The sequence below is a fragment of the Thunnus albacares genome, chromosome 18 (assembly GCF_914725855.1).
Source record: "Thunnus albacares chromosome 18, fThuAlb1.1, whole genome shotgun sequence".
NCBI classification, from domain to species: Eukaryota; Metazoa; Chordata; class Actinopteri; order Scombriformes; family Scombridae; genus Thunnus; species Thunnus albacares.
Genome location: NC_058123.1, coordinates 2,539,744 through 2,611,832, shown reverse-complemented (window position 1 = coordinate 2,611,832; position 72,089 = coordinate 2,539,744). Strand labels below are relative to the sequence as shown.

Genomic DNA, 72,089 nt, shown 5'->3' with positions numbered 1-72,089 from the left:
AATAACATTGGTAGTCTGCCAGTTTTACTGATTGAGAGATTATTGTGCTCAGATTTGTAGAATGTCCATCAAATGCTCATTTATACAGTTATTTTTTATTAATTTGTGTAATTAATTTCCTTTTAATTGAACATTGGAGGCCTCATTTTATTTCATGTTAATGTTCCTTTCATTTTTTATCATTTATTGTGCTGAATTTAAAATCCTTCTCCTCACCTACAAAGCCCTTAATGGTCAGGCACCATCACATCTTAAAAAGCTCATAGTACCATATTACTCCACTAGAACACTGTGCTCCCAGAATGCAGGCTTACTGGTGGTTCCTACAGTCTCCAAAACCAGAATGGGAGGCAGAGCCTTCAGCTATCAGGCTCCTCTCCTGTGGAACCATCTTCCAGATTAGGTCCGGGGGGCAGACACCCTCTCTATGTTTAAGAGTAGGCTTAAAACTTTCCTTTTTGATAAAGCTTATAGTTAGGGTTTGCCAGGCTGGATCGGCCCTTAGTTATGCTGCTATAGGCCTAGACTGCTGGGGGACTTCCCACCAGGCTGGATCAGCCCTTAGTTATGCTGCTATAGGCCTAGACTGCTGGGGGACTTCCCACCAGGCTGGATCAGCCCTTAGTTATGCTGCTTTAGGCCTAGACTGCTGGGGGACTTCCCACCAGGCTGGATCAGCCCTTAGTTATGCTGCTATAGGCCTAGACTGCTGGGGAGACTTCCCATGATGCACTGAGCTCCTCGCTCCTCCTCCTCCTCTCCATCTGTATGTATTTGTATACCATTACTGCATGTTACTAACTTGACTTCTTCCCTAGAGTTCTTTGTGCTTTCTCATCCACAGGAAACCCCAGGGACCAGGCTTTGGCCCGTGGCAGTGGGGATGTTCTTCTCCTGCCATTGCTGCTGTTTGTTGTTGCTAGTCATGTATCTATTGTTGTTGTTGTTGTTGTTGTTTTTGTTGTTCCTACTTCTCTGTGTCTCCTATTAAAGGGGAGTTTTTCCTCACCACTGTCACCAAGTGCTGCTCATGGGGGAATTGTTGGGTCTGTAAATTAAAGAGTATTGTCTTGACCTGCTCTATGTGAAAAGTGCCCTGAGATTTTGTTGTGATTTGGCGCTATAGAAATAAAATTGAATTGAATTGAAATTAATTATTTATTAAATCAGTTTCCATATGAGTACTACAAACTAAGTTATCAGTCATCTTTCTGACATTTAATAATGATGACTGAGTTATTACAGCTGATGATGTTTCGCCGGATCATGTAGTGAATTAAGGATATCTTCACAGAGAAAGAACTTGTCTGTAGCTTTTAGTTACAGATGAGTAGTGAGTTATAATGGTTTATAACTCACTATAATGTAGTTATAAGCAGATATAAGGACATTTTAGGTGTTTATTTAGTCCAGTATTTTATAACTTCTCCTATGAAGACCTATTTTATATTATGACAGCTGTGTTTTATTATATTGTCATTATCTGTTCATACGGTGGGAAATACTTCAGGGTGTCAACAGGAGGTGTTATGATTGTTGACTATTACATTAATAAACACTTATATCTACCGACAGCTACATCATAGTGAATTATAAACCATTTATTATCTCTTTATAGACTGATTTTTAATACATAATAAAGAGTTAAAAACATGTATTTACTCTTTATAGACTAATTATTACTGATAAATAGGTGGGGGTAAACAAAAAGAGATAGCTTCTGTCTTTTCTTTAAAAGAACGTGTTCAAACTGTGCAGATGTGATTTACAGCAGCACTAACATGAGTTATGTGGGTGAGTAGAGACGCAGTAACAGAGAGAGTTGTGTCTCACCCAGAATCTTGTCCTCGGTGGTGATCTCCATCAGGCTGTAAGCGATGGTGACATCTTCGGGAATAGTGAAGCGTATCTCCTCCTTCTTCTTCAACTGAAGGAACAAACACAGCAGGATCACTGAGACACGTTTACACTCACACATTTCAGGTGTCTCGTATCAGGATAAAATCCACATGAGATTTAAAGGATAATTCTGGTGATTTTCTTAATTTTTCTTCCTGACATGGAAATACTTTTCAGAGACTGAAACTGTGATTGCTGTTATTATTCTTTGGAGCCGTTTCTAAACAAACTAATGTGGGTCTACGGCACAGAGGAATACGATATGTCAGGCTTTGGATACACACACAATACTTGTTAGTTGATCAATTCATTGTTGGTTTGGATCCAAACATGAAGAAAAAAATGTAGCAAATCAATAGAATGATCCCTAGATACATTTACACTCAGCTTTTTTGAGATCTGATAGCTATCTGATCCAAGACGCATGAAGTGAACTAAAACTCAAATCCTCTCAGCTTTCATACAGTTTGATCAAGTAAAGAGATTTTTTTTAGAGCAAAGTCCATTTACTTGGAGAGTTTGGAGGTTTACTTCAAAATAATCCTCAACAGATTCATCATTTCACTTCTCATCAAACTCATGATGGAAAGATTTTGGATGAAAGGATGAAAATCAATGCAGCAGTTTAACTTTTCACAAGTGATAGACAATACAGCTTGTGACGAAGGGTCCCAGGGAGACTTAGCTTAACTTTAATAAAGGATCACAAGCCCAAATGGTTGGGAACTGTTGTCCTAGATGACTATGATACAGAGACAGAAGTGAGCACATACTTTCTGAGACATGTTTTGAAAATTTCAAAATTGTAGAAAATAAAATTATTGTTCACAATGAATAATACAAATAACTTTTTTAATCCTCAGCTGGTTCTTTAAGGTAATCTTAAGTGTAATTCTTAGAAGTTTGATGAATACGGGCCCAGACGGTCCAGGTATCATCAGATCATTCATAATTCATTTGTAATTCAAAAACCAAAAAACAGTAAATCTGTTATTTGTTTCAAAACAAAAAAACATTTTTGGTGTCAGAATCAAATAACGAAAAACCAATCAAACCTGGCCCGTTTTTGTTTTTTGCCGATTCGTTTTATCGTTATTCCCTTTTGGATTGAATATCGAACAGGTGACATCAAGCCAATTCGTTTTTTCATTTTAAACCAAAAATGAAATCATGTGATCTATTCCTTTTTTGTTTCCAAACAAAAATCCAGAAAACCAAATTCAAAAGACTGTGCAATTTTGGTTTAGAAATCAAGTATTTTTGTCAGTTTTGTACGATAGCGGAAGCGGCTACATTAGCCTACCCATGATCCTCAGCGACCGTTTCTATGGTGAAGACGCCAGTGATTTTCTTTTTTGAACCTGAGGACAAGACTGGTGTCTTCATGTTGTTCTTGACTGTTTGCTTGTTGAGAATCACCAGTTTTTATTTTCTTTTGTCAAAAAATTTCCATCTTCTTTACTTTACATGTTGTTTTTCTGCTTGAACATGAATCTTGACTGGCTTCTGATTGTGAAAACATTCTTGTCAGTTTATTGTTCTTCCATGAAATAGACTTTGATTCCAATCATCAGCCAGTTAGAAGTTATTTGTAGCTCATATCTTTTGTCAGTAGTTTTTATTCTTTCTAGTTTTTCTCTCAGAGACACAAACACTCACCTGCAGCGAACACTTGAATTTTTCACAAATTGCCGGCACAAAGTGGTTAATCTTTACGGCTTTGCCATAAAACGTGACAGGAGCAGTGTTGTAGACCGTCTGGTAAACAAAAGTCAGCTTCTCCTTCTCCTTTAGTTTCAGCGTTTTCAACACCCCCTCCTTTATCTTCCTGCAGGGAACACAGATGGGAGGAGGACAAGGGTGGGACGAGGAGGAGGAGGAAGAGGAGGAGGAGGTGGAAATATTTAATGAAATGTGAGAATCTGCGATGAAACATGTTGCTGACATCACACTGTGTCCTTGTTTTGTTAGGTCACAGGTAGCTGCTGTATTTCTGAATAAGAGTCAGTGGACATTTACAGCATATACTGTATAATATTATTATACAACAGAAAATACATATAATAGCTGTTTTTTATCATCATAACAGGCAAATATTTAATTAAAGTATCTAGTTGCAAAATGTTTCCTACAGTATCTGCTTGTGGCAACAGCAGTATGATTAACATGTTTTATATAATTAATATATAAAGAGGTAATTAATGAATGTAAATATGGTACATTGAACAGATGAAAAAGTGCCAACCATATTTATTATTTATTGTTTATTTGGATCCCCATTAGTTGTTAGCATGGCAACAGCTACTGTTCCGAGGGCCATTTTAAGAGCATAAACACGTGCTTTCACATACTTGATTACATAAATCAAGATCAGTATGAATTTGGTCTATACTTCCTCTCACTGAACACCAAGATGTGCTGCTCTATTCTGCCTTAACTGAAGCTTGTGCAACTCTTTTCATGTCTATATCACTCGAGCACTGATCAGTCATCTGCATTTAAAGCTGTGGTAGTGGAGTTACCCTTCTTCTGGGCATGCTGAAATTAAACAGCATAAAACATGAACATCTGAAGGATTATAACTTTAAAGTTTGGAAACGTTGATTTAAAATTAGCAGGGCATGTTTACTTTTTCAATATTTAACCAAAAGCAAAATCTCGTCTTAAACGTGTCCAAAATATTTTATGAGTCAAACACTTGGTAGGACTCCAGCAGGATGTGAACCCTGACATCAACCAGCCAACCTGAAGTCTGACCTCTGAGTTCCAACATAACACTTCCTGCCCCAGATAAAACGTTATTAGATGAAATATATATACACACTCAATGAGCACTTTATCAGGAACACCAGTTCGCCAGCTTATTCATGCAATTACCAAATCAGCTGATCATGTGGCAGAGCAAAGTATAAAATCCTGCAGATACAGGTCAGGAGCTTCAGTTAGTGTTCACATCAAACACCAGCATGAGGGAAATATGTACTCTCAGTGACTTTGACCAGCCAGTTTGAGTATTTCTGAAACTTCTGATCTCCTGGGATTTTCACACACAACAGTCTCTAGAGTTTATCAGTGAGCAGCAGTTCTGTGGAGGGAAACGCCTTGTGGATGAGAGAGATCAGAGGAGACTGACCAGACTGGCTGGAGCCGACAGAAAGGCTACGGTAACAACTATGGTGAGAAGAAAAACATCTCAGAATGCACAACATGTCAAACCTTGTGGCAGATGGGTTACAACAACTGCTCCTATCAGCCAAGAACAGAAATCTGAAGCTGCGGTGGACTCAGGCTCAGCAACACTGGACAGTTGAAGACTGAAAAACATAGACTGGTCTGAAGCATCTGCATTTCTGCTGAGGCAGCAGATGGTAGGATCAACAGCATGATCCATGGACCCAACCTGTCTTGTGTCAATAGTCCAGGCTGGTGGTGTGGGTGTAATGATGTGGGGAACATTTTCTTGGCACACTTGGGGCCCTTAAATACTAATCAAACATGGTTTGAATATCACATCTTATCTGATTATGCTGCTGACCATATGACTCTCTTTATGGCCACAATTCATTTGCTAATGGCTGATAACAAGATAACGCACCATGTCGTAAAGCGAAAGTCGTCTCAAACTGGTTCCATTATCAGTGAGTTCAGTGTACTTCAGTGGCCTCCCCAGTCCCCAGACATACATATCAGTCCCTCCAGGATTTCGTAGAGATTTTTTGTGATTATTGCTGCCAAAAATGTTTGATTTTGCTGCAGCTTTTCTCAAAAATTGCGATACAATTTGCATTATTGATACTATTGATACTATTGCAGTAAAATTGCAAGCAAAGGAAAATAATGCGATCTACCAATGAAGGGTCATATGTAATTACTTCCTTGGATAAAAAACATACACAACTATATAAGTGCTATTTTTTAAAATTTATTTTCTGAACATGAGAACCATGGACTCAAAGTTATATAAAAAAGGAAATACTGCACTTGAGTTCCATTTAAATGCGCTGCAATGATGTAAGTTACCACAACACCAAATGCCGACATTGGTCTGAATCACAAGCAGTCTGTTGATTTGTCTATTTCATGCAGAAAAGTTGTGGTAATTTAGCAAAATTGCAAGCTCTCACAAATATTGCAGATTTCTTGAATTTGTGTTGCTTATTGCGATCGCAAAATCGCAATTTCCTGGAGAGACTGACATTTAGATAATAGAACATCTTTAGGATGTGGTAGAATAGGAGATTTGCAGCATGAATGTGCAGCTGACAAATCTGGAGAAAGGATGTGAATCATGTCAACATGGACCAGAACCTCAAAGGAATGTTTGACGGAGCCAATGACTTGAAGAATTGAGGCTGTTTTGAGAGCAAAGGGACCCTATCAAGTGCTAGTGTAGTGTTCCTAATAAAGTGCTCACAATATTAAAAATAGGATTATAAAACCAAGATTGAAGCCTTTTTAAAAATCTGCTCTGAAGGAACCAAATGAGAGCAATAGTTAGCAGGTTTCAATGTTGACAAAATGTTTTGTTGAAGAAAGGTTTGGTGGAAAGTGTACTTGTCCAGACTGTACTGCAGTATGAGAAGTAAAGATAGATCAAAAAATAGATATTGTGTGTCAAGTTTTCATGACGAGATGAGATGAGATGAACTTTTATGTCCCGAGGGATACTTCAAAAGTGCTGGGTGGAGCTGCAATCAAGCATAAATGACAGTACAATAAAAGGATAAAAACTGTCTGTGTGCTGCAATCAAACAGTAAACAACATGACCAACATGATCAATGTCATTCCAACCAAACAATTCAGTGGTGCACTCTGACACCAGTTTATATTCAGCTAGAGGAGATAAGATATTGCACATAGCCATTAGGTATTGCACAACCCAAGGTAACAAAAGTGAAACACAGAACAAACATAAAAACTACTGTGCCTCCTGCCGTATTGTACCTCATTCATTGCCTATTGCACTGTGCTTGAGGTACTACCAAGGATAAGTAACTGCACATAAAGATGTGAAACATAATTCACTTTGCAATAGATAAAATCTTAACCATTTTATCTCCTCAATTATTATTCCAAAGAATTTAGTTTTTCAGACTTGAGGCATTTTGTTATTGTCATGTGAGATCTTTGATGACTTTTCAGTCTCACCAATAATTGAGATCTTCACATGTGGAAACAAAGCAGAGAAACTGGAGAACACTCAGAGACAAACAGAGACATACTTTTTTTCGCAGCTCTTCCCCAGTTTTTCAATGTCCACCGTCTTTTTCTTCAGATTGAAGGGGGACGCTCTATCTATAGCGTCCATTCCTGCAGCAACAGCAACTTTAGCTTCAACTTCTGCTGCTGCACGGCCTCCAATACGGACGCCTTTCAGGTTATGAAAATCCTCCATCAGAACCTCCTCTGTGCAGTCTGCAGGGACATTTTAAGTATTACATCATTTTCAATCATAATTTTGACTAATATCTCGACTAATTACTATTTAATAATTTTGATGAAGTGTGTCACAATTTTGACTAAACAGCTCATAATCTTAACAAAGTATCTCATAATTTTGACCAAAATCTCACAATTTTGACCAAAATCTCATAATTTAACTAAATATCTCATAATTTTAACTAAATATCTCATAATTTTGACTAAGTATCTCATAAATTTGACTAAATGTCTCATAATTTTTAATACGTATCTCATAATTTTGACCAAAATCTCATAATTTTAACTAAATATCTCATAATTTAACACAGTATCTCATAATTTTGACCAAAATCTTATAATTTTGACAAAATATCTTACAAATGTTACTAAATGTCTCATAATTTTGACTAAATATCTCACTTTTCATTAAGTATCTCATAAATTTTGACTACCAAAACAAAAAAATTTAATTGAAGTGTTTGCACGTCTATGTCATTCACACACAAGTACATTTACTCTAAAACTGTACTGATGTACACTTCGATGTACTTTTATGTACAATTACGTACATGTGAGGGCTATGGTTAAGAGTAAGATTTTACATAAAAAACATGATCTTATTAAATGTGAATAATACTTTTGTACTTTTACTGTGAAACTTTACATTGTATTTTAAATACAAGACTTCTATATGTAATTAAGTATTTTTAGAATGTGTTTTTGGTACTTTTACTGCTGTTTACATATGGTTTTGTGTCAGAATACGCACCTGGGAGGAAGTTGGGCTCCTGCAGCAGGTCGAGCAGTGTACGATTGATGATCGTGTACTTGACGATTGGCCAGAGGGTTTTCTCTCTGACTTTGACCAGAGTCAGCACGTCAATCTTCTGGTTGACATTTTCATTGTTGATGAGATTCTCCTCAGCACCCAGATTCTTCACAAGTGCTTTGGTTCTGGCTGCAAACATCTCTGTGGACATAAAAACACACCAAGTCCTTGTTTAACTGAGTTTACGGTCGGTTAAAAATCAGAGTTTCAGATCTCAACTCTTGAAAAAGAAGACAACAAAAATCTCAGCATGCAAAGCAGAAAGATCAGACTGACTCTATGATGCGTTTCCACTGTATTTTACTCTGTACTGAACTACTCTCTGAGTTGGAGTTTGAGCGAGGGTGAGGCTCTCATACATGCGCACAAACACACACACACACGCACACTGACACATGCAGGCAAAAACACATACAGGATGTGTTGCATATCATCAGCAGCTGCAGCAATGATCCTCAGTTTACTGCAGGAAGTCAACGCAGCAGAGCAGAAAACAAACTGACCCTTCATCTGAATGAAACTCTGCAAATATGAACTCTTATGTTTTACACATTAAATGACATCAGACTTAAACTGAGTACACGTGAGCAGAATTGTTATGAAAAATGAGTTGCAACAACTGTAATAGTCCAACTTCTTCTTCTGTTTTCACATTTCAACAAATCAAATGAAAATGTAAAAGAACTTTCATAACATTCAGTCGTCAGAATTTTTTATCTAATTCAATTTGTTTGCATATAAACTATACTTAATGAAGATTTAGAGATTTGATATTCATACATAAAAAAAACACAATTTTACCACCGCACACTCAGCTCTACATGAATTTCAGGTAAACAAACACTTGTGAGACTAAAAGCTGATACCAAAGCTCTCCTAAAAACTGAAGACAAGATATCAGAATGACATTAAATAGAAATAAGAGCAGAGGCTCCTGCTGTGATGAAAATTTGCCTCTACACCTAAACTGTTTAAATATATACTGACACATTAACCACTAAAACCACATTTTCAGTGAGCACACATCCTGGCTCTGATACTTTCACACCTTACTGTCAGTTTTATGAACTGATGCAGAGATAAAACAGTCATGTCTAACCTTGTTTTCTCTCATGGCTGCAGTCAAATCTAATCAGGTTTGAAGCGGAAGTTGTAGTCATGGTGTTGGGTTCTCACCTGTGTTTTAATTCTTCCTCTGCAGCTTCACACAGATCATCAGTAATGATGGAAACAGAAGAGCGTCTGAGGCAAAACTTCAAACGTCAATTCTGTGGAGAATCAAAGCGTTCCCTTTATCCCCCTTTCTTATCTGCACTGTCCAACTGTTAACTGTGTGTCAGATTCACCTTCTACTAAAACTACAAGATTATACTCTGCATATACTTACACACTCAGAGACTTTTCTATTTTGACTAACAGGAAATGATTCATAAAGTGTCCTGTGCAGTTTGTATAATCTGGAGACTTTACAAAAGCAAAATGTGACTTTTAAAGATATGTCCACTGTGCATAGTTTTGGTTTTACAGCACATACATGACTGTATTGTTCAGCATCTGCGCTCTCATCATCTTCACTTCACCGGTCAACAATCTTGATCAAGATCAGGGCTTGTATTTATCAAACTACTAAAAGTCAAATTTTGTGACTTCAATGAAAGATAAAAGGAAAAATCTTCACTTTGGCTCAAACTTGGGAATAAAAACTGTTGATCAAACATTCTGAGTGTAAAATTCAGTTAAATGTCAGAGAGCTGTGGAGGTGAGTTTATACATTTACATTGATTTGATGATTGATCACTTTCTGATCATCTTCATTGATCTGCACTTCAATCAATTCAATTAATCAATTTTTATTTATATAGCACCAAATTACAACAAAAGTCATCTCAGGGCACTTTTCACATAGAGCAGGTCGAGACCGTACCCTTTAATTTACAGAGACCCCCCATGAGCAGCACTTGGTGACAGCAGTAAGGAAAAACTCCCCTTTAACAGGTATAAACCGGCTCTTGGTGGGCGGCCATCTGCTTTGACCGGTTGGATTGAGAGAGAGAAAGAGAGAGGGAAAGGGGGAGAAGGGAGGGAGGGAGGGAGGGGGGGTACAGAATAACAACAATCATAACAATAACAATAAGTAGCAATAGCCAGGGAAGGATGCCAACAGGACTGTGAAGGACCGCAAAGGCTTGGCCTGCAACCCAAGGTTTCCTGCGAGATGAGAAAGCACAAAAAACTCCAGGGAAGAAACAAAGTTAGTGACATGCATTGATGTTACATGAATGCATACAGATGGAGAGGAGGAGGAGGAGGAGAAGAGAGGAGCTCAGTGCATCATGGGAAGTCCCCCAGCAGTCTAGGCCTATAGCAGCATAACTAAGGGCTGATCCTGGTCGGCCCTAATTATAAGCTTTATTAAAGGAAAGTTTTAAGCCTACTCATGAACATAGAGAGGGTGTCTGCACCCTGGACCGAATCTGGAAGTTGGTTCCACAAGAGAGGAGCCTGATAGCTGAAGGCTCTGCCTCCCATTCTACTTTTAAAGACTGTAGGAACCACCAGTAAGCTGCATACTGGGAGCGCAGCGTTCTAGTGGGATAATACGGTACTATGAGCTCTCCAAGATATGATGTCAGTGTGGAACTAAATTCTCTCTCGTCAGCAGAACGTCTCACAGCACAATTTAGTTTCCATTTCACACAATTTTCTGTTATTTTATCCATATTTATACATTTATACATTATCAATATATTAGACTGCTGTTCATTTCGCAGATTTCACTTAACTTAAATTAACTTTTAAATACATGATAATTATACATGCTTTTGTCTCTTAGGAAGTTGCTTTTATGTTTCAGGCTCCTTCTGATTGGAATAATTTACCTGTAAATATTTGTTCTCTGTCATCATTTGGCTCATTTAAAAATGTTTTCTTCTCTTATCTTGAAACAAATTGCATGTTTTTGGTAGAGCTATCACTGACTGTGCCATTGATTTGACTCACAGCTACTCAGATAACAATCATCTCATTCGTCTATCAGGTTTCTCACACCAATTACACAATAGATAACATCATTCATTTCAATTATTCACTAGTCGAAGCCTTTTGTACCAGTTTCCCCTTTCCCTCTTGTATCTGTGTTTGTCTGTTGTAGTTGTTGTGTTTAGTAATAAATATGTAACTAAAACTGAACTTGGTGTTTTCTTGTGCTTGCATCTCAGTCACTTGCCCTTAAAAAACCTATACCCCCGCAAAATCATAATTAAGATAATTCTAATTCTCTTGTGTGGCCAACAACAGGGACTATTTACTTATTATTATACATCGCCTGATTCACTCTGACTTTATATTCTGGAATGTCTGTGTGTCCATCAGTAGAACAACTTCCTAAATGTTTCTCATTCTCTTCTCAGCTCTCGGCTGTTGAAAACAGCATGTGAAAACAATAAGCATGTGAAACAACAAGATATACAGCATATAGGGAGTTCAACAGAAGAGACACATGTTGGCAAACTTGAGATAGGTGGTCATGACAGTTTTGAATTTGGACTACTGTAGTTGAAAGATAACAGATATTATTTTACAGCATTGTAACGTGAAAACTTTATGATTCCAGTAAAAAAGCTACACTGTAATGTATCACAGCACAACTCAACTCCTGTAGAGGCAGCAAAAGTCATCTGATTGGTACGTTTACACTCAAGAAAATGAACATTTTGCATATTACTTAAAGTGATGAAGTTGATTATGTGTGACCTCTGTTTCAAGTATATCTTAACACATATTTATAAATGTCTTACAGGTTTTAAAGGGGACATGTTCTGCTTTATGTGATTTTCTGTCTCTTTACACTGTTATGATGTCAGATGTTAAACAAAGTCAAAGTTTGACTTTTCCACTTTGAAGAATAATTTAATAAGCTAAGGTTAACTCTCTCTCAGGGCCCAACAGGTGAAGGAGCTTGGTGACCTTTCACCCCTCTGGGATGGGCTCTGCCATGATGTCATCAACCACTGCAACCCTCTCATTGGTTATCAGGAAACACTCACCATGGCTCGACCAACCAAAATTGCATTGTTTTCACAGATTTTAGAAGTAATACTCCACACAAAATGTATGTTTTGAAACATCCATGTACAAGAAAAGTTTATTATTTCACAGAGAACAGAGGCTTGTGGTCAGTTTGGCTTCACAGTGATCATAATAGATTCTAGTGGTGATTTCATGGCACAAAAGAACATCCAAAAAACCCTTTTGAATGTGTGTGTACTCACAGGAAAAATATCAAATATGCAGCTGAAACAAAGCTCTCATGTAATCTGGGTTTTATACTTGTGGGAAACTAGAGAGGTGAACTTTTCACACAGCCTTGCTCACCTTTACCTACAGGTGGTTGGAAGAGTCATGATTAGATTTATTTCTGTTGAATTCTTCCAGCTATGGCCGTTCTCAGTATGACTTCTTTATCTGGTGTTAACATCATTTAAAGAAAAAACATAATAGCAGTGTTTTTACAAAGTTTAGCTTCATAACTACAAATCATGTATACTTAACATTTCTGGAGATCATTTTGAAATGTCTGCTGTACAGTTTTAGATATGTTTAAAATGTATTTTTTTATCCTATTGCAGACAGACATTGGTTTGGTCTGTTCCACAAACTCATTCCCAGACTTTTGCTTGAGCTATAATCCAACAGTGAACATCAAGTTTGCATTAATTTTTGTCAGTTACATTATCACGGTGTGTAGAGATGGAGGTTAAGGTCTGGTTCAGTTTAGGCACAAAAACCACTTGGTTAGGATTAGGGAAAGATCATGGTTGGGGTTGAAATGATCACTTTAAACGTGGTTAATACTTCCTTAAACATGACACTCATGGTTGAAACGTAAAGCAAATAGCTGTCTCCTTCCCCTAAGTCCATTATTGCCCAACCCACCTCCTTCTACTAAGGAAGTCACCTAATATCATCTGAACTGCGTCACCTCCCTGGGTCATAATTACTATGGCCACTAGATGGCGTCAGTCATTCAAATGTAACTCTAGGTCATTTTTGGAACATGAATTTACAACATATAGTGTCCTTTTCCTTGGGAGGACAGGCTCAAAGCCTAAAATAAGCTTCAGATAAACTTTTAAATGCATTTTTGCACAAAATGACTGTACGGACACACTGTGGATTTTGAAGGAGATCTTTTAATAGCCAGTATGAAGAGGAGGAATGATTACAGCCTGGAAAACCTCTTTCACTGTTCACATTGGCACCTGACTGTTGTGTTAAGACACAATGGAAAAATGGTGAATGCCGTTATTTAATATTACCTCTATAATAAAAGAGCTGACTACATTATGAGTGTGTTTTGGGCTTCATCAAGCTGAGTCCCTGCACGATGAGACACACAAGCTCCAGCAGCACTTCTGGAGAAAAATCTGGTCTGTCCCACTGATCTCTCAGCTCTGTCAGAGTCTGATCGGTCAAACAGAGGAGCTCGGCCGCCCAGCGGAGCTCGCCTTCCTCCTGCAGGGAGGCAGGCAGAGACTCTGGGAGTTTGACCTGAGCGTTCTCCTCCAGACTGTTCACCTGGACAACAAGACAAGACACAGACAGACAGAGAAAGATGTTCTTGAATGTTGCTGTGATGAGATCAATGCTATAATGGCAACATTTAGAGTCTGTCAATCCTTCCAGGAAATTGCGATTTTGCGAACACAATTAATTAATACAAATTCAAGAAATCCCCACAATATTGGCAAGTTTTCTACATGACATGGCCAAATCACTTGGGATTCGCTTGTGATTTGGACCAATTGTAGCATTTGGTGTGGTGGTAACTTCCGTTATTGCAGCACATTCAGCAAGTATACTTACCAACAAAAATGATGCCATAGACGAGCAAAACATTTCCCAAATGTTCCCAAACGAGGTTTGATTCAGTTAGTCAGACAAACACAAGCTGTTCAGACAGCAAAGATGGACATAATCTACCTTAAACATTTAAAAAATGGGCACTTTGGAAATTAAACTATATTTTTATATTAATGCATTTATTTCAATGGCATTATGGACTAATTTTATATGGTTCTAATACTGAGGTGAAAGTTTATTTAATAAAGGCTTATAAATTGAACTCAAGTACGGTATTTTCTTTTTTATATAACTTGGAACCCATGGTTCTCATGTCCAGAATATACATTTAAAAATACGCACTGAAATATATTTGTTTCTGTGATATCTAGTATGCTTTTTATCGAGGGAAATGATTAACTATGACTCTTCATTGGTAGTAGATTTTTTAAAAATCACATTATTTTCCTTTGCTTGCACTTTTTCTAAATTCCTGCAATTTTACCGCAAAAAAATGCATAAAAAATTGCAAATTGTATCGCAATTGTCAAACAGCCTCTGCAAAATCAGACATTTTTTTGCTGCAATAATCACAAAAAACTGCAAAATCCTGGAGGGACTGGCATGTAGATGTTGGTGAGGGAATAAACCAACCAGCTGCTGGAGGACTCTCAGTGTTTCAAGACTGCAGGTAGCCAGAAGAGCTGCAGCATTGTCTGGTAGAGCTGAGGAGAAAAAATAACAGAGAATAATCTTTATTTTATTCATCATGTGCTGTAGATTCTGTTAAATCAGTGTGTAGTGTGTGTCAGTCCATACCGTCCATGGCGCTGACTAGCAGGTGAGCAGCATCCCTCTGAGAATTGGAGATTTCAGAAACATCAAGAAGATCCATGAATGAAGAGACAGCTGGAGACTCTGGACACTCAAACACTCCTTTACTGTTCTGATCCAACTGAAGAGAAGAAACAGAAGAAGAGATGTGTCTGCTGACTGATGAAGTCAAACCTTAAAGGACAGGTTCCAGTTGTTTCAAGTCTGTCTTAATGCAGTACTGATGTGTTCATATATGCTATTTATTCATTAAGAAAGATCACAAACATGTATCATGTCAGCAGTAAGTGATAAATGTTAAATGTTCCCTTCAGAAACCTCTGGAGGACCACACATAGCTTCACACAGGTTTCACCCTGACTGTTGAGAACATTGGTCTTACTGTTTCCACCAGTAGAGAGAGAGCGTCTCTGTCGTGCAGAAGCTCACTGAGTGTTTTCAGCAGATCACAACGTCTCGACTCATGAAGTTCTTCCAGCGGCTGCAGAAGAGCTGCTTTCTGAAATATGTCTGCAGGAAACACAGCAGCAGCTACCATTTAATCCAGTGAGTAAAGTAGGAAAGTTCAACACAACATAACGAAGGTCAATGTAATGATGCTAAATTTGTATCTGATATCAGGTTTTCACTGCCTGTCAGGAAAATATTTTTTTTTACCTGATGTTGTTAAAAAAAAACAAACAGCCATCTTCTGCCCTCCTCATATACATCCAGACTACTTTTTATACTGATTTCTGATCACCCTAATTACTGTAGTTGTGTAACCCTTTCTAGTCTTTTCTCTGTATGTTTCCTGCATGATATGATGTAGTACAGTCTCTGCATTGCACTGATGATGATAGTAATAATAATAATAATAATAATAATTATAATAATAATAGTGACATAGGTGGCGCTATAGAGCACATTTTGGTACTTTGGGGGATAATTTTTACATTTTATCAAATTTTTCACCAGACCTGATGTGCGTGCCAAATTTGGTGAGTTTTTGAGCATGTTTAGGAGGTCAAATTAAGGGTTTAAGTAGCGTAATAATAAAGAAAGAAAGAAAGAAAGAAAGAAAGAAAGAAAGAAAGAAAGAAAGAAAGAATGAAACAAACATACACACAAAAAACAATAGGGTCCTCACCCTTAGGCAAGGACTACTGTTTTACAGTAACTCATGTCATCGCAGTGCATTGGAAGTGATTAAATTTTATCCTTCATTATTTCACATTATTTTCCTTTGCTTGCAATTTTACCACAAAAAGAGCATATAAAACCGCTGCAAAATCAGTTTTCACCACAAGAGGGCAGCTAACATGTGGCAGATGATGAACACCAGGTTTTTCAGGCCATGGCTGATCTTGTTGATGATGTAGAAGTCTCAGAAACTCAGGTATCGAATATGATTTAAATGAGGTTACATTGTGAAGACATTTAAGACTCAAACTGACCTTCCATCAGTTGTTGCAGCGTCTCATCATCTCCGTCTGTGCTGACCCTCCACCATCCTGCCGAGGTTTCCATGGTGTCAATTTATAAGTTATTGGATATAAGATGGAGTCAAAAACAGCAGCATCAGTATGACAGTGAAGACAGAGATGAGCAGTAAACAACAGAACTGATCTTCTCAGTAAAAAATCTGTTTAAAAGTTGATAGAAAGCTAAAAACAGACCTTTGTCATAATGTTTCATTTTGATGAATCGAGGTAGAATTCCTGAACAAAAGTGAAGAACAAGTTATGAAGTTATGCGCCACAAACTAAATCATTGATCATCTGTCTGACATTTAAGAATGATGATTGAGTTATTACAGCTGATGATGTTTCACCGAATAATTTAGTGAATTAACAATATCTGGTCACATGAATGACTTACTTTTCCTTCACAGAAGAACTCGTCTGTAGCTTTTAGATGGACCATAGCACTTATTTATCTATTTATCATTAATAATCAGTATCTTAACAGTTTAAAATGGTTTATAACTCACTATAATGTAGTTATAAGCAGATATAAGGACATTTTAAGTGTTTATTTACTTCAGTATTTTATAACTTCTCCTATGAAGACCTATTTTATATTATGACAGCTGTGTTTTTTTATATTGTCATACATCTGTTTATACAGCAGGAAATACTTTAAGGTGTCAACAGGAGGTGTTATGGTTGTTGACTATTATATCAATAAACACTTATATCTGCTGACAGCTACATCATAGTGAATAATAAACTGTTTAGTATCTCTTTATAAACTGATTTTTAATACATAACAAAGAGTTAAAAACATGTATTAACTCTCTTCTAATTATTACTGATAAATAGGTGGAGTAAACAGGAAGAGATAGCTTCCGTGTTTTCTTTAAAAGAACGTGTTCAAACTGTGCAGATGTGATTTACAGCAGCATTAACATTTATTATAACAGTTATGTGGGTGAGTAGAGACACAGTAACAGAGACAGAGTTGTGTCTCACCCAGAGTATTGTCCTCAGTGGTGATCTCCATCAGGCTGTAAGCGATGGTGACATCTTCAGGAATAGTGAAGATTGTCATGTTCCTCTGCTTCCTCTGAAGGAACAAACACAGCAGGATCACTGAGACACATTTACACTCACACATTTCAGGTGTCTTGTATCAGGATAAAATCCAGACATGATTTCAGGGGTTAATTCTTGTGATTCTCTATATTTTTCTTCCTGACACAGAAATACTTTTCAGAGACTGAAACTGTGATCGCTATTATTATTCTTTGGAGCCGTTTCTAAACAAACTAATATGACCGAACTCTTCATAATGAAGGAACATGTCACCCGGTGCAGCGGTGTGGCTCACTAACATGTCACAGCCTCTGCAGAGGATGAATCATGACCATGGACTGAGACATTACAGACGCACTGACCTGGACTGAGGAAGGACATGATAGTTTTGTGAAACTCAAACAAGCAATGACCACAGCCCCGACCTTGGACTTGGCAACAACCCTCTACTCAACCTGTTTGTGAAAAAGAGAGGTTTATGTCATCAGCACTGCTGCAAAAACATGAGGGAAAACTCACACCTGGGGCTGGATGCATAAAACTCTGTGTAGATTCATGACTAAGACTGTGTGTACGCACAAAGCCAGAAATACGCATATGCATTTCATCAGATTTATAAAGCTGTGTACTCATGGTTCTGCTTTATAAATCTCAGTCATTGAGGAACTGGGCGCACGTGCATGAGCCTCATTTCCACTCCCACAATTAACTATAAATAGATGAAGACACAAACTGAACCAGCCGTTTTCATATCAATTTGTCACCTGCCCCACCAGTCTGTACAGCTGTCAATGAGACAAATGATAAGAAGAAGTTCTGTTTCACAAATTGTGTTGCACTGGCGAGGTTCTCCAAAAGTCAGAACAGTTGTCATTAGGCGCGAACATTACACACGGCTTTATAGTGTCCATATCATTAATTAACCACATGAACCTGTGAACCATCGTCAGCGGTGATATCTCAGAAATGTAATTTCTAACATCTGTATAAACGCCAAAACAATTAATCCACCGATTTACAGCGCCCCTGTAGACTAATTCTCATCAAGATTGGATACTGTTGCAGCAGGGCTGCCACACAGCGTTAAAGTAATGGCAGATACATCACTAGCCCTATTAGCCTCAAGAGGATTCGAGGGATATCAGACCCTTAACCTACTAGTTCCTCTTGCAGTATCCTAAATCCTAAACACCTGCAAGAATGATGCATTACAATGATGTCCTACTAACCCTTCCAAATGTCACCATAACCCGCCCTGTACTTAACCCTGCTACACTTCTCCCAACAGAAGAAGATGACAAAACTCTTGATTGTCTGGCTGTAGTTGCTCAGATCTGTTCACCACGACCAGACCTAACTGTAACACCCTTGTCTAATGCTGACTCGGTTCTCTATGTAGATGGCTCAAGCAGAAAGGACCCACAAAACAGGTGAGAATCAAGTTGGTTATGGATTACATTGTTGAATCCAGCAGGTCACCATTTATACAGACAGCAAGTTGCTGTCTGTATAAATGGTGCAGGATGCTTTCAGGGTTGTACATGATTTTGGGACATTGTGGAATGAGAAGATTTCTAATATCAAGTAAACGAATTGCACATGCATCGCTGGTCTCTAACCTGTTAGAATCTATTTATCTATCAGTGTCAAGAGGAAATGAAAGCACAGCGAAGGCAGCTACACAAGCTCCAATCCAAACTGTGATGCAAATGTCTAACATTTCTTCTCTTATAACCCCTTCTGTCTCCTTAGCTGAACTGGTTAAAGCCCAGCAGAATGCTCCTACAAAAGAGCGAAAACTGTGCCAAAATGTTTGTTTTTTTATCTTACAGGACAGACACATGGGAAGAAGGACTACGTGCCAACAGGGGGGATGGTAGAGACTGCAGACAGATATTGGTACACACAAAAATTTAGGTGAGCACATGCCTTCTGAGACATGTTTTGAAAATTTAAACATTGTAGAAAATAGAGTTATTGTCTATGATGAATAATACAAATAATCTTTTACTCTTCAGTCGGTTCTTTAAGGTAATCTTCAGTGTAATTCTTGGAGTCTGATGAATACAGGCCCAGACCTTCATGACTACCTGAGTCTCTAAAAGGATTCTCATGAAGACGTTTAAATTAAAATTCATTTTATTCTCTGTAGTTTTTCTCTCAGAGACACAAACACTCACCCACAATGAACATCCGAATTTTTGGAACACTGCTGACACAAGGCCGTTCTTTCCAGTTTTGCCATAAAATGTAACAGGAGCAGTGTTGTAGACCGTCTGGTGAACAAAAGTCAGCTTCTCCGTCTCCTTTAGTTTCAGCATGTTCACCATCTTCTCCTTTATCTTCCTGCAGGGAACACAGACGAGAGGAGGAGGGTTGAGGATATTTAATGAAATGTGAGAATATGGAATGAATCATGGAACAACATTTTGTTATCCCCATGTGAGATCTTTGATGAATTTTCAGTCCATATCCTCACCAATAATTGACTGAGAGGCCTTCACACATGGAAACAAAGCAGAGAAACTGGAGTTTTTCTGACACTCAGAGACAAACAGAGACGTACTTGTCAGCGCAGCTCTCCTTCAGTTTTTTGGTGTCCACTGTCTTTTTCCTCAGAGTGAAAGGGGACACTCCATCCACAGTGTCCACAGCTGCAGACACTTTCACGTCAACTTTAGGTGCAGCAAGTCCTGCTGTTGCATGGCCTCCAATACTGCTGTCATTCAAGTTCTCAAAATCCTTCATCAGAACCTCCTCTTTGCACTCTGCAGGGACATTTTACCTCATTATTTCAGAGCTTTTTATAAGTATTGCATCATTTTCACTAAAGATCTCATAGTTTTGACTAAATATCTCACAATTTGGACTAATCATCTCATAATTTTGACAAAGTATTTCATAATTTTGACATTTTTTTTGCTACTTAGGGACTATTATCTTATTTTATCAGAGGGAAGTAGGGTGGCTGGGGTGTAACTTCATTATATATATGTAACTGCTGTAGTTAAGAGTAATATTATATTTTACATAAAAAACATGATAATCTTATTAAATATGAATAATACTTTTGTACTTTTACTGTGAAACTTTAGCTACATGAAGCTGATCATCTGTATAATAAATACAAGACTTCTGCATGTAATGAAGTATTTTTATAACGTGTTTTTGGTATTTTTACTGCTGTTACACAGCATATAGTTTTGTGTCAGAATACACACCTATGGAGAAGTCTGGCTCCTGCAGCAGGTCGAGCAGTGTTTGATCGCTGATCATGTACTCAACGGTTGACCAGAAGATTCTCTTTTTGACTTTAACTTTGACCAGAGTCAGCATGTCAATCTTCTGGTTGGCATTTTTGTTGTAGATGAGATCTCCCTCCGCGCCCAGACACTTCACAGCTGCTTTAGCTTTAGCTGCAAACATCTCTGTGGAAGCAAAAACACACCAAGTCCTCGTCACTTCCTGTCAAACTAAGTTTACAGTCGTTAACAATCTGAGTTTCAGATCTTAACTCTTAAAAAAGAAAAGGACAAATTCTCAGCATGCAAAGCAGGAAGATCAGACTGACGCTCTGATACGACAAGAGTCTCTATTGTCTTTTACTCTTGTTGTCGACCTGCTTCTGTCCTTTGCTCTCTAAGTTGGACTTTGACTGAAGGCGAGGCAAACACACACACACACTCACACACAGACACACACACACACACACACAAGCACAGCTATCCTTGTTAGGACATTGTTTGATTGTTAGACCATTCATATTGTACAGCCTAACCCAAACCCTAACCATAACCTAACCTCAATTCACACCTTACCCCTAATCTTAACCAGGACCTCAGAAATGACGTTTTGCTGCATTAGGACTGGGCTTTGGTCTCCATGAGGACTATTGGTCCCATTCAGAAACAAACGCATGCACATGAAAGTGAAAATAGCAGTGCAGGAAACTTTGGCTCTCAAACTGTGACAAACAGTTTGTTTCTTGCTGCACCTCCTTTCTCCTCTTACTAACCACGCACATATATGCTCTTTCACACACACCAACACACACATTTGATGGGCAGATAACTTGGTTACAGCACTCCGCTCTGTTCCCAAATTATCCCATTGTTCATTTGTTTGTTTGTTTGTTTTCCCTTACAGTGTTTTGTGAATAAAATGTATAGATTGATTAATTCTACTGGTTCTCTACACTATTATGTCCCTAGCCTCTATAATGTTTCTTTTACTATTTAAATCATATGGATGCTACTGTATAGCTTCACTGACAAATTGGCATTTGTAACACCTGACAGTGTTACCTCAAGGTTCAACTCACCACAAACACAGCTTCACAGAGAACTTTCACTTTAAGTCTGTCTATTTATTATCCACACACACACACACACACACACACACACACACACACACACACACACACACTGTAAATTCACTTCTCTGCCTTCAGTCTTTCATTCACTTCCTGGAGGGCTGACAGTCCAGTTTCATGAATGTTTACACTTTTAGTGTTCATGGGTCAAATTTGACCTATATTTGAATTCGTTAACAAGCACTGAACAAAACACTAATTACCATCCAGTAAAATGTTTTATATGTTAAGTGACTTATTGTTCATCCATAGCAACAATGTATATAAATATGTATATATGTATACACACTTGCCTTGATATTTTATGTACCTTAGACCACATTTAACTTTCAATGTACAAATCGTTTTGCGTTTAAAGTTGGCACAATTTATTTATCTATCTATCTTTATTGCTTATGATGAACAGAACAGGCAAATATAAGAACACTGACTAAAGTGACATCTGCATTTAGATCTATGGGAAAGACATCATTATAGACCTATGGGGGATGTTGGACCAAGGTGTTAGACAGCACTCTACACCGCCATCATCAAAACACCAAATGAGGGAATATCTTTTAGAAGAATGTTGTTCCATCCCTCCAGTAGAGTTTCATAGACTTGTAGAATCAATGCCAAGGCTCATTGAAGCTGTTCTTTTGGCATGTGGTGGCCCAACACCTTACTAAGACACTTAATGATGTTTCTCCTTTATTTGTCATCCGTCTGTATGTGATATGCATGAGGTGAATGAGGAGGTATGAGGTGACTAGATCATATAACATCTTATGGCGCTCTGCCAAGTAACGAGGCTAGTGGGCCTCAATGTTAACTACGCCACTTGGCGTTGGAAATTTAACTTGATTTTGGGATCCCCGCAGATAGTACCAAATTAACACAGAGACATGAATTCTGACGCTGGATGGGCAATTTATTGAACAATAGTTATAAAATCAGGTTTTGGGCAGTTTTATTCATACAACTCAATAAAAGCACAACAGTCCTAAAAAGAGGCAAAATGTTTGTGCCAACTTCCCATGAACGCTACAGAAAAAGATAAAATCAGTAAGTGTGAACCACCTCAAAATCTTTAGGACCCAGACATGTAGGGGGTTACCTTTAAAGACAGAGTTAAAGTGCAAACAGTTACCACATCAGACCACCATATGCAGTGAAGGGGAGAGGGACGTCAATGGTACACCACCCTGTTCGTCTGGCAGGAACACTAGGAAAAACTGCTAGCAAGTCCTAGCAGTTGGCACCAACATTCCCATGGCCATCCACCTATAAGCTGGATCCAGCTTATAAATGATGAACACATGTACAAAAAGGAGGCACAACTAGCAGCAAGGTAACACAGGCAAAACAGCAGTGGCTATGACAACCCTCAAACAACTAAGTATCTGATAACCCAGGTCAGTGCTATCTCAAGCAACCACAGGACATTCAAGGCAACCCAGGGGCATTATCAACTTACAATGCCTTCACTGTGATGAGCTCAACAGTTACAACAGTTACCTTCAAAGTAGGTTATCCAGCCTGCAGGGCCTGGGCAACTGATTGTTCAAAATGCCTTCCAGGAGACGAGCCTGTTCCCTAACCACATGGGACAAAATGCATCAAGAGTGAGATCTGTGTGCCTCCTACCAGTGAGCGGCAGAGGGAGGGGCTTCCATGGAGAGGAAAACAAGGAAAAAGCTGGTGGCATTACTAGGCCGAAAGCCTACCTATCACAAGTGTTTAAAATAATATACACCGTCCAATCACAGATCATTTCTTTGTACCTTCGGAAACTCTAATAGATTAGCTTTGCTCTTTGTTCGTTGAGACAAGCTGATGCAAATTTTTGTGCGTGTTCTCTCTCCTTATTGTACAATAATCATTTTTAATCTTCAACCCAGCAGTGTTTTGTATATTATTTCATATGTGTGTTTAGTGTTTTCAGACAATTGCCACATTATTTGGAGGTTCCCACTGAGATGTGACAACCTGTTGCCCATTTCAAGGAAGGACAATCATCCTGATGGCCAGGGCAGTTTCAGATGACTGAGGAACCTCAATCCCATCTCATTGGGGGTTTTTTTGCAGAGATGCCTGTGATCTTCCTTTCCTTTGTGATCTTTCAACACAACGTAACGAAGGTCGATGTAATGATGCTAAATTTGTATCTGATATCAGGTTTTCACTGCCTGTCAGAAAAAATAAATATTTTTACCTGATGTTGATTACTAAACATTAAGAAAAACAAACAGCCATCTTCTGCCCAGAACTAATAAAGCTGCTGCTTTGTTTGCTACACAGACAAACAGCAGTTAGCTTAATAACCACATCAACAAAACTGCACATAAAGACAGCAGACAACCACACAGCCAGAGGAAATGAGCATTAATGGTTTTCAAAGGTATAATATGTAATTATTCTACATTAAAATACCTCCTCTACCAAAGAGTAAACACGCACACGATGCATACAGCGGCGCTGTGTTTGTCCGCTACAATGGCGTCTACCAAAGAGTAACTTACACACATACAAAATAATACATTGGCGTTGTGGTTGTTCCATACAAACTGTTATAAATTGACTTTTATACAGTTTTAAGCCACATTTTCATGATCAATTTAGGTCGCTTTTAACTATATCTTTTAGCCGGAAGAAGGATTTTAGTCATTGGACGTCTGGATCTTAAGTTATCAGAGAAATAAACTGGGCAAACGTTAGCAGCAGCTCGGCTAACAGCCCCTCCAGGAGGTCCGGTGCTCGCCGAACATCGTCGGAGAAACATTGATTCTTTTAGGTGAAACAGCTTTAATTAGTATTTTTAACGATTTTAATTTGCATGTACGTTTGTTTTTGGAGAGGAGGAGACCTCTGCGGATAATTCGGCTCCCGGTAAAATTATTATTAACACTGGAGTAATCCTATCCAGGTGAAGCCGGTTATTTAGCAACAAAGACAACAACTCCCATGATCCCTTGCTACTTCACACCGTCATCACACTCCGTCTATTGTTATTGTTTTGATTGAGACCCCTAGCGGCTGAAATTACATATTGTACGTTTAATGTTGTGAGGACACAAGATGATGACTTATGATCATATTACACAACATCTGGATCTCATGTGAACAACTAAAAGATTTGGATTTTTTACAAAAAAAAATATATCGTGTGATAAAGACAGTCTTTGTTTTTCAGTAAGAGATGTTTGACTTTACACTCATGAGTCCAGAGATTGATTGTAAATCAAGTGAATTTTATTCATAAAGCCCAAATATCACAAATCACAAATGAACCCTGAGGTTAACACAACATCCTCTGTCCTTAGATCAATGATTCAGATAAGAAAAAAAACTCATTTAACAGAGAAAACATGTTAGAAATAGAAGATTGATCCCTCTCCAGGATACCAGAAGTACAGCAGACCTACAGGAAAAAACAGGATTAGAAGTTCGCTTACTTATTCTCAGTGTCAGTTCTCTCTCTGAAGTCATTAAGTTCTTTCTTCACCTTTTCAAGCCCAGTGAAAACTTTCTGACACTGATCAGCTGCGTCTGTAACACGCTGATCATTGTGAGAGACTCTGGAGAGCTTTTCAGCAGTGAGGAACACCTCCAGAACGCACATCTCCAGCCGGATGACGTTTCCTGTTTCAGCTCCGACCGACTCTCTCCGCATTTCCTCACAAAGCGTTTTTATTTTTTCCAGATCTTTCTTCAGCAAGTCAACATTTGTTCTGGATTCTTCCATCAGTTCTCTCAATTCCTTTGGGTTTCCTCTCACTCTGTGTTTTAGTTGTTTAATGAAACGAGGAAGAAGGACCGCTAGAGCGACGGTAACTGCTGCTGCTGGTGTCAAGCCTTTATAAAACAGAGTGACACCTACGAGAGCCGCGACCATGAAGTTGAGTGCGATGGCGCCTGGTTCTGATTCTTTCTGTATCCGTTTAACTTCAGCAGCGATCTTGAGAAGCGCGCCCACGGTCTGTCTCATCCTCGGCTCCCTCTCATCGAACCGTTTGGTGAATGAATCTGTGTAGAAATAGAGCATTTTCAGTAGATTAAAAAAATCCATTTTCAGAAGGTTCCTTGAAGGTTTCCTCAGTTGACAGTTGGGAGTTTCTGTGGGTGGAGACAAAGATAACATCAGATAACACCGTCAGCTGCTCTCAGATCAGACTTAGAGTCAGGTAAAGGGATTACAGTATAGTTACAGTAGAACAGGGTAAAATGAGACAATCCCTTTATCTAGGTAACCATAAACAAAACCAATCATGTGACCACAAATTAAGAAAGTATAAATCACATGACTCAATCCATCTTGGACTCAAGCACATCAAGCAAAAGAAATGATTTTTGTCATGTCATGTGAATTCATCGTGTTACTAAAGTTATCAGTCTTGTATCTTAATTAAAATAATTTAAGTCAGTGTGAGCTACAAAACAAGGTCATAAACTCAACATAACTGTGGATCTGAGCCACTGTATGAAACAGTTTTGTCTAAATGGAGGTTGTGGGGTAAAACGTGCCAGTGATGTTGGGGCAAGTTGAGTCAATGCCTCAATTTACACCCCAAAAATATTTTCAGATATTCTAGAAACACTGTTCATATTTGATTCCTGTTGCCAGTGCTACAATGTTGATGAATAAATACCTAATTGTTGATTGATGTTAAGTTTACGCCACACAAACATGCTGTACATACAGACAGGTGACAAATTAAAGGAAAAATCAACATAAAGTGTTTTAGTAAGGTGTTGGACCACCACCTGCTGCCAGAACAGCTTCAATACACCTTGGCATTGATTCTACAGTCTCTGAACTCTTCTGGAGGGATGAACATCATTCTTCAAAAAGATATTCCCTCGTTGTGATGATGGTGATGGAGAGCGCTGTCTAACACATCACTCCTAAATCTCTCATAGGTATTCAGCTGGTTTGAGATCTGGTGACTGTGAGGGTCATAAAATATGATTCACATCATTCATTTAATACTCATCAAACCATCCTAAAAGAGACCACTCCCATCAGGATAGAAATGTTTGATCATAGGATAAAGCTGATCACTCACAACAACTTTATATTGATTAGCAGTGACCCTTCCCTCTAAGGGGACAAGTGGACCCAAACCATGCCAGCATTCAGACCTGGACCAGTTTTTCCTTTAATTTGTCACCTGTCTGTATACACAAAAGCACATTTATACACATGTTCTCTCTGTAGCTAACACACAAAGATCACAGTTTAATCTTTACTGAAAGTGTTGAGGTAACATGTTGAACAGGACACAAACATATCATAGAGTTTTTTGTTAAATTGATGCCATTAATTAAGTTCAAAATTATCTCAAAATTGTTTGATTGTTTGTGTAATTTTTATATCAGTATTAATGGTAACACTAATTACCCCGCTCATTTTACCCCATCCTCATGTTCATTTTACCCCTACCTTGGGGTAAGGTGTGCCATTGGACTAACTTTTTTTGATGGCTCATTGTTCTAAAACCATAATAATTAGATCATTTGTTTTAATTCCCGTGGGTACACAACAACTTGAGATATATATATTAACTATAATTTGAAACAAATATACTTTCATTTTGCAGTAAAATCATCAAATGTAAAAGTGGTTCATGTTCTCCAAGCCCAACAACACGCTGTAACACTCCTGCGTGTAGAAAAGCTTCTGGCAGTTCAACGAGCCGTAGCGACCAGTTTATATTCCTGTAGGTCAACTTACAAAAAGCTGAACACCTGCAAACATCTGCAGGACGGTCTGTCTGCAGAGCTCCTCTCTGTGAGGTCGTTTCCGCTGCAGAGCTCCGCTGTCAGGACCGGAAGCGTTCACGAATTCAAACAAAACAGAGAGTAAATACCACCAGAAACAGAGTCTCTGAGTTTGAATCAAAATGTCCTTCTTCCGGACTTTAATGCCGCAGCCTTCGTGGACTTCAGTCGTTCGTACTGTAACCAAAGAACTTGATAAGAAGTGAAAGCTAATTGGTTGTTCCGTTAGAACATCAGGGCGCAGCCGCAGGGCTCTGCCTCCGCCATGTTGGACTGAAGGCGTAATACCCATGCAATTACCCATGTTATTACCCATGTTATTACTCATGTTATTACCCATGTAATTTCCCTCATCAAAGACCTCCGTGAACCCAGTCAAACGTCCCTCCTACAAACTGCAGCACAAAAGTAAAACTAAAATTCTTTCTATTCTATTGTCATATATTTGATGCCTCTACTGATATTATAAATATGCATACTACTATAACTATTTACTTACTTACTTATTTATTATATTTATGAAAGAACCAAAGCAGAAATTCAATTTAACATTCAGAATTTAATTTATTAAAAAAAACAAAAACTGAGTGCTCCAAATAGAAAGACATGACATATAACAACTGTGAGCAATGGACATAAATGGAAGCTAGAAAAATACAGCAATGTTGGGATTTTGAGAAACCAGGTAAACTCAAACTTTTTCACGTTGAGGACTCCAGAATAGATGCACAAGAGAGCCGTGTTTTAGAGGATTCTGTCTGAAAAAAATCCCCTCTAAGAAGATACATTCCCTGGAAGTTAGTGTAATAAAAGTTAAATTAATCTATTTGTGCTTTTGCTGGGAACCACCTGCAGCCCCTTCAAGGACTCCTGGTGGTCTTTGGATCCCAGTTTGGAAATCATTCTTCTAAACAACTTGATAACCACATTACAAAGTGGATATAATAAGGGATGTCACAAGAATCAATACATGGATACCGTAGACACAAATCAATACCAGCATTTAGAAAATGATACTAATACCAGTGTTTTTAGGTATCAACACATCACCAGGAAACACTTAAAGTTTCAGTCATAACTACAAGATTGTACAAAATAATCACACAGCTGTATTTGTTGTTACAGCATCACATTTCATACAGTTCCTCTGATTTGAAATAACTGTTTTTTGGGCTGCTTTGTTTTCTATTTGAAGGCTAAAGGCTGATATTTAATGTGTAACTCTTATACTAATGCTGCCTGTGTGCTTAAATAATGAAACACACAAAGTTTCTGTTCAATTGTTAATGTTTCTAAAAGGGTTTTTAAATGAATGAGTGTGTCCTTAATGGGATTTCTGGTTTTACTTGTAGTATGGTGACATCACTTGTATATACTGTAACTTATTTTGAGAAATTTTCTGGTTTGGCTGTGAGATAAATCGATTTTGGGCATGTAAGATGTGATGAATTTGAATGAATGTGATGGTGTTCTCAGTCCAAAATGGTGTCACTGCTACAGAAGCGCCATCTAGTGGCGGTTGACAAAAGAAAGCACCAGAGTTTCATCTCCTGTGCTTCTTTAGGGATAGTTCAGATTTTTTGAAGTGGGGTTGTATGAGGTTTTATTTTAGACACGCTTGAAAAATTGTGAACTTGTCCTTTAAATTCTGTGTTTTAATACAGATTATTGGTGTGAACTGGAAGCGAGAAGTAAAACGGTTTCTGTAGTTCACATTATAGTCTGTTAATGCTGCTTCTCAGAGTCTTCTGATTCCTCTTCTGCTGTTTGGATGTGAAGCTCACAACAGAACAGGAAGTGAATGTTAAGAAACAGTTTGTGAACTTCAACGTCCCAGTAAGTGTTTCCTGGAGACGAGAAAACTGGCCTCACTCTCAGAGAAGTGGCTGTTTCCTTGATTCTTGTACCTGCTGTTAGAGGAGGAGGAGGAGAGAGGGGATGAGGAAAAGGAAGCGGAGGAGGAGGAAGAAGAGGAGCTGTTTCTGGGTGACTCTCTGATTAGAAGAGTTATTTATTCCGTCAGCAGCAAACTTGCTTTTTTTTAAAATCTTGTTAGCTGAGCAGAGAGCAAACAGAGCAGCGTTCAGTCTCACATTTCAAAACAAGACTTTATTTCTTTTACAAAGGCTGCAGCTTTAAAATAATCCTCCACAGATTTATTATTTCACTCCTAAAACATCATCAGACTCATGATGGACAGTTTTTTTTAAAAAAAAAAAAAAAAAGAAAGAAAGAAAATTGATGCAGCAAATGCACAGCTTCATAGAGGTGCCCTCATTCCATCTCTCAGTCACAGCAGCGTAACACCACAAATACAGAATTAAACTGACTGAAATCATCATATTAAGTTACGAGCAGAATAATAGTTGGGTCAGCAACACAGCAGAGAGCAGGCAGGAAAAAAAACATTTGATTTGACTGAAAACTGTGTATTTTCACATCATTTTGGACCATTAGTACGATATTTATAAAAGAAATAAATATATTTCACTGACATGTTAGATTAGTCTCCAGGGATATTATTGAGTTTATAAAGTGACTTTGCTGTTGCTGCTCTAGAAACAGTTTTTTGTTTTATTTAAAATATAAATTAGTTCTAATCCTGTTCTAAATGTATTCTATTCAAGTCATTAGTAATGAAAAAGAGTATTAATAAAGAACCGGACCAATAAGAGTATCGATAAGATAAAGATAACATTCTAACCACACCCGTCCCTGCACCAAATTGATAAAAAATCAACATTTCGTGGGTTGAAAATGGCTCAACTGCTGTTTAAAATCAGCCCTGAAAAGCCAAACCTGACGTAAACTCCACCGTTTGTTCTCTACCTCCTGAAATTTATATAAATGGCAGAATGTTAACGCCATAATCATATAACACGTACCTTCACCTCTGATAACTCCGACATGACTTGAACGCAGCACAAGAGTGCGCGTCACTACCTACGTCACATTCCCGCGACTGCAGAGTCTACAGCAGCTTTCTTGTTTGGGTCGCTTGTGATGTGAACTGTGAACGTGTGGATGTGAATAACATGCGGCCGGTTTCAGTCCGATAGTTAACAGCATGTTTTCCGCTGCTTGTGTTCAGTAACACTGACAGGCAGCCGCTCCGGGTCCGGGTCTACACCTGCTCCGCTGTTTACGTTTTTATTGATATATTGGTTAAAAAATTAGGAAGAAGACAAACAAGCAGCGACAGAAGAAGAGTGTGAAAATGTCCCGACACAGTAAGAAGAACGGAATACCGGACAGGTGAGAACATTACAACATTCAACAATGTGGAGGAAACTGATTCATGTTGGATAGTTTGGATAAAAAAGGCAAATAGAAGAACTTTTCGTGTTGTTGTTGGGTCTCTATAACCTGTAATTAACTCTAACTAGACATGAAAACATCCAAACATCTGAGGTACTTTACTTGAGTATTTCCATGTGATGCTACTTTCTACATTTCAGAGGGAAATATTGTACTTTCTACTCCACTACATTTATTTGACAGCTTTAGTTACTTTTCAGATGAAGATTTGACACAATGGATAATATAACAAGCTGTTAAAATACAACACATTGTTAAAGATGAAACCAGTGGTTTCCAACCTTTTTGTCTTTTGACGTCTTACAAAAAGCAGTGTGTAGTCGGGGTCACATTTCACATGTCTATGAGTTGTTAACAGCTCCACCAAATAGTGATTTTTCCCTCTAAACTTCTCACATGCTTTCATTTCAATAAATGTTCAAATGATCCAATATTTCAGCAAAAATCAAAGATTAGAGAAAAAGTCCAAAAACTGAAAACAGATTTGTGTATCAGAACTTTGTTTTTTCTTCTTTCCTCTCCCATTAATCATCTCACCACCCCTCAGATTTATCTGCTGACCCTTTGGAGGGGCCCGACCCCTAGGTTGGGAACCACTGGACTAAACTAGCTAACTGTATATAAAGTAGTGTAAACTAGCTCCACCTCCAGCAGCTACAACAGTAACATGCTGCTCTAACACTGATGCTTCACTATTAATAATCTAATGATGTCATATATAATAATATATCAGTCAGAGGGACCAAACCACTACTTTTACTGCAATACTTTAACTACATCAAGCTCATAATACTTATGTACTTTTACTGCAATACTTTAACTACATCAAGCTCATAATACTTATGTACTTTTACTGCAATACTTTAACTACATCAAGCTCATAATACTTATATTGAGAACATATGAAGGAGGTATTTGCTTATTTAAAATGAATTCTTTTAAATTATTTTTAGGAGTATGTAGATGTTATTTAGGATGTTTTGAAGAGCTCTAGTTAAACATGTTTGTCTCTTTAAAATGAATCTCCAGTGATGTTTTTGTTGAGCTGCAAGTCGATCATCAGGAAATGGAATCCATCTTTAAAACAACTGCTGATTAGTTGTCAGACGATTGATTAATCAACTAATCATTGCAGCTGTAACTGAAACCATTAAATAACATCACACTGATGCAAACTTCTGTAAAACCCATTAAAAAATGCATCTTAAGCTGTTAAAGTGATCAAATCTACAGCAATAACTACATCTAGGAGCTTATATTTTGATATAATGTGACTGTAACTGTGGTGTTTTGCTCTCCTACAGATGGCTGGATTACAAAGCTGTTGGAAAAAGACTCGACGGGACTCGTTTCATCGCCTTCAAAGTGCCGCTGAAACACGTGAGGAGTTAAAGGCCTCGTTCACACCTGCTGATCCCATCACCAGTGGACAGTTCACACCTTCCGTTAGAAGCGTCTCCACTTGTGATCTCTGATCTCACTCCCGCTGCTCTGTATGCGCATAAACACGTAGCCTAACATCTCTTTCATTTGCAAAGACCAAACGCGTTGTTGGTTTTAAGCGGGCTGCACAAAAACTGCAGCCAACGACTTGTCAATCACAACGCAGCCCCGCCCTAAAGCATACGCTGCTTTATGGTCTGTTTTACTCTAAATGGGACCATAATTTACTGAATGAACATCATGATGTATTGAAGAAGAATTGAAACTAGCGATTGAGATCATAAACTCATCAGGAAAGTGTTTACTGAGGTAATAAATCAAGAGAGAAGTAGGATCATTTTCTCATAGACTTCCATACAAGACGGAGTCGCCCCCTGCTGGCCGTTAGAGAGAATGCAGGTTTATGGTTTTTACACATTGGCTTCACTTCTACCTGCTTGGTTCTCTGTTCAGGAGCAGCTAAAGTCAGTCCACCTTAACACAGAGAGAGAGAGAGAGAGAGAGCAGTCCATTGACCTTTAACCCTTTCATGTATGGTTTTCACTACAGTGAACAGCTATTCCAAAGCTGTTTTCTTAGATGTGCGTGGGGGTTTTAATGGTATAGTTCCACATCAGCCACCACAGTGGACTCTAGTGTGTCATCCCATGTTTAAAGAGGAATAAAAACAAATCCTGACTGAGGTTATCATAATTCATGCATGAAAGGTGGACCAGCTTTTCTCATTTAGTGACGACCTCAGGCGCTCTGAGACGGAGAAACGTTGGCTGCTGAGTCTCTGCCAAGTTCTGATTGGTCCACTGCCCTCCCAGTGCCCCCCCTGCCCTCCCAGTGCCCCCCTCCATCCCTGCCCTGTGGTCATATGCAGCCCAGACCACCTCTGAATGTGGTCTGAATGATCGGATCTCAGTTCGTCCTCAATGTTAATGCGTTTTAATGCCAGGTGTGAACAGAGCTGCGGTTCGGTTTCTTTGAAAGTCGTTTGTCGACGAGCAGTGAGACTAATAAAATGTGTTTTCTTCTTCTTTAGTCTCTGAACCGTCAGCTTCCGTGTTCTGATGTGTTCGGACCCTGGGAGCTGCTGGATGCTTTGAAAGAAGAAAATCAAGAACTGGGTTTGATCATCGACCTGACCTTCACCAAACGCTACTACCAGCCACAGGTACACAAACACACCTGTACAGATGTTCACGGGGTTTCTTCTTAACCGTTAAAGTGGTTTATAGTAACTGTGTTGCGTGCAGGACGTACCGGACTCTCTGATGTGTGTGAAGATCTTCACAGCCGGTCACGAGATCCCCAGCGACGGCACGATCCTGAGCTTCAAACGAGCCGTACGCAGGTTTCTACAGGACAACGCCGACAACGGTGAGAACGATACGACAACAGCTTCATCTTCATCTTCATCTTCTTTAAAGGAGCAGTTACAGGTTCCTAGAGCTCATGTGGTTTCTTCAAATGTTTTGTTTTGTCTGATCAACAGTTTAAAATCCAAAAATATTCAGTTCATTACCTCGTACGACACAGAAAGTCCTCACATTTGAGACGCTACAACTAGTAAATATTTAAAAAAAAGGATTAAAAGGATTCGTTAATTATAAAAATAGTTGCTGATTGATTTTCTGTTGAACTAACTGAATCAGAAACATGTTTATTGTCGAGTAGGTTCACACATACGAGGAATTTGCCTTGTTGTTGTGGTGCATAACAGTCAAAAATACACATAAAATGATGTCATTTACAGTAAAAAAAATATGTGAAAGTGAGAAGAGCTGCTACAGGTTTCAATTTGAAATCGAAGAGAATGAAATGAAAAGTACAAAATATTTACCAGGAATGTTTAAATGTTCATAATCGTCGCAGAAAAAATGTGTTAAAACATCAACAGTTCCTCCGAGCCCACGGTGATGTCATCAGGTTGTTCATTTACCGTCACGTATGACTCAGAAAAGCTTTAAATCCTCACATTCGAGAAGCTTCAACCAGAACAGTTTTAGTGTTTTTGCTCAACAAAATGACTAAAATGATTATTCCATTAATTTCCTGTCGATCGACTCTGGTCCCCATGTTGTTGTTGTTTTTAGACACAGAGACTGGAATCAGGAGGAAACTGGTAGCTTAGTTCATCTAAAATGAAACCAGATTAGATCAGATCATTGTAATTGTTTAGTCTGTAAAGTTGCAACATTTTCTGCTGCTTCAGGTTCGAGTCTCATTAAAGGAATTATTGTGATTTACTGCTGGAAGTACTGACAAAAAATGTGATGTAATAATAAATAATTGTAGGTTTCATACTTTCACAGTATGAAACAAGTATTAAATTACTTTCTAAATGGTTTTAAAACCAAAACCATTTTTAAAACCCTGAAATTATCTGTCATTTCTGTTTCAGACAAGCTGATCGGAGTCCACTGCACACACGGTCTGAATCGCACCGGTTACCTGATCTGCAGGTGTGTATGAAGCTTTGCAGGTGTGTGTGTGTGTGTGTGTGTGTGTGTGTGTGTGTGTGTGTGTGTGACTGTGTTTAACAGGTGTGTCTGACCTGCAGGTATCTGATCGATGTCGATGGGATGGATCCGAAAGAGGCCATAGAGTGTGAGTACTGATGTTATTTGAATACATTCTGCAGAAGAACACGTCTGTGAATGAAAGTGAAGCATCTCACGTGTTGTTTGTTCTCAGTGTTTAACTCGTCGCGGGGTCACGACATAGAGCGACAGAACTACCTGGAAGATCTACAGTACGGAGCGAAGAGGAGGTGAAACGAAGCGACTCGTATCTTTTCTGCAGCAGCGTCGTCGTCTCTCTTCTTCTTCTGCTCACGTGATCTTGTCTTTAACAGTAACGATGGGATGGAGGAGAGCGAGCAGGAGCCGAAGAGAGGTCAGGCTGTGAACCGACCGCTTTACACTCCGCTAGAGTCCGACAGCAGAGAGGAGAGACGACACTTTAACGACTCCTGGCAGCACAGGTGAGGACCAGAGAGATGAGCAACATTATTATAAAGTCTCGTCTCTGTTTATGAAACATGAAGCACGAAATATAAAAGAAACATTTTCAACTCGTGCAAATTCACATCTAATCGTGTCTCTTAAGGGCTTGTGTTCATATAGTGTTTTTCTCTGGTAGAAAAGTGCTGACAGGAAAAAAAATGCTGCACGTGGGTTTTGTTTCTATGACAACAATATCTATGACGACGCTCAGCAGCAACATTCGGTGTCCGTCTGATCAGCTCCTACAGACGAGCTTTTCTGTCTTTTGTTATGATAGTTTCTGTCTGATATATCATAAAGATCAGAATAGACGGCCGGAACAAGCTTCTCCTCCATTTTCCTGGCTACCAGGGTGACGGGTGAGGAGTCCCCGCCCCGTCTAATACATGATTGGTTGCCTGAAAAGGAGCGACACCGCCGCCTTTCTGAAAAGTTCAGAGATATTTAACTAGAAGCGCTCGGAGCGGCTGTGGAGAAAAATGCTATATGGACACTCAGCTTTACTGACTTTGTTTACTATCGCACCGCCTCTAAGACCAGGTTCACACTCGGCTGGATACATCTGTAAACGCATCTTCTTCTTTTGTTCCTCTGTTCAGACTAAAACGATGTTTTTCTCCCCTGAAAACGGCCTCCAGAGTGCGTAAATGTGAAAAGGTTGTAGTGTGCTGACAGAACAGATGCTGGCAGTAGGAAGAGGAAGAAGAAGAACAACTTTGACAGTTTGTTCAGAGTTAATCGTAGCTGATCTGCCACCTTTCTGTACTCAGACTGTTGGAATCTGCTGCAATAAACCAGGAAACACTACACCGTTGCTTCTTCGCTGGTTTTCTGTGGCCGACTTGTTCGTCTGTCACACATGCCCAGTAGGAGGAGAATGACCTGTTCTGGTGTTGTAAGAGTTTTACAGTTTAGTCAGCTTCATGTAGACGTTTATATATTTACAGATAAAGTCCTCTCTCTCTCTCTCTCTCTCTCTCTCTCTCTCTCTCTCTCTCTCTCTCTCTCTCTCTCTCTCTCTCTCCTGCAGGTCTTTCTCTCCCAGAGGAACGAACCATCGCTCATATCACCGCCCTGTGCAGGACGGCCTCCTCCCCTACCCGCCGTTACTCCCTCGCCCTTCCTTTCATCCTCCAGCAGGAGCCTCTTTCCACCCGTACCGATGGACTCCTCCTCCTCCTCCTTCTCCTCCTTCTCCCCCTGACAGCCAGTGGAGGAGACCCTCCCGCTCAGAGGAGACCAGGTCCAGGTATCTTCCACCGGAGCCGCAGTGGAGTCGGCCCTCTCACCTTCAGGAGGACAGAAGAAGAAGTTATCACCATTATCCTTATCCTCCCCCTACTCCTCCTCCTTCTCACCTCCCCCACTACTCCTCCCGCTGGACCAACGAGTCGAACGGCTACAGCAGACGTGAGGAGGAGTGGGCCGGTCCCAAGATGAGACATCAGCACAGATACTCACACAGACCTCGAGTGAACCCGTACGACGACTACCAGTCTGATAGAAACTGGAACTGAAGCTGAAACACGCCGCGGTCATCACAGCACAGCAGACAGCAGGCGGCTTCATGGGTTTCATTAGGTTTTACACTGCTTCTCTGGTTCATTTATGTGTGTTAAAGGGACAGTTCACCAAAACTACAAAACATATTCACACTGAAAGGTGTTACTCACTGATTGTTTCTGGGGCTCTACTGGAAGATCTTTGTATGATTTCCAGTTAAAAAAATACTTATTTATCTTCTGCTGGTGCTTTATGAAGCCCCTCAGTTCATTGAGAGCAGGTTGAAGCCCTGACTGTTGACTTGCAGGCAGCATTTCTTCATACAAGTTTTGGAACTTTGACCGTGTTTAAACATCCGACATCAGAACAGGATATAAATAACAGAAAATCAGAATATGTCCCCTTTAAATCAATATCAGTGTAAGTGATGTAGAACAAACGCAGTTCAGAATTAAGGCAACTAATAGTTATTGTTATTGTCGATTCATCAACGAATCTTTTATTAAACGTCTGAAAAAAGTTTCCTAAAGCAAAGATGTGATGATGTCACAGATTTTTAAATGTTTTACAAATATAAAAACCTCCACGGATCAAATACTCATCATAGAAAGACTCATAATTGACCTTATTTGCAGTTCGAGGCGTCCTGTCAGCAGTTTTAGAGACGTCTCTTTTACGGTTGTGATCTAAAATGGGGATTTTTCGCCGCAATACTGCGAGTGACCACTGGGGGGCAACATTGGCTGAGTGGCGTCGGCGTCGTATCCAGCTCTTATAATATCATGTTGTCTAGCGGCGTTGTTCCATCAAGTTCCATCTAAAGGCAGCATAAGTCACAGAAGAAGAAGAAATGTTGACACTTTTAAAGACAGGTTTTATATTGTTTTTATCAGACTGTTTTTATATTTTTAATATACTTTTTTGGGGGGGGGGGGGGTTTCCAGTCGCTTCCTTTTCAGCGGCCTGATGAGCTGTGATGTTCACACAGATCTGACCCTCCTCCTTTAAACGAGGGCTGCACCTCAACAATCATTTCATTATCAGTTTATCTTTTAAAGATCAATCACTTTTTCTATGAAATGAAAAATGTCCATCAGATCATGTCTTCATTTGTCCGACCAGCCACCTGAAACCCAAATATATTCAGTTTACTATCAGATAAAACAATGAAAACAAAGAAAAGCAGCAAATTCTCACAATTTAAAAGCTGTTTTTACTTGAAAAATGACTGAAATATCCCATCAAGCACAGGGACAAGGACGTGATCCCTCACTGGCTTCCCACCAGCAATCAATTCAGTGAATGTCATTTGTCAGACGTGGTTTTAATGATCAGTTTATGTGTGTGTGTGTGTGTGTGTGTGTGTGTGTTCATGTTTTCTACCACGTGGACTTGACAGCAGCTCTGTAGATTGAAAAAAAAAAGAATAAAATGCAAACAATCTCTGAGCATCTCTGCTGATTTCATCACCGCAAAATACTAATGTAACATTTCAAGTTTCAAGTTTTTCTGTCGTGAAACAACAGTCAGTGATTTATTAAAACATGTTTTCTTGCTGTAATTATTCCTCTGAGACGCTATAATGTAAGAATCACCAGTCTGTTATTCTGACTCAGTGTTACAACAAGCTTCAGCTAAAAACTCTCACAAATGTCTTGTTTTTTTTGTACAAAACGATGTTCATATGACATTAAAAAGACACACAAGTTATTATCGATCAGTAACAACCTGAGACATGTCAGTTCAAAAAGAGCAGAGTAGATTATAACAAGCTTTAGTTTAAGTTTAATAACCTGGTGAAGTAAAATACAACATAATATTAAAACTGTCAAATTACCTCAGCTGAGGAGACGAGGTGATTGGTTCATCAGACACTGTTATTAGATCATTATTATAAGAAGTAGAGATTTATTTGCTTCATGGATAAAATATGATTGAATATTATTTATTAAATGCATCTCTTCAAACTGCTGCCAGTTCAGCTCAGAGCTCGTTTTCATGTGAAACATCTAAAGTGCCTAAAACATTTTTACTTTAACTATCAAATAGTCTCTGTTGTATTCAAACTTCAGGACTTTATTGTTTAGTTTTATGTGAAATGTCTCGTGCTTATTTATGTGTCTTTGTCTTTTTAAGATATTGGAATCATATTGGAAATGAGTGTTTTCACTGTAACTTGTTTTCTGTTTTTGTGTAATACAGAAATAAATCATATCGTATTTAAGATTTACTCATTACAACCAAGAGATTATCAATTAAACACAAAGATTTAATACCACAGTCAAATCTTTATGTATAATTGTTTATTTGAAATAAACTTTATTTCAGTCCCACATTCTGTCTTTGGCTTTATTCTAGATAATGTGCGTTAATCTTCAGTTTATTAAATTATTTTGTTTCAGGGATAAAATATGATGTAAGATCTTAATAAACTTCCCCAACCTTGTCTGAGATAAAGACTTGCTCATAGTTCAGTTTGTAATCTTCATCTCAGTGATGCTGATGGTGTGTTAACTGCGCATGCGCCGCTACTGTCACGACTCAGGCGCTGCTGCAGCTGCTGCAGGTGGAGACATGGCGATGAAGGCGCTCAGAGGGATGGTCAACGGGGCCATGAGTGAGCTCTCCTCGGCGGTCAGCGGGAACAAACCGACGGCCGCCGCCGCTCCGGCAGCCGCTCCGGCCGCCGCCGCTGCCGCTGCCGCGTCCCGGGAGCACGTCATGGCCGTGAGCCGGGACTATATCACCCAGCCTCGCCTCAGTGAGTCCCTCTGTCTGAATATCTGCACGGCATCAGCGCAGGTAGGAGGATGCATCACTCCGTATATGATGCTGTTTATCAGTTAAAGGCTGGAAAACACGGTAGGAGTTAAAACAGATTACAGTCATCATTCTCCTGATAACTGTCAGTCATCAGTCTGTGCTACAGATGTGCACAGATGTTTGCAGATGTGCAGAGATTTTAGTCAACAGGCAGCAACAGTTTAGGTGCAGTGACTTCCTTCATCTGAGTGATTCATGTTCACTGAGCTGAAATGATTCATCGTTGACAGAACAGCAACAACAACAACAAGTACTTTATCAGAAAAAGCATTAAAATGTAAAAGACACTCAAGATATTATAAAAAGACATTTTAAAGGGTTAAAGTATAGATTCACAATGTTTCCAGTGTGTTAAACCAGCAGTCAGGTGTCTGTAATCATTCCTCCTGTTCATACTGGATATTAAAAGATCCTTCAAATGTGTTTTCAATGGAAGTGATGGAGGCCAAAATCCACAGTGTGTCCACACAGTCATTTAAAAGTCTCTGTGAAGCTTCTATTCAGCTTCAGCAGTCTGAGTTAGTCATATCAAGTGGATATCTGACACATTTACAGTCTTTTTAGCATCAAATTCCCTCTTTGTGTTTCCTCGGACAGTGTTTCCCTGTTGAGCTGCAGGTGGAAGTATAGTAACAAAAAGAGGAACTTTGGTACTAAAAAGACTGTAACGTTGAAAGATATCTACTTGATTTGACTCATTTGGACGCTGAAGCTTCATATTAGCTTCAGATAAACATTTTTTGCACAGAAGGAGGACTGTGGATTTTGTCCTCCATCACTTCCATTGTAAGGTCATTATGAAGGGATCTTCTAATGGTCAGTATGAACAGGAGGAATGATTACAGCAAGAAACACAGGTTTCACTGATCATTTGGGTTCCTGACTGTTGGTTTAAGACACACTTGAAAAAACTGTGAACTCGTCCTTTAAATAGAAAATAAAAATAAACTCACACAGAATGAGACAGATCAAACAGTGCAGTGAATTAAAAGTCCTAAATCTGATTTTATAAAAGGCAAACAGGATAGAAGTGAGAGTTGCAGCAGTTTTCTGGGAGTTTGTTTCGATATTTGCTGCATAAAAACTCAACGCTGCCTCTTCAGGTTTACATGATTAGTTTTGACTCTGGAGACAGAAAGCAGACGAATCCCATCTGAGAGGTGAAAACATGGCAGCTTATCAGGAATGTAAAGAAAATAACAATTTTGATAATCAATTAATCATATAAGTCACTTAAAAAAGACTCTATTTCAGAAGGATCATGTGTTCAAGGATTTAGTTTTGTTGAAGGTGTCAGAACAGAAAAATGAAGAAATAAGAAAGAAATAAGATACAAAAAACAGATTATAAAGCTGGAAGAGAGAAAGAAAAAACATTAAAAAAAACAATTTTAAATATTATATATCATTCAATAATATACAAAATACACAGAAGCAACATATAGGACTAATTAACAGGTAAGAAAGGTTCTGTGTGATTTGGAAATATTATTCATATTCATAACGTTCAACAGTATTTGTCACTATGAGCACAATGAAGCAGCTGTGAGAGGCGACACATCATCAGTCTGTGTAGATTTACATTTATTTATTTATTTACACACATAAACAGCAGAATAAAAACCAGATAATAGAAATAAGACAGACATGAGAGGAGATGTCAGTGATGGACAAACCTCCCCTCAACTAAAGAAGAACTGAAAACAAAGGAATAAATACTAAATAAATAAATATAACATGATTTAGCAAAATACAAAGAAAATAAATGATGATAAGAACAGAAGAGTTGACGGATCAGCAGCTGGCAGAAAGAAACAAGTCTTTGTTTATCAGTGTTATTTTAATCACAAAGATGTGAATATTTTCTGTTTATTAAATCTTCTCTGATGTTAAACTGAATATTTTTGGGTTTTTGACTGTTGACCAGAAAGAAACAAGACATGTAAAGATGTAAAGTTTGGTTTTGGTTTGGTGGCATTTTTTAAGGATTTTCTAACATTTAAACGCAGAATATGTAATTTCAGCCGCTAGGCGTCTCAATCAAAACAACAACAAAAGATGGAGTGTGATGACGGTGTGAAGTAGCAAGGGATCATGGGAGTTGTTGTCTTCATTGTTAAATAACCAGCTTCACCGGGATAGGATTACTCCAGTGTTCATCATTCACGATGTTTTTACCCGCAGAGGTCTCCTCCTCTCCAGAACAAACGGACCCGGAGATTACAGATAAAAACACTGAATAAAGCTGTTTCACCTAAAAAATCAGTGTTTCCCTGACGATGTGCGACGACCACCGGACTTCCTGGAGGGGCTGTTAGCTGAGCTGCTGCTAACGTTAGCTCTGTTTATTTCTCTTATAACTTTAGATCCAGACGTCCGACAACTAAAATCCTTCATCCGGCTAAAATATAGTTAAAACAACCTAAATTTATCATGAAAATGTGACTTAAAACTAAATAAAAGTCCATTTACAATAGCTTCTGTCAAACAACCACAACGCAGATGTATTATCTTGTATGTGTGTAAGTTACTCTTTGGTAGACGCCATTGTAGCGGACAAACACAGCTCCAGTGCATACATCTGTACTCTCTACTCAACAATATATGTAACATAGGTCTAGTTGTTTTTAGACATTTTAATGAAAATAATCTGTAGCTGCAGCTCTTCACTGAACAGAAGCTCAAGCTGCTGAACGTATGTGTTGTAAGAACCTGTGTGTGGGCTTCAGCCGGATAAAAATACTGTGTGAGCATTTCTGCCAGAAGCTCAGCCAGAAATACTGTGATATGTGGAGCTTTTACATAACTGTGTGATTCTTTTTTCATTATCGATTCATCTCACGATTATCGTCTCAATCAATTGTCTCAATCAATGGTTTGTTCTTTAAAGTATCAGATTCCCTTCAGTTCAAGATGATGTTTACAGATGTTTTGTTTGACCAACAGTCCAAAACCCAAAGATATTCAGTCTAATATCATGTTTACAGAGAAAAGCATCAAATCATCACGTCTGAGAAGTTGAAAACAGCAGATTTTTGGCTTTTTTGCTTCAGAAATGGTTAAAACAATTAATCGATTATCAAAATAGTTGCTGATTAATTTTCTGTCAGTAATTGTTGCAGTAGTTGGAGAAGTAAGAGACGTCTTGTGTCAAACAGGAAAACTTTAGAAACATATTCAGAGATCGGTCAGGAGAAGAAGGAGATGTTGTTTTAAGAATTTTTAACAAGACAATTGAACTTTTTTTTGATAGACGAACCATATCACAGACATTACCAGAGTATTGTTCTGTCTTTCAACATGTCTGCAGGGGATCTTTAAATCTGTCAGTCTGAACCAGGAGAGTCAAACTCTCAGTTATGTCCTTCAGTTACATCATGTTTCTATCAGACGGCTTCACGGTGCGAGACAACGATACGCTGATGGATACGATCATGTCATCATGCTCTCTGTCTTCACTCACTGGAAAACAGCTGAAATGATTAATCATTAATCACTTTGTTGATTGACATTGTGATTAATGTGATTTACAGCAATTTTTTATAATTTTTGTTCTTTTTTTTTTTAAAGCAAAAATGCCAAAAATTCAGTGTTTGCAGCTTCTCACATGTGTTGATGTCATTGAACGTCCATCACAGTTACACAGGTGCAAAGTGACGTCTTCAAATATCTTCTATCTAAATATCTTGTTCTGTCCAACCAACAGTCAAAAACCCCAAAATATTCAGTTTAGAATTATATCAAAATCAAAATAGTTGCAGATTTATTTTCCGTCGAATCGTCTCAGCTCTGATTTCATTAACCAAGCCGTCACTCAGATTGATGCCACCTGCACGTCTGCCTTCCGCTGACATTTGTGTTTTTATTGAGTGTCTCGGAGCTCAGAGCGAGTCTTCAGCAGCAGAAACACATCCAGCTTCTGTCAGTAAACGCTGCGTTTGCACTGTTGTCAACACGTTCTGTTTTCTGCATCCTCAGCCTATAAAACAGTGTCTGGAGTCAACGGTCCGCTGGTGATTCTGGATCAGGTGAAGGTAAGAATGACCCACCTCTGTGTTAATGTTTCCCTTTTCTGAAGTAACGAGTGCAGAGTTTCTCATATCAAGTGGATATCTGACACATTTAGCATCAAATTCCTTCTTTGTTTTTCCTTGAAGCTTCATATTAGCTTCAGATACACTTTTAAATACATATTTGCACAGAAGGCGGACTGTTTTAAGACAAACCCGTCCTTTAATTCTCATGAAAGTCTGATAATTCCTTTTTCTAAGAATTTAAATGACTTTGAAAAACTGCAGATATTCCACTTATAGAGAAGCTGCATCAGGTACAGCTTGTGACTTCACTAACGCTTCCTGCTGCGCTCCGACAGTTTCCACGCTACGCAGAGATCGTCCACCTCACCCTGCCTGATGGTACCAAGAGGAGCGGACAGGTGCTGGAGGTCACTGGGTCCAAAGCTGTGGTGCAGGTAATGTGTGTGTGTGCAGCATTTCAAACTTTTTACCAACTGCAAGATTTTAAACAGTGAAAGTAAAGAAAATGAAGTCAAACTAAACTTAACTGACTCTAACAAGCTATATCATCACCTATTTTTTCAAGTAGCTAATAGATCCTCAATATGCATCTAAATCTGACTCTAATATTAAAATACTGTTATATGCAGGTTGTTGTACAGACTGTAACTGAAGGATCGTGAACAGAGAGATGATCCAGACACTGGAATAAACTCACTATTATAAACTCAAATTACAAATTTATATAGTCGAGTTAAATTCAGAATAAAAACAAAAGAGAAGGAGTTCCTCTTCAAACAATGGGGATCAGTAATTGGTCGTTAGCTCGCACATTCACAGCTCATTCATGTCTGTCTGGCTGATGATTGGTCGACTGAATGTGCTGCTGCTTTGATCTCATCTACTGAACACAGTCAGTCGTCCTGACAGCCACAGTAATGCTCATTCATTACCCTCTAACCCTAACCCTAACCCTTACCCTCTAACCCTACCCCTTACCCTCTAACCCTAACCCTACCCCTAACCCTACCCCTCTAACCCTAACCCCAACCCTACCCCTTACATCTAAACCTAACCCCAACCCTACCCCTTACCCTCTAACCCTAACCCTACTCCTACCCCTCTAACCCTAACCCTATCCCTAACCCTCTAACCCTAACCCTACCCCTAACCCTCTAACCCTAACCCTAACCCTTACCCTCTAACCCTAACCCTGACCCTACCCCTAACCCTACCCCTTACTCTCTAACCCTACCCCTAACCCTAACTCCAACCCCCTAACCCTACCCCTAACCCTACCCCTTACTCTCTAACCCTAACCCTAACCCTAACCCTGACCCTACCCCTAACCCTACCCCTTACTCTCTAACCCTACCCCTAACCCTAACTCCAACCCCCTAACCCTACCCCTAACCCTACCCCTTACCCTCTAACCCTAACCCTAACCCTTACCCTCTAACCCTAACCCTACCCCTAACTCTCTAACCCTAACCCTAACCCTAACCCTGACCCTACCCCTAACCCTACCCCTTACTCTCTAACCCTACCCCTAACCCTAACTCCAACCCCCTAACCCTACCCCTAACCCTCTAACCCTAACCCTACCCCTTACCCTCTAACCCTAACCCTTACCCTCTAACCCTAACCCTACCCCTAACCCTCTAACCCTAACCCTAACCCTTACCCTCTAACCCTAACCCTACCCCTAACCCTCTAACCCTAACCCTACCCCTTACCCTCTAACCCTAACCCTAACCCTACCCCTTACCCTCTAACCCTAACCCTACCCCTTACCCTCTAACCCTAACCCTAACCCTTACCCTCTAACCCTAACCCTACCCCTTACCCTCTAACCCTAACCCTGACCCTACCCCTAACCCTACCCCTTACTCTCTAACCCTACCCCTAACCCTAACTCCAACCCCCTAACCCTACCCCTAACCCTACCCCTTACTCTCTAACCCTAACCCTAACCCTAACCCTGACCCTACCCCTAACCCTACCCCTTACTCTCTAACCCTACCCCTAACCCTAACTCCAACCCCCTAACCCTACCCCTAACCCTACCCCTTACCCTCTAACCCTAACCCTAACCCTTACCCTCTAACCCTAACCCTACCCCTAACTCTCTAACCCTAACCCTAACCCTAACCCTGACCCTACCCCTAACCCTACCCCTTACTCTCTAACCCTACCCCTAACCCTAACTCCAACCCCCTAACCCTACCCCTAACCCTCTAACCCTAACCCTACCCCTTACCCTCTAACCCTAACCCTTACCCTCTAACCCTAACCCTACCCCTAACCCTCTAACCCTAACCCTTACCCTCTAACCCTAACCCTACCCCTAACCCTCTAACCCTAACCCTACCCCTTACCCTCTAACCCTAACCCTAACCCTACCCCTTACCCTCTAACCCTAACCCTACCCCTTACCCTCTAACCCTAACCCTAACCCTTACCCTCTAACCCTAACCCTACCCCTTACCCTCTAACCCTAACTCCAACCCCCTAACCCTAACCCTTTAACCCTAACCCCAACCCTACCCCTAACCCTACCCCTTACCCTCTAACCCTAACCCCAACCCCCTAACCCTTTAACCCTACCCCTTACCCTCTAACCCTAACCCTACCCCAGCCCTACCCCTTACCCTCTAACCCTAACCCTACCCCAGCCCTACCCCTTACTCTCTAACCCTAACCCCAACCCCCTAACCCTAACCCTTTAACCCTAACCCTACCCCTAACCCTAACCCTAACCCTGTTTCATTTGTCTCAATTGTTCAGTCTCACACTTAAAATAAACATCATACAGGTGGAAAGTTCACAGGCTCATTACAAGACAGAATACACACATATATATATATGTATATATGTATACATATATACCATAGTAAGATGATTTAATGTGGGAGTTTTCCTTGAACCTGCTCCAATGATTTGATTTTTTAAATAATGAATCAACAGAATAGATGGACTGTTGTGTCTCTGTTTCGTCTGCAGGTGTTTGAGGGGACTGCAGGTATCGATGCCAAGAAGACCAGCTGTGAGTTTACAGGAGACATCTTACGGACGCCTGTATCTGAGGATATGTTGGGTATGATTCACTCACACAACACAGTAAACAAATCAAATCCATTCAGTTTCAGACTAAGAACTGCAGCTTTACATCAATTCATTTTTAGCTGTGAAATGTTTCTGTATATGTTGCCTATAAAAGTTTTAATAAAGGTCTGGAACTGGTAGGAGAAGACAGACTGCAGAGAGGAAGTTTGAATTTGCAGGACACGTTCTGAGAGGGTCCAGTGGGAGGCTGATGATGATGATGATGATGATGATGATGATGATGAGGGGTTGATTGAAGGGAAACAAGCATAATGGGGCTTGATGACATAAAGAGACGGAGCAGAGAAACAAGACATGAACAACTGAAGAGAAGAGAAACAGTTGCAGGACCATGAAAGACGACCTTCAGATCAAAGACGGTTCAAATGATTGATTGATTGATTGATAAAAAGTTTTCATGTTTGATCGTCTTTACAACACTGAATCAAATTAGATTTAATGTGGCTTTTTTGTCACTGATGCAGCCACAAGTTCTGGATTAAACTGAGATCTGGATTCTGACTCTGCTGTTCCTCTGCAGATTTGGTTTTCTTGTATCAGGTTTTTCCTCCAGAATTACTCAGTTGTTAACAGAAGATTTGTCTTCACTTTGACATGAGTTGTCTTTTTCGGTTGATCAATTTCAATAAATCCACATAAAGTCTTTGATTTTACTTTGATGCAGTTTTGTAAAACATGAAAACTTCCAGGAGAGGTTGAATACTTTTCATAAGCTCTGAAGTGACGTATTAAAACTGGATGCAGGTGTGTTTTGTGGAGAAATACGATAAGGTGTGTGTGTGTGTGTGTGTGTGTGTGTGTGTTTGCAGGTCGTGTGTTTAATGGATCCGGTAAACCGATCGACAGAGGGCCGGCGGTCCTGGCTGAAGACTTCTTGGACATCATGGGTACGTTAACTGTTTCTGCTCTATTTATAATCACACTTTGACTTTTAACTGTGAAACAAAGTGAAGTTGATATTTTTATATGAAAGAATTGCGGAAACTAACAACTAATTTTATTATCGAATAATAATCTGCTTGTTATTTTCTTGTTTTATCTATAAAAGGTCCGACAACAGTGAAAAATAATTTCATGCAGCCCAAACAGACGTCTTCAAACTGTTTGTGAACAGTCTCAAAGACATTCAGACATATAAAAACATCAAATCCATAAATTCATGTCGTTTAAAGCTTTCAACAGATAATGCAGTTATAAGCAGCTATAAGGGCAGTTTTAAATGTTTATTAATGTACAGTAGTAGTACAACTATTATAACGTCTTCTATTAGGACATATTTTATATTATTACAGCTGTATTTTACTATATTGTTGTTCATCATCTGTTTATACAGCAGCAAACACAGGAGTTATAGTTGTTGATCAATACATTAATAAACACTTTTATCTGCTGACAACTACATTATAGTGACATATAAACCACTTATTTACTGTTTATATGCTGATAATTAATGATAAATGGGGAGACATATTTTCCTATATACTGTATGTTTAATGTAGACAGATTAATTTAAACCGACTGCTTTTGTTGTCTGGCATTACTGTGATTTACATTACAGTAAATAAACCCTGGTACATCCCTGACTGTGTGTGTGTGTGTGTGTGTGTGTGTGTGTGTGTGTGTGTGTGTGTGTCTTCAGGTCAGCCTATAAACCCTCAGTGTCGTATCTACCCGGAGGAGATGATCCAGACTGGCATATCTGCCATCGACGGCATGAACAGCATCGCCAGGGGGCAGAAAATACCCATCTTCTCTGCTGCAGGGCTGCCACACAACGAGGTACACACACACACACACACACACATACACACACACATACACACACACACACACACACACACACACACACACACACACACACACACACACACACACACACAAACAACACGCTCTGTAATCACTAATTGCTGTTTAGTGTGGAAGTGGAAGGAAGCCTGTTAATTTCCTGACCGATATGTTTAGTGTGTCAGGTCCTCAGGGCTGAATTATAATTAAACGTGATTCATTAATTATATAATTTCCTTTTAATTACTCAGATTTAATTGAAAATAAAGAGCTTCTGAGATTTTTTCTTTAAATGGAGGCTGAAGATGGAATAAATGAGGAGAGCGTCAGATATATTTTCTCTCTCTCTGTCTCTGCTGCTGCAGATCGCGGCTCAGATCTGTCGGCAGGCCGGTTTGGTGAAGAAGTCGAAGGATGTGATGGACTACAGCGAGGAAAACTTCGCCATCGTGTTCGCCGCCATGGGGGTGAGAACTTTAGCTTCTGCTTCAGATGCTGCAGATTCTGACACTTCAAAGTCCCACAGTGAGCTTAATTTATATTGCACAACTCAAACAATAGCAGTAATTCAAAGTGCTTCACATACAGTAAAAAATTAATAAGACTAATAAAATACAGAAATAAGATAACAACAGAACATCACAGAAATTAATGTATAATAAGACAAACAAGTTAAAGACTTGATTAAAGTATTCAATTTAAAAAAATGATTAGAAAAGCAATTAAAAGAAAACAAAAAACTGTTGTGTTAATTAAAGTTTTTAGCTTTTAAAGGACGCTGCTGATGTTTGATGTCTGCTGGTCGGCTGTTTGCAGTTTAGAGACGTAGATGGAAAAAAAAAAAACTGCATCTCCAGTATTTTACTTTACAACCAGTTTTAGTTTAAACACCACAAATGTCACAAATTGAAAAGAATGAGCTCAAGCACAGACTCACTCTGCTGCCAGAAACTTTCTCGCTAAATTTGACAATTTTTAACCCTCATTTAGCAATAAATAAAGCTACTTTTTGAGTAAAGAGAGACAGAAATACTGAAATACTTGTTGTAATAATCATTAAAAGATGGGACCAGGATCAATAGATGTAATTATGTATAATTTACAAACTTTAATAAGTGGATTTAACACTGAGTTTGTTATCTGCTGTAATTCAAGGAGAGATCAGTTTGAGATAATAGTTATTATGACGTCACATTCAGAGAAATAGACGGCAGTAAATGATGGATCCTCCTCACGTAAATCTCTCTGTTGGCTGAAGTGTAACCGCTGGTTTGTAGCATTGTGTTATAAGAGGCTCAGACCAGGGTGTCTTTGGAGGCGACCATTTATTCCTGCAACTGACGACAGAAGTAAATAAAAGAAAATCCTCTGCCGGTCAGTTGTGATGCTAACTCAGGCTCCTACACAAATTAAATAACACAGAAATGTGTTATTACTGCACAAGAAGTTCAAGCTAATAAACAAACTTACACTCGTAATTCAAAGGAAGTGCACAACGTCGCTTACCTCTCCCATGAAGTACAACAAAAGGGGAGAGGTAAAGGCGGGTGAACGAAGGGATACAATGAACTGAGCCTTAAATGTTCCATATATTGATCCTGGAGAAGTAGCACGTCAGGATGAAACTATTTACAAATTTTATGTAATTATAATACATATGCTGCATAGTTGACTCTGTTACATAAGTACAAACGAACGTGAACTCGTTAGTAAACAGTTGCTTATTTGCACCTCCAGCAGTTACAACATGATCATCACATTGATAATGTCAATAATTACTTACGAGGTTCCTCAGGGTTCTATTTTTGATCCTTTGTACTTTCAATCTGGTTAAAGCTGCTTGAAATTATGTTTTTTTTGTCCACTTGTTTTCCGCAGAATAGTCTCTAAACACAACTTCTGTCATATTATCAGCTTATAGAGCAGTTGTGGCTAACATGTTAGCAAACAGTTGCTTATTTCCACATCCAGCAGTTACGGAGCAACATTATCATTCATGTGGAGTCGTGTTTCTGTCCACCTGGTGAATGTAAGTCCAATATTCACTCTCTTTTACCTCTGTTTTTGGTCTCCACCAACTCCTGAGGGAAATATCTGGCTCTTTAGCTGCTAAATGCTCCACTATGTTCACCAGCTAGTCTACAGCTAACTGTGTCTGTTTGGTGCTGAGAAGGTTGTGTACAGCGGCTTTTTATGAGAGCGCTGAGAGTGAACCAGAACAGTAAGCCGGACAGATAAACAATGAGCTGAAACACTAAAGTTATTTTCTTTTCTAATTAAATAAAACAACAGTCTCTCTTCTCTCGGCCACCAGGTGAACATGGAGACCGCCCGGTTCTTTAAGTCTGACTTTGAGGAGAACGGTTCCATGGACAACGTCTGTTTGTTCCTCAACCTGGCCAACGACCCCACGTATGAGCTTTCACTCATAACCTGCTTTTCACTTTAACATATGCTAGATTTTGATTAACTTGCTTGCTACTGATTCAAACTGAACACACCCACACCTCCGTTTTCTACCAAAGTCTCTCATTATGTTGTCGTCAGATTTTGTAAACATGTTTGTCATTGTCTCTAAGAGATTATCTGTTGAAAAAAATGATAATTTCTTCCACATTAAGAGCTTCTTTGGAGAGAGTTTGGATAGATTTAGCACACAAAAGGACCCTATGTTTACTTCTTACAAATTGCTTGTAAAATTTTAGTAATATCCTTTATTTATCTAACCACAGTGATATTACAAACTGAAATATAATAAAGTACGTTTTAAAATCTTTAAAAAGGGAATAAAAATAAGAATAAATGATTAAAAAGAGCACCATGAGGTTCATACTTTTACATATGAACTTTAGATTTTATAAGAAATGAAGACAAGAAGTGTGAGAACCAGATAATGTAAAGTTTTAGGCATTTTATTAGACAGATGTTTGGCAGTTATCTGTAGAAATATAAATTGTGTGTTCACTACTTTTTAGTTTCATGGATCATTAAATTTAATGATTTAAGTTGTAACATCTAAAGATACAAGTGTCTCCTTCAAATTTAAGCCATTAATTTGATGTTTACCTCAGAGGTTTTCACTAATGCAGAAAAAAGCTTAAACCTTCTTGTGTCCCGCAGCATCGAGCGAATCATCACGCCTCGTTTGGCTCTGACATCAGCAGAGTATCTGGCCTATCAGTGTGAGAAACACGTCCTCGTCATCCTCACTGACATGAGCTCGTACGCGGAGGCTCTCCGAGAGGTCAGACGCGATTTCACTGCATTTATTCTAAAATGACTGCAGGGAATCGGAGGTAAATCGGCGGATTTTCTCACGTGTGTGCGACTCGTCTCAGGTGTCTGCAGCCAGAGAGGAGGTGCCGGGCCGCCGAGGCTTCCCGGGCTACATGTACACCGATCTGGCCACCATCTACGAGAGAGCTGGCAGAGTGGAGGGACGCAACGGTTCCATCACACAGATCCCCATCCTCACCATGCCCAATGATGGTACACACACACACACACACACACACACACACACGCTGAAGCCAATGCTGAAGTACCTTAAAGTGCCATGACGGCCGCTAGCTGCTCCAACTGGCTCCCATTCAAACTTCTCTCTAGAAATACTGAAAGTTAATAATTGTCTTAATCATCATCATTGTCTCAATTATGGTCATTATGGTCTCAGTCTCTAAATTCAGGTCCTCTAATAAATGTGCTGGTGGTCATTTTGGAAATAATTTCTCCTTAATAAGATTTGAAGATGTAAAGTAGCTTTGATGTCTGCTGTGTGGGTGTTGACTGACAGCTGTGATTGACAGATTGATACCTGCTGCTCTCCCCGGCTCCAGGACTGAGTCGGACTGTTGTCACAATATTTCACAATAGTTCAATGTGACTTGATTATGATACCTGTCCTATTAGCACAACTTAGCTAAAGTAGCTAATGTTAGCCCAAAGCTGTGTCTCAAATCAGATACTTCCGTTAGTACACTTCTGTGTAGTACACTGCGTACTTACTAGCATAGTGTGCGAATTTCGACAGGGTAATGTTGTCTCAATTCAAACATGGCTGTTGTGCACTTACTAGAAATGATGATCACAAATTAGCATTAGCTAGCGTTAGCATTCGCGTCATTGTTCGTGCCACCAAATCATTACAGACTGCTAAATTAACCCAATAAACATACTGATGGCTTATATCCAACAACAGTATAGTGGTGTTTAGTGCTAAAAAACACATGTATAACTTACATTTGTATAATGTGGCGATGTTCACCGTAGTTACAACATCCTCGGCCGCCATTTCCAGTTTGAAAAGCGGTCCCTCCCCTTCTGCTACACAGCCAAGATGGCGACCATTGAGGGCGAGAAGTGTCCATTGTTCCACACTCCCCACTTTTTGACCATTTTGAGTGCACCATCCGGGTTCTCACAGTGCACTGCATTTTTCCATATTTCTCAGTGTGAACACACTTATGCATTCAAAATGTTAAGTGTAAATACAGAAGTATGCAATTTTAGACGCGGCACAAGTGTGCAGCACTCGGTGTTCCCAGTAAGCTAGCGTTAGCTTGAGTCCGAGGTAGCGGGGCGTGTTTCCAGAGTGTGAAAGGCAAAACCCTACACTCCTTGTTTGGGATGTCCTGGTTCCAAACAGAAAAGATGCCGCTGAACATTAGCAGCAACTCCGGGCTTCAAACTGGCTCCAATGAAACAACAGATGACGTCACATCTCGCTACATCCATCTGCAGATATCATGTATCTTGATGGTATCATGTATCTTGCTGCAAATAAGTATGTTAGAGGATGAGTGTGTTTTTTTTTAAAGTACATTTTTAAAGACATTTGAAAAGCTACGCATAGTACATCCTTTGTAAAAAAACTGTTAACCAAAAACTAGTTCCTACAAGCTGGTGAATTTTAGCAGGTGCTGGTCTCACCAATAGGAACTGGCAGCTAGTAACAATAAGAGCCAGTAAACGGTAAGAATCTTAGCTGGGCCTGGTAAAGTAATAAGAGCTGATGGTGAGAATCTGAAATGGTAATGTAAGAATCTAAGCTGGTAAGAATAGGAGCTGGTATCTGGTGTCACCAGGAGTAGCTGGTCAACCAGCTGTCAAAAACCTAGCTCAAACCAGCTACCAGCTGTCAAAAACCTAGCTCAAACCAGCTACCAGCTCAGAGCTCGTAGCTGGTTTGAGCTAGGTTTCTGTCAGCTGGTTGACCAGCTACCAGCTGTCAAAAACCTAGCTCAAACTGGTCAAGCTGGTTGCCGGCTACCAGCTTAAGCTGGATTTTTCAGTAGGGAAGTGCAGTGTTGTTCTGACAGTGTGTTCATGTGTCTCTCAGACATCACTCATCCGATCCCTGACCTGACGGGTTACATCACTGAGGGACAGATCTACGTTGACAGACAGCTGCACAACAGACAGGTGAAAAACACACTGAACAGATTCAGTCAGAGTTTCACCTCAGTTTCATCACCTCTGACTCGTTTTAGAATCGGGCTGAATTTCTGTCTCTGTCAGAAGTTTGGTCTGCATAATGAGCAGCTCTGAGATCAGATTTCCAACATGGCTGCTGTTATAAACCTTAGTGAGTTTGTTTCAATATGATTGGAGTATAAACTTTATTAGGAACATCTGTACAATCTAATGCAACCCTGCTGCCTCATGTACCTTACTGTTTATTACTGGAGAGCATTATGTTAAAGTGTTCCTAATATTTTTCCCCCCTCATATAATGTGGTGGACAAAACTGAAAATGTATAAGCTTCACAAAATTAGACTTTTATGGCAGAGCTGTTGTGTTTAGTTGCATTAGATTGCACAGATGTTCCTAATAAAGATGTGGTTCAGAAATTTGTTATAGAGACTAATTATGAGGGAATATTGTGAAGTTGAGTGAAAGTTGAGTGACATGACGTACTGTTTAACGTACATTTTGTTCAATATGCACCAAAACTTGCATTAGATTATCTGCATCTTCCAGACACTTCCAACTGCACAAAGTAGCGCCGGCTCACACTGTGTCAGTTAACATACAAAACACAAAGTGTCTGTCCAGCTTAATGACGAAAAGCATCATTAAGATACGCCGTGTTAAAGTAAAAGTTCAGTATTTATTCGCTTTCTGGCTGCGAGTTAGATGTTCAGATTGATACCTCTTCCATGTCTGTAGGCTAAATATGAAACTACAACCGACTAGCAGCGGGTTAGCTTAGCATAAAGACTGGAAACGACTAGCCCGGCTCTGTCCAGGTAACAAAATCCTCCTTCCAGCATCTCTGAAGCTCACTGATTAACATATTATATGTTGTTTACATTTACAATTTATTCATTTGGCTTTTGTCAGAGAAGCTTTTGCTTCTCTCCCCTGCACCTCCTCATGAAAACTAACGACAGTGTGTTGTGTTTAATATTGGCAGGTCTATGTTTAAATGCACTGAAATGCAATTCACGTCTTCACTTTGTTTTCTGTATTGTGATTTGATTTTAATCTTGCATGAAAATTAATTAATGTTTTAACGGCAAATAGATAAATAATTGTCCTTTTTACCCTGACATACTGTTGAGGTTAAATTGGACCCATTTTTATATTTGACAGCAGTAAAAACACATTAAACACTTTTTTTCTGTTATTATTAATTACATATTACAATGTTTATGATATTTCACTTCATTTCATTTTTTGATTTGCTTTAATTTGGGCATTATAAATCTTCCATACAACAGAGAGTCAGTGGAGGGTGATGAAAGGTTGAGTGACATGACGTGCTGTTTAACGTGCATTTTGTTTAATATGCACAAAAAACTAATTGTAAAAATGACAATTAACCACATGGGGATTATGTGCTGGACTATTTCTTTGCTGGGACCAGTAACTTCCTGTTGCCTGGCAACTGCTCAGAGCCAAGAAATAACCTGGCTCTGAAAGCATAAAATTGTTGAATTGAATTGTTGTCTTCAAACTATTTTATTGTATTTATTATACAGAGCAGCTTTCTACAGCTGCCACCTCTCTGACATGATGTTGTCTTCTCCCCCCCCCCCCCTCCGACAGATCTATCCTCCCATCAACGTGTTGCCGTCTCTCTCTCGTCTGATGAAATCCGCCATCGGGGAGGGAATGACCCGCAGAGACCACTCTGATGTTTCCAACCAGCTTGTAAATTCACACACATGCTCCTGCTTCACACTGCACATTCCTGCTTTTACCATCTCACTCTAAAAATGTGTGAAATGTGCGTGTGTGTGTGTGTGTGTGTGTGTGTGTGTGTGTGTGTGTGCAGTATGCATGTTATGCCATAGGGAAGGATGTCCAGGCCATGAAGGCAGTGGTGGGAGAAGAAGCTCTGACAGCTGATGACCTGCTTTATCTGGAGTTCCTGACCAAGTTTGAGAAAAACTTCATTTCCCAAGGTACACTGGGGCAGCAGCAGCAGTTACAGTTGTTGATAGAGCTGAAACTATATTTTATAATAATAATAATAATGTTATTCGTTCAAACCTCTGGACGCCACAGCGCCATTCGATTCATTCCAGCAGACATCATCACACTCACCGCTGTGAGTTATAGGAAAAGGTCAGAGGTCGTCACTGACGTCTAGGAGGCAGCAGCTGACCTGCATCTTCATTTATTAGTTATTTAGTTATTTAACATCTGTAGTCGAGCTCAGAGCTGATAAACCGTGACACCAGACCACAGACATGTCGGCTTTAAAAGCTCCTCATACAAACTGTGAGCTGGGACAGACTGGTTTCCAGTAACACGCACCTTTTCACTGGAATGAACTGCAACACAGCTTGTTTTGCGACTGTGATGAGGACAAACAGTCTCATTGTGATCTGGTGTATCTGTGACGTGTTCTCAGTGAGATTTCCTGAAGAATTAAAGCTTAATAATTAATAATAATAATTTTTATAGCAATGATACGAAGTGCTTCACAAAAAACAACCAAAAAAACCCAACAAATTAACAAACAAACAAACAAAAAACCAATTAGAAGTTAAAGGTGACACATGGCACATACGGGTCAGCAAATGCACAAATGCAAGTAGAGTAAGTAAAGTAGATTTATCGATGTTCTGAAGCAGACGCTGTATGTTTGTGTGTCCAGGTGCCTACGAGAACAGGAGCGTGTTTGAGACTCTGGACATCGGATGGCAGCTCATGAGGATTTTCCCCAAAGAGATGCTGAAGAGGATCCCGCAGAGCACCTTAGCTGAGTTTTACCCCCGAGAGGCCAAACGTTAACCGACACGAGCACACCAGCTGTGTCTCCTGCCGCTTCCATCGCTGCATACATACATACATACATACATACATACATACAGTGTAGTGTTGTACCGTCACATATGATGTGATGCTGTAACAGTCATGACACTCGTGACATTCATGTGGCCTTGACAACAACGCACCATTCCTGCTTAACAACCAGAAACAGACGGAGGAAGATATTAAAACAGATGTTTGTTTACAGAGTGAATGTAAAGAGCAGCATGTTTAACGTTGATCTGTTTGTGTTTATACGAGTGATGATGATGATGATGATGATGATGATGATGACATTTAGATTTTTGTGTCATGACTATAATTAGCAAATTAATCTAAACTTAGATAATCAATACAGGTAATGAGCCTCGTATTTGGAAAACAGCATCACTAATGAGCTTTTAAAAAAAAAACAACAGATTTTGATGCTTGGCGAGTTAATAAAGATCCAATCAGCTCACCAACAAATCAAAACAATCCAGCAACACCTGAGATGCTGGTTTACACAACATCTGCACAGCTGTGAAAAAATGCAGTTTGCAGAGCTGAAGAATTGATTTTAGCTTTCTGTCAGAATGATTCATCATCATAGATGCTCTTCAGGCAGCAATTAGTTTGACGTTTCTTTGAGTTTACATTAAATACACACAAATACAACACTGCAGTCAGCAGGTCCTGATATACTATTAAACTGTGGAGGATAAAAACACAGTAAAGCTAAACGCTCGTATCGATTGTGCTTCTCTCGAGGGGAAAAGGGGGTAAAATGGCAAAAGTTCCAGTCAGGCAATAAAAAAAACTAACAAACAGACAAAACAGACGTATGATTGACTATTTACCAACCATTTCTTCACCAAAAAAGTTTCAAACTTGTCTAATAAGTCACTGCTGGCTCTTTAAATTTAAACATATGAAAGTGGTATCAGTCTTCTCATGTAACTCTTGGCAATAGTAAAATAAGGACATTTCCCAAAATGTTAAACTGTTCCTTTACCCTGCAGAGGAATGTTTCTATGACTGGGTCCCTGCTTTTTGTTAGCCAATGGGTTGCAAACTATTTCACTGACCAACAGGTGGCGCCAAGAAATCTAGAAATGCACCAACAAAGGCAGTGAAGAAGAAGACTGCTGGACGTAAACAATCCAGATTTCAAAATGCTTAAAAAAACAGTTTTGCAAATGTTTTATGGGGAAGGAAACACACCCGACACGTTTGTTTAGACCTCCAGGATGCAAACGATGAGTTTTAGTGACACTGAAAGACGCTAAATTCTAAAAACGCTGTTTTTGTGCAAAAACAACCTGCGACCACAGCAGGAGTTTCAGCTCGTTTCTGTAAACACCTCCGTCCACATTAAAACGCCAGAACAGATAATTCTCCTCCTACTGGGCATGTGTTGGAGGACAGACAAGCAAGTCAGCCACAACAAAACCAGTGAAGAAGAAACACTATACTAGTTCCATTTCGGTGGCGGCTTCCCGACGTTTAGTTTATCGCAGCAGATTCCGACAGTTTGAGCAGAGAAAGGTGGTCGATTAGCTACGTCTGAACAATCTACCAATCAGAGAACAACATTCGCATGAAGCCGTCCGCCATTGTTGTTCCTGCAATGAAACGCCGCCGCGCTACCGCCACCATCTGTTTGTCAGATGGTGGCAGATGACAGCTGGAGAGAAAAATACACTTTTAGTCTGGACGGAGGGCAGAAATGCAGAGAAGAAGATGCGTTTACCAATTTAGCCGGTTTAACGTGGACGTGGTCTCAGATCACAGCCAGCATCACTCAGGGCGTTTACTTGCTCCTCAGTTGCCTGGTTACAGCTTTCTACAGTCAGCTGATTTCTTAACTGGGGTAGAGGATTAGAGAAACACGGTTTCTTGGTAGATCACGGTAGAGCGCTGATTTCTTTATCATTTCTATATCATGCATCCAGTCCCTAATCGGGTTTTTACTCGTGACAAAAGGCCGCAGATAGAGAAGGCAGAGCGGAGCGATGCGTCCTCTTATTTAAAATAAGTCCATCCAACTGAAACTGGAACTGACACAAAGTCACTTGTAGAAATCTAAAAAAGTCTGTTTCCCCTGCAGAATGTTTGACCTGGTTACTGAAGTGCAGGTAAACACACTGATGATGTGTTTTGTTTTGATGTCATGGTGCACTGGAGGTCAGATGTTAAACCACTGGAGGTCAGCAAAGACAAGATTTTCAAGGTGTTAAGTTACTCTTTAATATGCATATTTATATGTCCTTCATTTTTGATGTTTTGATGTATAATTTTGCTTCAAACTCTTGTAGAAATACAGCAAATCATGTGTGATTTACTCCAAATTAACACCACCACGTCATTTATTCTGTGGTCATGTGACAAAATAAAGCAATCAGCAGCAAATCTAAAAGAGTTTACAGTTGATCCGTCTAAACATTCTGCAGCTAATTCCCTGCATGAAGAAGAGTCTCACCTGAGTGCTCATTATGGAGGCGTTTTTTTTTTTTTTTAAAAAGTTTTGCTTTGGCGGTCAGCGCACATCGCCGTCCTTGTACGTGCGATACGACTGTGACACTTTGACAGACTTGTCATGTTCTGCCACAAGCTACAAGGCCTTGTTCTTCGGAGAGATGTGACTTTTACATTTGACATGAGCTTTGATGCACGCCGCCTTTTTCCAAGAAGCCATGTTTGTAACAGTGGAGCCGGGAGATGAAATCCAGTGTCTGAAATGAAATGTCCTTTGATGTTGTGGTTTCTTTAGATTTGTCTCCTTGTTCTTCTAGTGTGTGTTATTTGCTTTCTTTCGAAAAACGTCTATAAATGATATATTTCTGTATGAATGATGTGTTTACTGACTGATTTTAAATCAGCTTGCATGCATCGTTGTTGAATGTTTCCTGTCGGTGCCTCAAATATCAACTCATATGAAATAAAAGCTGCTGTCTCATTATTTCTGATCAGTTGTTTGTGTTTCATACCCGCATCTATAAACAACATATTTATGTGTCTCTTCACAATACAGTTAATTATCTCTCAAGATGCACCAGAGATTTGCTTCTCGTCCATCATAAGCAGGTTCATTGTTACATTAGAGTCTCGTTTCTATAGATATATAACCTGCAAAACTAACGACATTCCCATCAGCTGTAACTTTAATTAATGTACATGTTGCATTTTTGGGTTATTTCAGTTAAACGTTTATCATATTAGTTAATGTTACTATCAGGCTTTACAGTATAAGTTAAAGTTATATATTTTTTGTAGGAATAATTCCACAATATTCATATTTAAAACGGCTTCTAGTTCACTTCAAGACTGTTGTTGTTGTGCTTTTGTTTTGACTGTATTTACGTCCATGTTTCATGACATATTTTATTATTATTTCTTTCTAATTATTATCAATCAGTATTATTGACACTTTTATTTAATCGGGTAGTTATTTTATTTCATGTTCTTGTTAGTCTGGTGCAGAGATGTTGTAGATTCTGTGAGAGTCTTTGTTAGTGTTTTGTTGATGTTTTGTTTATTGTTTTATGTTAAATTTTTTTTATCATTATTTTTTAATTGTCTCTTAAAGGACCAGTGTGTAGAATATATACGGAACAGACTTGGCAGAAACTGAATATAATATTCATAACTATGTTTTAATTAGAGTTTAATCACCTGAAAATAAGAATCGTTGTGTTTTCGTTACCTTAGAATGAGCCCTTTATACCTACATGTGGAGCAGGTCCTCTTCCGCGGAGCCGCCATGTTTCTACGGAAGCCCAAAACAGACAAACCAAACACTGGTTCTAGAGAGGGACTTTCATGAGTTTCATGAGTTTCACGGCCATCGTAGATGCCACTAAATCCTGCACACTGGACCTTTAATTTTCATGTTTTTATTTGTGTTGGAGGACCCTTTTCAAAAATGAGATGGTTCACCCCAAGGGGCTTATAATCAAATTAAAATAAAGATTAAAAAAACATATAAATATAAAGAGTATAAAGAGATGAGTGTGAGACAGTGACCTGGCAGTTGAGAGTGCAGTTGTGCAGATGAGCACAGGGAGGCGCTGTTGCTCTGTGTGAGTTTACTGCTGCAGTTTCTCTTCCTTGTGAGGAGACTTTTTATCATCTCTGTGCGATCCAGTAATAAAATTAAAGGTGGGGAAATTTCACCCCACATTCAGTCGAAATGACTCGCCGCCTTTTCCAAAATACCAGCAGGTCATGCGTGAAAAGTTCAACTTAAAGATGAGAGTCAGAGTCAGAAGTGCCAGAAGCGTCTGGCGCAGACCCGTGTGGTTCTTTTTTTTTTTTTTTTCCAACAGGAGCTTTATGGAAGATGAAAGCAGGACTGCAAACTACAGCTAAACCCAAATACTAGTCACAACTTTCTGTGGTTGAGATAAAGCTGAACTGTTTTAATGTGGTTTCTCTTAAATTTGAATAACAACTGATGGTGTTGCAGCTTCAGATCGAGCTGCAGGTCTAAAGACATTTACAGAACACAAAACACACTTAGTTTTAACTGAATCATGATGCTCTGTTTACCTTTTTAACAAGTAGATTTCTTATTGAGAGAATAGAGGAGAATTTACATCTGTTTACATCTCTTATTATATCAGCTCTTCTTCTCTTTTACTTTTAAAGTGAACACACACATAATTAATAAAAAGACAAACGAGCAAGAAAAAGAAGAAGAAGAAGAAGAAGAAGAAGAACACAGCCTGTCATGCATTTAACAACCAGGACAAACACATTGACTTAATACAAAGTAGGAGACCTGAAAAATTGTGAACTCGTCCTTTAAATGGCACAATGTGAGTGATTTCATCAAATATCTCATATTTAGAATTTTCAATGTGATGAATCAATTAAAAGGATATAAAATCTAAGACTCACTTAATGCGAAATTAGTATACAGACCTCCATATCATCATCGTCATCATCGTCATCATGGCTGTCACTCGTTGGGGACATTTTTGTGACTGAAACTCGTCAGGTCGTCTTGTGGGGACATTTTTAGTGACATTGATGATGCCGATGATGAAATCTCAGGAAAGTTCAGCTGCTGGTGAACAGGTGACCTTCATCAGGCTGAAAACCACAGATTTACGAAGAGTTTAAAAAAGTTTGTTGGAACAAACGTCACAGAGAAAAGTCAGAGAGGTTTAGGTCCATCATACGACCGTGGTTACGTTTCTGCTCCGTGGTCACACGACGACGCCGACACTTTTATTTTCAGCGAAAAACTCAAACCAGGATTTACATATACTCCAAAATATGATACTGTTCTATGTGTGTATACAAGAGAGAGAATCCACCTGCCTGTCTGTGTGTCTGTCTGTCCGTCTGTCTGTCTGTGTGTCTGTCTGTCTGTCTGTCTGTCTGTCTGTCCGTCTATCCGTCTGTCTGTCTGTCTGTCTGTCCGTCTATCCGTCTGTCTGTGTGTCTGTCCACCTGTCTGTCCGTCTGTCTGTCTGTCCATCTGTCCGTCCGTCTGTCCACCTGTCTGTCCACCTGTCTGTCCACCTGTCTGTCCGTCTGTCCACCTGTCTGTCCGTCTGTCTGTCTGTCCACCTGTCTGTCCGTCTGTCTGTCTGTCCACCTGTCTGTCCGTCTGTCTGTCCACCTGTCCGTCTGTCTGTCTGTCCACCTGTCTGTCCGTCTGTCCACCTGTCTGTCCACCTGTCTGTCCGTCTGTCTGTCTGTCCACCTGTCTGTCCGTCTGTCTGTCAGTTCGGTCCCACTGGGAGTTTTATGTAAATCAGTTGTCTGCACAAACCTGTGAGGCGGCATTTTAAGAGGGAGAGATTTTCCTCCCTCAGGTCAGCACACACACACACACACACACACACACACACACACACACACACACACACACACACACACACACTCACACACACACACACACACACACACACACACACACACACACACTTGAGGTAGAACTTTTATTTTTGGTTTATTTGGTTTTGAAGTTTCAGAGGTCAGAAGGGTGAAATGTAATTTGTAGCAAATTGATCAGAATTTGAATTTTCTGATCATCATTGTAAAATGATTCATTCATTCAGTCATAATGTTAAATGTGTCCTCTCCTCCTCCTCCTCCCCCCTCCTCCTCCTCCCCTCCTGTCCTCCTCCTCTCCCCCCTCCTACTCCTCTCCTCTCTCTCCCCTTCTTGTTTTCTCCCCTCATTTCCTCTCCTCTCTCTCTCTCCTCCTTCTCCTCTCTCTCTCCCCCTCTCCCTTTCTTGTTTTCTTCCCTTGTTTCCTCTCCTCTCTTCTTGTCCTCTCTCCTCTTCATTTCCTCCCCTTTTCTTAGCTCTCCTCTTCTCCTCTCTTCTCTTTTCCTCTCCTACCTTCTGTCCTCTCCTTTCCTCCTCCCCTCCTCTCCTATCCTCTCTCCTCCCCTTCTTCTTATCTCCTCCTCTCCTTCTTCTCATCTCCTCCTCTTGTTTCTTCTCCTCTCCCTCTCCTCTTTTCTCCTCTTTTCTCCTCTCCTCTCCTCTCCTCTCCTCTCCTCTCCTCTTCCTCTCCTCTCCTCTTCCTCTTCCTCTCCTCTCTCTCTTTTCTCCTCTCCTCTCCTCTTCCTCTCCTCTCCTCTCCTCTCCTCTCCTCTCCTCTCCTCTTCCTCTCCTCTCCTCTCCTCTTCCTCTCCTCTCCTCTCTTCTCCTCTTCCTCTCCTCCCTCTCCTCTCCTCTCCTCTCCTCTTCCTCTCCTCTCCTCTTCCTCTCCTCTCCTCTCCTCTCCTCTTCCTCTCCTCTCCTCTCCTCTCCTCTCCTCTTCCTCTCCTCCCTCTCCTCTCCTCTTCCTCTCTGGTTGACAGGAATGTGAGTGGACGAGTGTGAGGCTGTGATGGTGATGGATGTTGGCAGGTGTGTGGCATCTCTGTCTCTCTACACAGCTCTGATTGCTCACAGTGACTGGTCCTGTGCCACAGCGTGTGTGTGTGTGTGTGTGTGTGTGTGTGTGTGTGTGTGTGTGTGTGAACAGACACACTGCTGGAAGCTGTCTGCAGCTGCTTGCAGCAGGCAGTCTGTGTTAAAGGGTTCAGTGTCGCCACAGGGGGCTCAAACTTTCTTTGTGCTTTATGTCGTTCTCGCAGGTTTGTTTTAAAAACCTCCTGAGTGACTTCTTGAAAAAAGTAATTACATGTATTGTTTCTGTACTGTTTAATACAGTCGTACAGTGTCAAGGCTTCTACCTACATATTTGACATTTTACATCACAGTCGTGAAACTACATTAACAGGTTGTAAAGGCACCACAAGGCTGTTTCTAACTATTGTGCTGGATGAGGCATTAATAGTAGTAACCTGCAACAAGCCTAATATCCATAGAGAGAGAGAGAGAGAGAGAGAGAGAGAGAGAGAGAGAGAGGATCTGTCGTGACAGGAAGTTCTGGACTAATATACAAAAGTTTGCATCCAGCCGCAGCAGCATCATCCACAACTCATCAAGATTAACGCTGCAGATCCAGAGAAAACCCTCATACGTTCAGTATCAACATTTTTACAACTTGCCAAATATATTAATTATAATAACAACATTTTCTCATTATGTTTAGAGAAAATGTGATTCAGTGATTTCATGTTTGCTGTTGCAATTTAGTCGTATATGAACGTTATTTCTAGGAGACAGTTGACAATTTATTTATTGTGGGCGACACTTTTAAAACGTTTAAAACGCTGTTATTGTGGAAAACACGAGATTCATTTTATACAGTTAACACACTATTGATTAACACGTTCAATTATCAATTGAGGAAATTCTTTGAAGTTTGCATCCCTGATAGAGAAGATAACACACACATAACTTGTGGGCTCACTCATTGCAAACTTTATAAATTCACTTTTAATGAGTGGAGCTGTCGTTTTTTTTTTTACCTGTATACATAGTTTGCTTCTTGTTCACATGAATGTTTTCCTGACAAGGACCCTACAGGTCAAAATGTTGCAATAAATTCTTGGAAGCTTGCAAATTTCAGTTTGTGGACAACTTCTCCTTTTCCTCTGTTGTTGTCTGTCCTGCTCCCGTAGCCAGATAAGGTCGGATGTGCATGCTGTCCACCTTTTCAAAGGATAATTCTGGCGATTTTCCATATTTTTCTTCTCGTCAACAAATCTCATGTTTGGAGCCAAACCACCAATGAACTTATCTACTAACAAGTATTAAAACCCAGTATCAGGCCAAAGCATGTAATACACCTGGTGATCCACTAGAGGGAACTGTGTCAGTGTCATGTTTTGCTTTGCTTAGGTGTGAAAACTGTTTGAAGGTGTGGTACCAGCAGGGGGCGACATGTTTTATGGTGTGACGACGATGTGGTTCAGGTCTGGTAAGGTTTAGGTAAAGATCATTGTTTGGTTTAAAGTGATCACTTGTAACATGGTGTGGGTTAAAGTTACTACTTCCTTAAAGTTAGGCAACCTTCATTGTCATGGCAACAGTAAACACCATGACAATCACAGTTACGTTTTTAAAAAAAAAAGTCCACTAAGTCCATTTTTTACAAGTTAGGATCTGCTCATCCAGCCAACCCACCACCTCTGAATATGGAGATGTGTCACTTTATATAGACGTCATCTGAACGGCACCACTTGGCTCTTTGACAGTCGTACATGTGTGTACTTTTCACGCCTTGGCGAGGAAAAACGTGACACTGACCTGGTGGATTGCCAGGTGTATGTCACGCTTTAGTGTGATACTGAGCTGAGTATTGTGTGTGTATCAAAGTCTGATATATCTTATTCCTCCGTTGTTGTCCAAAAACTATTAAAAACACGTCAGTGAGTCACACCACTGCACTGGGTCACATGTTCCTTGAACTCATGAAGAGTTTGGTCATGTTAGTTTGTTTAGAAACAGCTCCAAAGAGTAAAAATAACTATAAGATAATAACCCGCCCCTGCGTAGACATACGGTTCTGTTTACAGCTTCACTAGCTTGTTGTGTAACAACAACAACCTCTTGACTTTCTTCTGAAGTTCTTCTTCAACAAAGTTGAGAGGTTGTGATATGTAGCACAACAAGCTAGTGAACCACGTTTCACGCAGGCTCAGTGGTGTCCGCTGTACTTGGAACCTCACTCCCTAAGGTTACTACATTATCGCTGTTTTTACTCTTTGGATCCGTTTCTAAACTGTCTTCATGATGAAGGAACATGTGACCCAGTGCAGCGGTGTGACTCACTGACATGTTTTTAATAGTTTGTGGACAACAACGGAGGAATAAGATATATCAGGCTTTGGATACACACACAATACTTGTTAGTAGATCAGTTCATTGTTGGTTTGGATCCAAACATGAAGAAAAATATAGAAAATCACCAGAATGATCCTTTAAACTTTATACATTTGTAATAAAATTTCACCACAGTTATTTACATCCTTTATAAAGTGGTATCATTTCTCCTTATTGTGACTTTAATTTTGACATTAAACAAACATTATTTGATTATAATACTTCATAATCTCCTTGTAACGTTGGATCTATGAACAGCTTGCGGTGTGATGTTGCCTGAGGACACCAAAATATGTCAAAATATGAGGCGTTTTTTCATATTTCTATTGAAGAGGGAAACTAAATAAGGAATTTAATCAAAAAGAAATCCTACTTCAGGGAGATGAGTGTGTTTAAATTGTGATCCTACAGTGTGTGTTTGGGATTTAATTTAATACGTTAGATTGTAAATTTAAACGGACTCTTCTGAAAGCAGCCCTGTTGATCTTCAGGAGGATCCTCTGCTTCTCTGCTTAAATGTTTGTGGCCAATGGTCAGGAACGTTTCCTGCCAGGAGTGCATTATTTATTCTTGTTTAGTTATTTATGTGTGTGTGTATGTGTGTGTGTACGGCTGCATTTTTCCTTGTGAATTCATATTAATTTTCTGCAAAAAAAAGGGGGCAGAGGAACCTTTAATTAGACTCAAACCGAGACTATCTCATCCATTTTGTAATTCAGTATCATTCTTAATTATCTGTGGCATTATGATTCCAATGGAGCAGTGTGTATGTGTGTGTGTATGTGTGTGTATGTGTGTGTGTCAATAAGCAGTCTAAAGGGTAGATAACACACGCTTCCTGCACAGGACTAGAATTATTCATGAGCTGTCACAATGTATTCCCAACCACATAACACACAAATAATTGAAATAACGATGTTAAAACACACACACACACACACACACACACACACACACACACACTAGTATGACAGCAGTAAGTGGAGGGTAGAGACAGTTTATAGTCTGTCTTGGTCTCTTTTTGTTGGTGCTTAATGGTTAAACACCATTAATATGATAATAAAATCATAATAATAATAATAATAAATTGTTTGGTGTTTTAAAAGTACGACTCTAGTTAAAACATGTCCAGATAAATTGACTTTAAATCCCTTGGAAAGGCGAATCCATGATTAGCTATTAATCATGTAATTTGGGATCTAATGTGCATGTGCATCTAAAAAGTATGAGAACAGCCTTTGACATAGTCTATGTAATTCTTTAGAAAGTCTCTCTCCCTTCGCTTGTTACTGGGTTGCAGTAAGCCGGGGCTAAGCTGGGGAATATATTACATAATAAATACCTGCCCAATCATATTTAAGAGAAAGATGATTGACGTGGCTATCTGGCCAAGCTGACTTCACAACACTTACTCTCGTCTCCCCCATGAGAAAACAATGCAGTGAACTTTTCTTTGCTTTTAGCTAGAATGAGAATTCAAATTAGCCTGATATGGTTAGAAAGTTACTGTGTTAAGGTAACTAGCAGACTTGGGTACACCATCCAAATCTGTATTAATCATGTGCTGTGTCTCAAATCGCATACTTCTGTACTTACACTTAACATTTTGAGTGCATAAGTGCGTCCACACTGAGAAGTATGGAAAAATGCAGTGCACTGAAAGTACCCGGCTGGTGCACTCAAAACGATCAAAAAGTTGAGTGTGGAACTATGGACACTTCTCGCCCTCAATGGTCGCCATCTTGGCTACGTAGCGGAAAGGGAGGGACCACTTTTCAAACCGGAAATGGCGGCCAGGTACGTTGTAATTACGGTGAACATCGCCACATTATACAAATTTAAGTTATACATGTGATTTTTAGCACTAAGAACCACTATACTGTTGTCAGATATAAGCCATCAGTATGTTTTTTGGGTTAATTTAGCAGTCTGTAATGATTTGGTAGCACGAACGATAACACGAATGCTAACGCTAGCTACTGCTAATTTGCGATCGTCATTTCCGGTAAGTGCACAACGGCTGTGTTTGATTTGACACTACCCTTTCAAAATTTGCGCACTATGCTAGTAAGTACATATTGTACACAGTGTGCTACATGAAAGTGTACTAACAGAAGTATGTGATTTGAGACACAGCTACGGAGTGGATAAGTAGCTCAAAAGTGTAGCATAGTAATGCTAATGCTAACCGTTTCATGTAAGTGAATGGAAGATGCTAAAACGATTAGTGCCATACTCCGGGAGGTATAGTTAAATAAAAACACAGTTTCAGGTGGTCTAACCTAGTTTGTTAGTTAGTGGATTATTCAAGCTTTCAACCAAGTAGGGTCCATTTGATAGATTTGGTATTTTATTCCATATCAGCAAAATGTTTTAGTGAATGAATAGAAAATAAAACGGTACTTGAGCTGAAAGTGAGCTGTCAATCAAACCTGATCTGGACACGCCCACACAGTCCTGAGAAATGGTTTGAGCAGCCAAATGAGCTGTTTTTGAGCTTTCTAATAGTTACGAATGTTTATTTTCATTCAGATTGTTGTAGATGCTTAATGAGACACTCAACTTTGATATCATATATGCATTTTTATGATTTCAAGCCACGTTTCCAGAGGCTAGGTATTACTGAAATATTCTGTCATGTTGGTCTCACTATAACCTGAATATGACATTGATTATTCACATATTGTAAAACCTTTGTGTGTATATACTATTTATATGTGTACATGTAATTGTATATTCCTGGTAAATATAGTTTTTCCTTTTTTTATTTCTTCCTTTAGTGCTACTTTTATATACTTTGTTCTATTTATGGTTAAAGGTTTAAGGCAGCATCAACGAAAAAAGTAGAAATGCCGCAACATTTAATCAGTTAGGACAAAGTTTCCATCCTGCTCGACTCTTCGTCAGGTCAAAATGTTTGTAAAAATAGAAAAACACACCCACATTTATACATTCATACACACCAACAGGCTGACAAGCTCCATGATGACAGGTGTGATTAACCATCTGATGCGCACTGAGTGATAAACATCTCAAAGCAATTAAATATGAAAAAGAACAGGAGTACAAAGGCCATACCTCAAAAACAATACATCAAAAATATCACAAATATCAAAACATATATCTCATATATTAATCATCAGATTCAACATCACATTTATCAAAATCAACATCACATATGTTCAAAAATATACAATTATAAGCCTCAAAAGGGTCTTAACATCATTCAATAAAACATTAACTAGAGAAGAAAATCAACCCACGTGTATTATATTTATAAATTTAACATTTACAAACATGTGTGTCAGGATCTGGGAATACAGAGTCTATTTTGTGTTGCCAATTTTATTGTTTTTATTCTATTCTAATTTAAAATATTGTAATATTTGTTAATATATTTTCTGTGTGTAGCGTGGAGCAGCTGAGCAATCCTGTATAATGACAATAAAACTAAACCTTGAAGTTTGTGCAGCTAGAGGCAATTATTATTAAAACATTACCAGATATGACATTTTAAGGAAATGAGTGTCTGACTTTTAAGGAGGTTGTTTAGATAATTCGGATGGTAGAGTAGTTTTATCCAATCATTTCCTCTATTTATCATTTATAATCAGTATATAAACAGTTAACAAATGATTTATAACACTATAATGTAGTTATAAGCAGATATAAGGACAGTTTTAAATGTTTATTAATGTACAATATTTGTCAACTATTATAACTTCTATATTATCACAGCTGCATTTTACTATATTGTCATTCATGATCTGTTTATACAGCAGCAAACAGGAGTTATAGTTGTTGACTAATACATTTATAAACACATATCTGCTGACAACTACATTATAGTGTGTTATAAACCATTTATTAAATATTTATAGATTGATTATGAATGATAAATATGGGGACTTGAAGTAAAGTGTTACTAGTTTGTCCTTTCAGCTCTTTCGTTCATCAGGAAGTGGACTGTAGACTTGATCATTTACTGTATTTACTACAGTGGCTGTGAAACTCATGAAAGTCCCTCTCTAGAACCAGTGTTTGGTTTGTCCGTTCTGGGCTACTGTAGAAACATGGCGGTGCAACATGCTCCCTCTGTAGATATAAAGACTCATTCTAAGGTAACAAAAACACAGTGATTGTTATTTTCAGGTGATTATACACTAATTAAAACATACTTATGAATATTATATTCCATTTCTGCCAAGTCCGTTACGCTTGATGCCGCTAAATTCTACACACTGGTCCTTTAATGAAACTGGAGTTGGTGTGAAACTACATCAGACGACGTGAGTAGAAATCATGAAGCTCTCAGGGAGCAGCAGGAGTTCTTCATGAGAGCAAATCACATCACAGTTTCATGACCCTCAGAAGCATACATTTAATTTAAAGATGATGTCTTGTTCCATTTCCTCTCCCAGAGGTTTCACTGTGGAATCATTAAAAATACATACAGGCTGGTCTGGTGGTTTCACGTAGAAAACATGTCATCGTTTGTAAATTTACCTTTAAAGAGAAAATCATACTTTCTTTTGCATTGAGTTGAGTTGTGAAGCTTCTATTCAGCTTCATCAGTCTGAGTTAGTCATATCAAGTGGATATCTGACACATTTACAGTCTTTTTAGCATCAAATTCCCTCTTTGTGTTTCCTCGGACAGTGTTTCCCTGTTGAGCTGCAGGTGGAAGTATAGTAACAAAAAGAGGAACTTTGGCACTAAAAAGACTGAAACATTGAAAGATATCTACTTGATTTGACTCATTTGGACGCTGAAGCTTCATATTAGCTTCAGATAAACTTTTGAATACATTTTTTGCATAGAAGGAGGACTGTGGATTTTGTCCCCCATCACTTCCATTATAAGTGCATTATGAAGGGATTTTCTAATGGTCAGTATGATCAGGAGGAATGATTACAGCAAGAAAAACAGGTTTCACTGTTCATTTGGGCTCCTGACTGTTGGTTTAAGACAAACTTGAGAAATTGTGAACTTGCCCTTTAAACTTGTCTTTCATTTCTGATATAATGCTGGGAATATGTGTTTTACTTGACCCGCCACAAGGAATTCCTCTTTTTGTTTTATACCAATGACAAAAGCTGCCTGTGCAGGTTCTGTGTCTTTATATGCAGACGACTCCCCTCTTCTGGTGTCTCACAAGTCAGGTTTCCGTCCAATTGTAGCACAAATCTTTACTGCAATTTCAGAAAGTCGATAAAAGCAAATGCAAATTAATGTGCGTTTCCATTGCATATTGTTTAATGCATAAACAGTTGGTGACTGACTCTCCTCTCTATCCAAGTGTAAAAACTTTTTTCGAGCTTCCAGCATTTCCACTCATGTTATTTTATGTGCAAATTGAAAAAAACACCTAAAAAAGTACAGATGGAAACACACCTGTAGACATAAAGTACACAGCAGGTGTTAGTTGATGAACAGAATAAGAAACTGGCTTAAATATCCCATCAAGACATAAGAATACTCTACTTGGAATAATAATGTGGTTTTTCCACAAAAAAAGTATAATTACCACATAAATTCCTTTTTTCCTTCTTCCTCACTGATAGAAATCAAATCCTTCCAGCTTGAAGTCAAAAACAAAACAACATATTTGCTTCTTGAAACAGTGTCACAAAACATTTTTTTCTCTTTTATGATAATGATGTGATGTTATGTCTGTATCTGTAGTCTGTTTCCATTCACGTTTTTAGTCACATTTTCAATTTGCGCATAAAAATCTTGAGTAGAAAAGCTGAAAATTAGAAAAAATCTCAATAAAATGTAAACAGACTGAGTGAATAAATGATGGCGTACATGAATCATGTGACTTAAACATCACTGAAGACCTGAAAACATCAGATCTGTGTGGAGCGATGATGAGGAGACTGTAACCTTCCTCACATCAATACATGAAACTAACAGAAATGTCATATTTCCATCATGTTTTCCATCGTTTGAGCTTTGACTGCTCCTCTTTTAATGACATCGTCTCGTTGTTTTTTCTTCTCCTGCAATGGTTTGATTGTTTGTTCTGAAGATTCAGTTGTCTGTGTTTGGTTCTTGTTTTCATGTCAGATGGTTGATTGGACTGTGAAAACATCAGGAACAATGATATCATAGACTTT

General features: G+C 39.2%; 4 protein-coding genes and 1 long non-coding RNA gene across 5 annotated transcripts in view; 3 read left to right on the top strand and 2 right to left on the bottom strand.

Moving 5' to 3' along the window:
• LOC122969042 overlaps positions 1-8,448 on the bottom strand; it is an 11,692-nt gene extending 3,244 nt beyond the window's left edge. Inside the window, exons 1-4 of the mRNA XM_044334618.1 lie at positions 8,091-8,448; positions 7,123-7,315; positions 3,559-3,727; positions 1,834-1,927 (exon numbers count right to left, since the gene is read on the bottom strand). Coding sequence (XP_044190553.1) covers positions 1,834-1,927; positions 3,559-3,727; positions 7,123-7,315; positions 8,091-8,301 — 667 coding nt within the window. The 5' untranslated portion in view covers positions 8,302-8,448. The remainder of the gene's footprint in view (positions 1-1,833; positions 1,928-3,558; positions 3,728-7,122; positions 7,316-8,090) is intronic.
• A 3,135-nt stretch (positions 8,449-11,583) lies between these two features.
• Positions 11,584-12,265, top strand: LOC122969043. Its single transcript, XR_006398922.1, has 3 exons — positions 11,584-11,670; positions 11,764-11,834; positions 12,089-12,265. It is a non-coding gene; the product is annotated as an uncharacterized LOC122969043 (long non-coding RNA).
• A 1,097-nt stretch (positions 12,266-13,362) lies between these two features.
• Positions 13,363-20,923, bottom strand: LOC122969041. Its single transcript, XM_044334617.1, has 10 exons — positions 20,563-20,923; positions 19,908-20,109; positions 19,522-19,687; positions 17,279-17,372; positions 16,484-16,525; positions 16,262-16,318; positions 15,208-15,335; positions 14,811-14,946; positions 14,646-14,716; positions 13,363-13,727 (listed from the first exon to the last, which is right to left on the bottom strand). Exons 1-10 carry the CDS (start codon positions 20,765-20,767, stop codon positions 13,494-13,496), a joined length of 1,335 nt encoding a protein of 444 aa, XP_044190552.1. The 5' UTR covers positions 20,768-20,923; the 3' UTR covers positions 13,363-13,493.
• A 9,422-nt stretch (positions 20,924-30,345) lies between these two features.
• Positions 30,346-38,477, top strand: LOC122968861 (RNA/RNP complex-1-interacting phosphatase-like). The gene is made up of 9 exons (XM_044334363.1): positions 30,346-30,728; positions 32,096-32,171; positions 33,265-33,396; positions 33,479-33,602; positions 34,627-34,687; positions 34,786-34,832; positions 34,920-34,995; positions 35,080-35,208; positions 36,261-38,477. The coding sequence occupies exons 1-9, from the start codon at positions 30,691-30,693 to the stop codon at positions 36,745-36,747; spliced, it is 1,170 nt and encodes a 389-aa protein (XP_044190298.1). The 5' UTR covers positions 30,346-30,690; the 3' UTR covers positions 36,748-38,477.
• Positions 38,478-39,307: 830 nt separating this feature from the next.
• On the top strand, positions 39,308-59,235 carry atp6v1b2 (ATPase H+ transporting V1 subunit B2). The gene is made up of 14 exons (XM_044334456.1): positions 39,308-39,494; positions 43,534-43,589; positions 43,928-44,026; positions 46,575-46,668; positions 47,507-47,584; positions 48,337-48,476; positions 48,848-48,949; positions 50,797-50,894; positions 51,603-51,726; positions 51,821-51,971; positions 53,821-53,903; positions 55,534-55,638; positions 55,763-55,892; positions 56,591-59,235. The coding sequence occupies exons 1-14, from the start codon at positions 39,308-39,310 to the stop codon at positions 56,725-56,727; spliced, it is 1,584 nt and encodes a 527-aa protein (XP_044190391.1). The 3' UTR covers positions 56,728-59,235.
• The last annotated feature ends 12,854 nt before the right edge of the window (positions 59,236-72,089 follow it).

Excerpts from the sequence above, each read along its gene's own strand:
- LOC122969041 (XM_044334617.1), bottom strand. The coding sequence starts at position 20,767 with ATGTTTGCAGCTAAAGCTAAAGCAGCTGTGAAGTGTCTGGGCGCGGAG. Across the intron at positions 19,688-19,907 it reads AAGGAGAGCTGCGCTGACAA|GAAGATAAAGGAGAAGATGG; the intron begins GTACGTCTCTGT and ends TGTTCCCTGCAG. Across the intron at positions 16,319-16,483 it reads AATGAAACATTATGACAAAG|GATGGTGGAGGGTCAGCACA; the intron begins GTCTGTTTTTAG and ends AAACCTCGGCAG.
- LOC122968861 (XM_044334363.1), top strand. The coding sequence starts at position 30,691 with ATGTCCCGACACAGTAAGAAGAACGGAATACCGGACAG. Across the intron at positions 33,397-33,478 it reads AACGCTACTACCAGCCACAG|GACGTACCGGACTCTCTGAT; the intron begins GTACACAAACAC and ends TGTTGCGTGCAG. Across the intron at positions 34,833-34,919 it reads TCCGAAAGAGGCCATAGAGT|TGTTTAACTCGTCGCGGGGT; the intron begins GTGAGTACTGAT and ends GTTTGTTCTCAG.
- atp6v1b2 (XM_044334456.1), top strand. The coding sequence starts at position 39,308 with ATGGCGATGAAGGCGCTCAGAGGGATGGTCAACGGGGCCATGAGTGAG. Across the intron at positions 48,950-50,796 it reads TCGTGTTCGCCGCCATGGGG|GTGAACATGGAGACCGCCCG; the intron begins GTGAGAACTTTA and ends CTCGGCCACCAG. Across the intron at positions 55,893-56,590 it reads GAAAAACTTCATTTCCCAAG|GTGCCTACGAGAACAGGAGC; the intron begins GTACACTGGGGC and ends TTGTGTGTCCAG.